The sequence below is a fragment of the Rhinopithecus roxellana genome, chromosome 14, assembly GCF_007565055.1.
Source record: "Rhinopithecus roxellana isolate Shanxi Qingling chromosome 14, ASM756505v1, whole genome shotgun sequence".
In the NCBI taxonomy this organism is placed as follows: domain Eukaryota; kingdom Metazoa; phylum Chordata; class Mammalia; order Primates; family Cercopithecidae; genus Rhinopithecus; species Rhinopithecus roxellana.
In genome coordinates this window covers 123658787-123730875 of record NC_044562.1, presented here as the reverse complement: position 1 = coordinate 123730875, position 72089 = coordinate 123658787, and the positions used below count along the sequence as shown (strand labels likewise).

At 41.4% G+C, this 72089-nt stretch overlaps 1 long non-coding RNA gene across 4 annotated transcripts; it reads left to right on the top strand.

Annotated features, from left to right (window-relative positions):
• The first annotated feature begins 20944 nt into the window (after positions 1–20944).
• Positions 20945–70028, top strand: LOC115893304. Of its 4 annotated transcripts, XR_004053321.1 has the most exons (5): positions 20945–20965; positions 21080–21286; positions 25054–25307; positions 69599–69782; positions 69941–70028. It is a non-coding gene; the product is annotated as an uncharacterized LOC115893304 (long non-coding RNA). The 4 variants fall into 4 exon arrangements; XR_004053319.1 differs by lacking the exon at positions 20945–20965 and having other exon boundaries at positions 21014–21286; XR_004053320.1 differs by lacking the exons at positions 20945–20965; positions 21080–21286 and adding an exon at positions 21888–22555.
• The last annotated feature ends 2061 nt before the right edge of the window (positions 70029–72089 follow it).

Sequence of the window (72089 nt, the reverse complement as noted above, 5' to 3'; positions counted from 1 at the left end):
AAGTTACATAGTCATTCCTGAGTTCATGGGGGCAGGAGAATTTACTCATTCCTTGGGGAGCAACACTGAATATTCATGATCAATATTACATTCCGTTAAAAAAGGCATTCTATTATATTCATGGGATTCGAATACAGAAGAGGGTCTGTGAAGTTGCTTCATCTTGGAATTTTTTTTTAAAGCTTGGGTTGCTTCAATCAGGTATAGTCCTAATGTATGGACTGGTTATCAGAAATCTGGATACAAATCCCATCTGTTTTCCCTTCGCTAGGGTAGCGATCTTACCTTTTCATCTGGCCATGAGGCCTGTCCATGTACTTCTTTCTTTCTTTGGCCCTGTTGCCTTGATAAGAGTATTCTTATTTAGTCCTGGAGTAAGACTGTAAATATATATTCTTGTTTCTGGCCCCCTTTCCTGATAGTGATAGAAAAGAAGCATTTGCCAGATCAATGGCCACATGTCATGTGCTTGAGGTCTTAAGAATCTGCTGTAGTAAAGATACCACAGCTGCAACTGAGGCTATGACTTGGTTGAACTTGCAGTAGTCTACTGTCAATTTCCTGAATTTGTCTGGATTTTGCTGGAGCCACACCGGTGACAATAGAAATATGATGGAGATGACCAACCATCAGGTCTTTAAGGGTTGCAATGATCTGCACTATTCCTCTTGGGGACATGTTATTGTTTATGATTTACTATCCTAGTTGGGGGCTGGGAAAGTGACTTTTAGAGATTTTCTCTTAGCTTTATCCAGTATGGTAGCCTATTCCACAGACCAGGGAATAGGGGAACAGCTCTGCTATGGTGCTCTGGCTGCTTTGCAGGATCCACATAAGCCATGTAGGCGAGGGCTTGAACCGCAGCTAACCTGAATCTTGGAAAAACACCTTGTGATCCTGCTGGAATATGAGAGGGTGGAAGGCCGTCTCCCACTCACTTCCCTGTCTCCCTGAGAGCCTGTCATGGGATGGTTTCTTATTACCTCCTAGATTCTGATGAGGTGTGGGACTTCTTGCCCCCTTCCCTCAAGGGAAATGCAGAATACAAAAATGTGTATAATATCTTACTGCTTAACTGGAGTCTAGAAGTGGCTCTTCAGCAAGAGTGTCCCACTACTCATGTTGCAGTCATTTGGTGATTTTTGTTTCAGTGATGTCCTTAATGGGACAAGAATCACAGAGAGCTGGCACCTTTGGCTTATTCTTCTTTCTCTTTTTAAAAAAATTAATTAATTAATTAATTAATTTTGTTTTGAGACAGAGTCTCCCTTTGTCTCCCAGGCTGGTGTGAAGTGGCATGATCTTGGCTCACTGCAACCTCTACCTCCCGAGTTCAAGTGATTCTCGTGCCTCAGCCTCCCAAGTAGCTGGGATTACAGGTGCCTTCCACCATGCCCAGCTAATTTTTGTATTTTTAGTAGACATGGTTTCGCCATGTTGGCCCGGGTGGTCTCAAACTCATGACCTCAGGTGATCCACCTGCCTCAGCTTCTCAAAGTGCTGGGATTACAGTTGTGAACCAACACACCTGGCCTTTTTTTTTTTTTTTTTTTTGAATCAGGGTCCCACTCCATTGCCCAGGTTGGAGTGCAGCAGTGGGAACAAGGCTCATTGCAGCCCCAACCTCCCGGGCTCAAGGGGTCTTCCCACCTCAGCCTTTGAAGTAGCTGAGACTACAGGTGTGCACCACCATGCTCAGCTAATTTTTGTATTTTTTGTAGAGATAGGGATTCACCATGTTGTCAAGGCTGTGGGCTTATTCTTGTTTTCACTGTCTATGTGAGTAATAAACCATGTAAATCTAAAAGCAGCTTGTTACAGCTTTACTGATGGAATCATTCAGGACGTGACCTTTCCTTGCTTGTCCTGTGTGTTCCTGTCTTGCCAGCAGCCAGCGTGGGACTCTGCCAATTTCCAATATAATATCCATCCCAAACTATACATTTAGGGAGCAGGAAAATGACTTTTGGGTAGGTTCATGGACCCATGGACCCATTTCATTCTAGGTGTTGCTGTTAAGAGGGTTGAAGCGCCATTGTGGTTCTTCTATTTCTTTATTTTTTTCGAGACTGGTTTATGAGACTAGGTAATTTTTTTGTTTTTTTGTTTTTTAGTAGAGATGTTTTTTAGTTTCCCCATGTTGCCCAGGCTGATCTCGAACTCTGGGCCTCAAGCGATCCATCGCCTAGGCTTCCCAAAATGCTGGGATTACAGGTGTGAGCCATTGTGCCCGGCCACCACTGTGATTCTTGGTCCTTTGTATGTGCTTCTTTTCCCCCTGGAAAAGAAAGAAGCTCACAGGACATCTGCTAAGTAGACTACATGGGTCCTTCTTTGTTCCTAATGCTCAGGAATTTCATAATATTTATCAGCCTGTGGGTTTATATTCATCGTTGTGCTGGACGTTGGGCCATTCCATCTGGAAGCTCATTAGTTCTAGGGCATTTTCTTGAAAAATGTCTTTGATGATTCTCTACCTTCCATTTCTTCTCTTCTCTGTTTCCTGAATTCTTATTAAGTATTGGACTTTCTGAGCTGGTCTAATTTCCTTATCATATCTCTCAATTTTTCCATCTTACTGCATTTTGATAGGCTTTTGGGAGATTTTTTCAACTTTATCATATAGTCTTTCAATTGCGGTTTTCTCATTATTGCCATCATTTAATAATTTCCTAAAGCACTCTTTTTGTTCTTTGAATGGTCCTTTAAAAGAATAGAATCCTGATCTTTTAAAATGCATATAATATCTTCTCATGTTACTGAGCATATTAATAAAGTGATTTTTGGGGGAAATTTTTAAAAGTGTTCTGTCTACATAACCCCTTTCTTACAAGTTGCTTTTTTGTTTGTTTATTTTTGGCCTCTGTCTTTCATGTTAGAGACCTACCTCAGGTGTTCGGTGAATCTTTGATTGTCTGCTTATGTTAAAAGTGGAGCCTAGGCCAGGCACGGTGGCTCAAGCCTGTAATCCCAGCACGGTGGGAGGCCAAGGCGGGAGGATCACGAGGTCAGGAGATCGAGACCATCCTGGTTAACCAGGTGAAACTCCGTCTTTACTAAAAATACAAAAAATTAGCCAGGAGTGGTGGCGGGCACCTATAGTCCCAGCTACTCTTGGGAGGCTGAGGCAGGAGAATGGCGTGAACCCGGGAGATGGAGCTTGCAGTGAGTCAAGATGGCACCACTGTACTCCAGCAGAGCAAGACTCTGTCTCCAAAAGAAAAAAGAAAAGAAAAGAAAAGAAAAAGTGGAGACTAAGAAGCTGACTAGAAGCTCTGAGCTCTTCCATGTGGTTTGTCCTTTGTGGGTTTTACTGTATGATGCTCTGGTTGGGCCATTTGATGGGTGTCAGTATCTTTAGATCTTTCCTTTCGGCTGGTCAGATTGTTCAGGGAAAAAACTCTTCTGATCTGCTGCATGAAGAATAAAGGTCTGACTGCTAGTGTTCTGGGACTATCTGGCATCCCACATGTATTTGGTCACCGAATTCCCCTAGTTGGGGATAGCACCCAGTTCCTGAAGTCAAAGATCCACCTTTTACCTTCTCTAGAGAATGCATCATGTCAGGGTAGGAGAGGACTCTTGCCAAAAGAGTGGAGGATGGAGGGCTGCAGGGATCAGACTTCTCGTGTAGCTTTCCCCAGATTGTCATTATCATTCCCATGCCCCATCTCCGTTTCCAGAGGTATTTGGTGCTGCTTGTCTTGAGTCTTTTGTGATTTCTGTGGTATCAGTGAGGTCACTTCTCAGCTTTCTTGACTGCTCTCTTAGGATTCAGCTTTTCATATCTGCTAAGTAGGTTACCACTAGCCCACCTGCTGCTTTCTGGCTTCCTGCATTTTTGGGGGGTATTGTCTCCTCTCCTGTTCTCCCATCCTCTTGATTATAGTTTTTGTGGCATTAGGGGCAGGAGCAAGATTAGATGTGCTATCTTAGTGCAGAAGTCACTTTTCTTGTTTTATAACCTCAATGTGTACAGGGTTTCTGGCTGATGACTATAGTTACCAAAATTTAGACCAATGCTCATACTTTATTCTTTTTTTTTTTGAGACAGAGTCTTACTCTGTTGCCCAGCTGGAGTAGAGTGCAGTGGCATGATCTTGGCTCACTGCAGCCTCTGTCTCCTGGGTTCAAGAGATTCTCCTGCTTCAGCCTCCCAAGTAGCTGGGATTATAGGCGAGCACCAGTACGCCTGGCTAAGTTTTGTATTTTTAGTAGAGATAGGGTCTCACCATGTTGGCCAGGCTGTTCTTGAACTACTGACCTCAAATGATCCACCTGCCTCAGCCACCCAGAGTGCTGGGATTACAGGTATGAGCCGCCGCACCTGGTCCCAATGCTCATACATTCTTTCGGCAAGTATTTATTGAGAGTGAACTATGTGTCAGGCATTAGTCTAGACATTTGGGATACATCAGAGAATAAAGTAGATAAAGATCCCTGTTCCTGTGGATCTTATGTTTTAGCAGATGGAGGCAGATAATAAATAACAAGATAAGTAACATAATAAGTAAATTATATAACGTGAGAAAATGAAAAAAAATTGAGCAAGTTAAGAGAAACAGGAGTTCTGGGGAGGTGAGGTTGCAGTTTTAAATATAGTGGTCAGGGTAGGCTTCACTGAGAAAGTGACATTTGAAGATTTGAAGGCACTGAGAGATGTGCCTGCGTGCATATTTGGGGGAAGAGCGTTCCAGGCAAGAAGACAACCAGTGTAAAGGCTTTAAGATGGGAGGAGCAAGGAGGCCAATGTTCTCTACCTAGGGTAACATCTTTAAGGCCTCTGAAGTGTGTAGGATTCTTTCTCTATCCTGAATGACTCTAGTTTGCCAAGCTTTTTTAAAAATTGTGACAAAACACATAAAAATTGTCTAACCTTTTTAAAGTGTACAGTTCAGTAATGTTACCTATATTCACATTGTTGTGTAATAAATCTCTAGAAATTGTTCATCTTGCAAAACTGAAATCCTGCACCCATGGAGTAACGGTTTGGCATTTCCCCTCCCCGAAGTCCTGGACAACCAAGATTCCACTTTCTCTTTTCATGATTTTGACTATTTTAGATATCTCAGATAAGTGGAATCACATAGTATTTGTCCTGTTGTATATTGCCAAGCTTGTTGAGTTCTTGTATTGCAAATGCATTCTGGCTCCAGCCTTGCTGTCATGTTGAATTTAGCTATTACTTCTCTTGTGCCTGCATGTAATTCAAATCTTAACACCCCTATTTACCAGCTGAATCAGGTGGGATGCCTTTGGCTGCGAATAAGAGAAACCCTGACTCAGACTATTTCAAACAGTAATGTATTGCTCATCCAGTAGGAAGTTGGGGAAAAATGAGAGTCCAGGTTTGGTTGATCCATGCATTCAGCAATGTCATCAAGGACCAAGCAGTTCTTTCCTTCTCTCAGCTCTGGAGGCTTCACCCTCAGGTTGGTAGCAAGACAGCTGCAGCAAGTTCAGGCATCACATTTAGTCTTGACAACATCAGGGAAGGAGACACACCTCGTACTTTCCCGTGCCTCTCTTTTTTTTTTGTTTTTTTTTTGAGATGGAGTCTCGCTCTGTCGCCCAGGCTGGAGTGCAGTGGCATGATCTCAGCTCACTGCAAGCTCCGCCTCCCGGGTTCACGCCATTCTCCTGCCTCAGCCTCCCGAGTAGCTGGGACTACAGGCGCCCGCCAGGTCGCCCGGCTAGTTTTTTTTTTTTGTATTTTTAGTAGAGACGGGGTTTCACCATGTTAGCCAGGATGGTCTCGATCTCCTGACCTCGTGATCCGCCCGTCTCGGCCTCCCAAAGTGCTGGGATTACAGGCTTGAGCCACTGTGCCCGGCCGTGCCTCTCTCTTAAACATAGAAACCGTTCCTTAACATTTCTGTATCCAGCTTTCCTTAACACCTGATTGGCCAGAAGTGGCCAAACACATGTGAGTGTTCAAACTAGTTACTGGTAAGGGAAATGGGATCAGTAGGCAATCAGGCCTACCTCAGGATTTTGGGGGTGAGTTGGGAGTGTTGCCTCCACTGAAGCACATGTATACCTGGGAGAGGGGTGGACATCTAAATAAAACCAGATTCTGTTAGGAAGGAGGAAGGATAAGAATGGATGCTGAGTGGATAGGCAGCTGTGTCCACTACATTAGCTGTGTGATTTGAAGAGAGTCATTTGACATCTTGGATCCTCAATTTTGTCAAGAAAATAAGAGTCATGGTGTTTTCTCATATAAGCATTAAAAGACATAATAATTGAAAGAGAAAACAGTCCATGGCACCTACTTTTGCTGATTTCAGTGGTTCTCAAATTGTGGTCCCTGGACCAGCATGTCAACATCAGCATCACCTGGTGTTATGGGCTAAAGGTGTAGTCCCACCTCCACCTCCGCAATTCATGTGTTGGAACCACCCAATATCTCAGACAGTGACTGTGTTTGGAGAGAGGGTCTTAAAAGAGGTAATTAAATTAGAAAGAAGTAATTGGGGTCAGCCCTAATCCAATATGAATGGTGTCTGTAGAAGAGGGAAATAGGACGCAGATACACACAGACAGGAGGGAAGGTTATGTGAAGACACAGGGAGAAGAGGGCCGTTTACAAGCCAGTAATAGAGGCCTTGGGAAAAAAATCAGCCCTGCCAACATCTTGATCTCAAACTTTTAGCCTCTGGAACTGTGAGAAAATAAATTCTGTTAAATAACACCCAGTATATGATACTTTGTTACGGCAGTCCGAGCAAACGGATACACCTGGGAACTTGTTAGAAATGTAAAGTCTCTGGCCCCATCCCAGACCTACTGAATCGAAAACTCTCAGGGTGAAGCCCAGCAAACTGTTTTAAAAGCCCAATAGGTGATTGTTATGGGCAGGGCTGGCCTAGTTGTTAAGGATATAGTGAACCTGCCTAGCCTGGGTTCACATCCTGACTCTACCACTTCCCAGCTACGTGATTGGTAGGTAGTTTTAAAAACTTTTCTGTGTTTCAACTTCATTGTCTGTAGAATGAGGATAATTCTAGTCCCTACCTCTTAGGTTGCTATGGTGATAAATAGGTCCCTCTAAATATAATTTAGAACAGTACCTGATGCGTAGTGAATGCTCAACAAGTGTGAGCTACTGTTGAGATACGTAACATGTAACTGTTGAATCTGCATCTCACTTGGAGTGGTTGGGTTTGGAGAGATGGATAGCCAAGCTTATTGGAATTATTGGTAAAGCGAGGACCTGAGAACTCCCTTCACTCCCTTGAGTGAAGTTGAATACTCCACCTATTTTGGCTGCTTGGCACTCTTTTTTCTTACTTCCTGGTTTATGATTGTGATATGGGAAATGTAAATTATGCCAAGTTCTTTGGAGTTTATGCAAGTAATACATGGCACACATTGTTATGTCGCTCTTCATTCCCTATGAAGGCCCTTTGTCATCAACTTTATATCCTGTTCCCATGAGAACTTTACCTTTTTCTCCTCTGCATTCTGTTCTTGATGGATTGTCTAGTTTCTCACTTGGACAACTTATCCTCTTTCGCTGACAGCCTATTTAAAACCACCTTCTATTAAAAACAGTTTTCCATCAAGGTATCTAGATAGTCATTTCCCTTGTTTTTCATCTGCCTTTTATCTGAGGTGATGCCAATGGTTTTACAGTATGCAGCTGCCACTAGATACTAATGACATTTTCACTGGGCAAGTTGCATTTCCCAGCCTTGTTTCTGTATATTTGATTGTCTTCAGTATTTTATGTGAGTTGTAAACACACTGGGTAGAAACAACTCAATAAATGGCAAACAGTAAAATGAATACTAAAAAGTTATAGTCTCATAAAATGAGAACGAGTGGGGCCCCTCTCCCAAATAGAAGTGAGCCAGGGACATCAGGATGTTATGAAAATGCTGGATGGCTGCTACTTTCCCTTAATATAGTCTTTCAGTCCCAAACTTGTTGTTTTTGTAATTCTGCCTTGCAATATGCAATTCTCTTTCCTTCTACTCACCTTCTCAATCACTCTAGGAAACATAACCATTCATTTATCACCGAGGCCCAAAATCTTGGTGCCATTTCTTATTGCTTTCTCTTCTCCCCACTATTCAAAAATCTATCAAAGTCCTTCTGCTTTTTCCTTTTTTAACATTATCCATCTCTAATGAATCTTAAAGACCAGACCTTTTGTAATTATGGAGAACTGGAACGTTCAAGGTAAATCATAGTTCATTTGGTGAGATTATCTCCAGTCTTATTTTGTAAATCCATGTACGACTGCAGCCATATTCAGAAATTTTATAAATGATGTTAACCCCCCAACCCCAATAAATTATAATGTAAAATACAAATATAAAGTATATCACACTTTAAAAAGAATTCTACATGTGTGAGGAGGTAGGGAAAAATCAAAATCTCAGCAATAGCAATTTCAAGACTCTCATGGGGCTCTTGTCTGACTCTTCCTATTCACTCAGCCTCTTTTTATGGTTTTCTGCTTTGTTCACTTTAACACCGTACCCTTCAATTTTCACTATAAGGTTACCATTGTCACTATCAGGGAGTATGTGGTTTTATCATCTACCTTTTAAGGAAAAGTTTTTACTTTTAGAAAGGCACCTTACTGATAATTATTTTCTCCAGCCTAATGTCTTTTTTTTTCTATTTTCATTTATGGTTCTGATTGTATGTATGTATGTAGGTATGTATGTATGTATGTTGAGACGGAGTTTCACTCTGTCTTGCCCAGGCTGGAGTGCAGTGGCGTGATCTAGGCTCACTGCAGCCTCTGCCTCCCGGGTTGAAGTGATTCTCCTGTTTCAGCCTCCTGAGTAGCTGGGACTACAGGTGTGCGCCACTACTCCCCGCTTATTTTGTGTTTTTGGTAGAGATGGGGTTTCAACATGTTAGCCAGGCTGGTCTCGAACGCCTGACCTCAGGTGATGCACCTGCCTCGACCTCCCAAAGTGCTGGGATTACAGGCGTGAGCCACCACGCCTGACCTCTCCATGTGATTTTTGACCTAAAGGAACTATTTTTAATATTCTGAAGAATAATCCTATTTAAGTCACGTATAAACAAGTTGTGCTAAATTAAAAACTTTTAGTTCCATTTACTTCTTCATTTTAGTAGGTAACTTTGTGATCCAAACTCGGATTGGTCTTCCCATTTGAGTCATTCAATCCAAACCTTGGTAGGAAAATCTGATTCCTCTCTCTTCCGGTAGCTATGGTGGATTGTGTTTCCAAAGATGGTTGCCACAATATCTCTCATCCCATATGTTATTTTGCAGTGTGACTGTGCCAGTCCCTCATCAAGAAGTAGAGTCTAGATTCACTCCCTTTGAATCTAGACTAGCCTATGACCTATTTTGAGCAATATAATACAATCTCCAAGGCTGGGCCTTAAAAATTCTTCAGCTTCTGCCTTCACGTCTTAGAGTGTTCTTTCTTGGAACCATCTGCCAAGCTGTGAGGAAGCTCCAGAGCCGTTTGACAAGACCTGATGGAGGATAACCGAGGACTTTGGCCAGCAACCCCAGCTGAGCTCCCAGTTGGAATGTGAATGAGGCCATTTTGAGTGTTCCAGCCCATTGGAGCCCTAGCCAACATTCTACAAACTAGAACTGCCTGATCGACCCACAGAATCATAAGAAATAATAAACTGCTGTTTTAAACCAGTACATTGGGAGGTGGTTTGTTATACAGCAATACCTGACTGAAACACTGGGGCTCCTTTACTCAGCTTGGTTTTGAGGCCTTGCACCACGTTCACTTGCTCACCTCATCACCCTCAAACCTCTGCAGGGAAATACAACTTACTTTCTGGGTTTTCACAATCATTTTAGCTCTGTGGACAAAGTGGTTCACTCATCAGTGACTATGAAAGTGGCCAAATAATGATCACAATACTAATTAAGACTTTTTGAATGCTTATGATGTGCCAGGCACTGTTTTAAATGTAATATATTTATTCACATATTTAATTTTTAGAACAACTTTTTGGCTGAGAAAGACAGGAACCACTTCCAGTGCTTTCCAAAGCAGCATTCTCTTTGTCTTAAGTCAGGGAAGGCCTTCAAATTACTTTCAGTAGAAGAAGATTTAAAGGAATGTTTCTGTTTAGGTTTTTTCAGTCTAAACAATTTTTAGAACAACTTTTTCGAGCTAGGCAGTATTATTTCCATTTTACAGATAAAACAACTAAGGCACAGAGAGGCAAAGTAACTGGTAAAACAGTAAGTGGGTCGAATCACCATCAGAACCCAAGCATCAGACCCCAGAGCCACATGCTTAGCTACTGTGATGTCCTGCCTCCCATAAATAATGTCTCAAGCTTATTTTAATTTTTTTAAAAAACCTTTTTGAGTAAGGATCTTGCTTTGTCACACAAGCTGGAGTGCAGTGGTATGATCATGGCTCTCTGTAAACTTGAACTCCTGGGCTCAAAAGATCCTCCTCCCTTGGCCTCCCAAAGTGCTGGGATTATACAGGTGAGCCACCATGCCTGGCCCTACTTGAGTTAAGGAAATTCTCTAAGGCTTTGATTGCCTCCTTCCTTTATTCTAGGTTCCAGGCTGTGTCCCATGCTCCAGTTACATTTAGAAAACTCTAATGATAGAAAAGTCTAAATTGACTATTCCCACATTCACAGTTCGGGGTAGGATAGAGTGTTTGACTGGTTTTCCCAGGTTTCTCATCCCTGTGTGGCCACCACAGAGGGCAGCAGAGTGACAGGCTGAGGGTGCAGAGCGGGCAGAGAAGCAGAACTGATGAAGGGCCCAGGCAGGGCAGGGGTGGGCGGAGCTATCTGCACATCTCAGGCATGAGAGCTAGGCGGGAGCTCAGACACAACTCTCCAACCACCCGCTGATGGAGAGGGCAGCTTCTTCTAATAGCATGGGCTGTGGCTGCCAAAACTGTGCCATCTGACTTGAAGGGGAGGAAAGTCTCTGTGCTCGCTACGCAATTGCAATTGCAGCCTTAAGGCAAGCCCCCTATGGCCTTCAGATCCCTCCTAGGCGGACATCCTGGAGCTGTCACTGCCAAGCGTGTGATTTTGCTTCAAGCAGCCCTTGAAGTTCTCCTGCTTCCTATTTGCCTGATAACTGCCCCAAGGACTCTGAAGGAAAATTTTAAACGCTAATTATAAAATTCAGTAGGCCTGCATTCTCAGGTTGTATTAAGAACAAGGCCTTTGGAGACAGACAGCCCTGGGTCAGAGTTCCGTCTCTGCTGCTTAATTGCTGTGTGGCCTTGGGAAAGCTGTTTTCTTCTCAGATTCTCAGTGTCCTTGGCTGTAGAATGGGTTAGTGATATTTACCCTGTGTTCTTGTTGTGAACAATAAGTAATCCTATAGTCAAAACCCTTGGCCTCATATGTACCAGGCAACCATCAGTGTAGCTATTAATTACAAACATAGAATATATTGTGAATCTATGAGACCATTAACATACCATGTAGTCTTAGCATGTAAGCTGCAAAGGGTAAAGCTGGTGTTTCATGCTCTGCTGTACAATGTTTGCTGAGGAAGAAAGACAACCCGTGATCTGTTTTAGAAAAATGCTATCTTTTAATCGCTTCTCTTTTTACTTTCTTATTTTAGTTTTATACTTTAAATGCTTTGGAGCATTTAATAGCTCTTCTGCTTTCAACTTCTATAAATTCACAACTTCTATAAATTTAAAAAGTGTCTGAATCTTGATTAAATGCTCTTAATCTGAGGCTTATGGGTTTCCAGGGGTCCGTCAACTTTTTGAAATTGCATGCAACATTGTTTGTGTCTACACATATGTGCATTTTTGAGGGGGAGTGATTCATAATTATCAACAGACTCTCAAAGGATTCTGTGGTTGGACAAAAGATGGAAGAGTCCTTGGACAAAAGACTGAAAAACCCTAAACAGAAACATTCTTTTAAATCTTCTACTGAAAGTAATTTGAAGGCCTTCCCTGACTTAAAACAAAGTGGATGCTGCTTTGGAAAGCACTGGAAAAATGGATCCTGTCTTTCTCAGCCAAGGACTGGTCTCTTTTCTCCAATGTGTCCCTAACAGAGTGGTGAGGCTGGCTGTTCCCACCAGTACAGGTAATGTGGTAAAGATAGGACCACGTGGACAAAGAGGTATTGCCTTCTTTAATTACAGCTGACAAAGACCCAGGCCTAACCTCAGCTGCACCTTCTGTCTCTGGGAAGTCGCTTATGGAGTAGACCTATAATTAGGATTAGGTACCTGAAACATAATTCTCAGGATGATGAATCTCTAAATTATGTCCCCAGAGACATACCTGAGGCAAAACCCTAAGGGTTGTTGACCGTAAGAGGGTGTGTGTGGTATTCCACATTCAGTGGGGATTTATAAATGAGGATGGTATCACTCAGAAGGGGCAGGTGTCCAAGAGGCCCTTTTGACTTCTGCAATGGGGCCTGACAGCCCGTGAACTGAGCTCCATAATTTATGCCTCTGGCATAGAATCTGTGCAAAGCAGGAATGGCCACATCAGCATTTGGGGATTTAAAGCAGCGTTGTTTTTGTTTTTTTTTTGAGACGGATTTTCACTCTTGTTGCCCAGGCTGGAGTGCAATGACATGATCTCGGCTCACTACAACCTCTGCCTCCCAGGTTCAAGCGATTCTTCTGCCTCAGCCTCCTGAGTAGCTAGGATTACAGGCATGCGCCACCATGCCCAGCTAATTTTGAATTTTTGGTGGAGACAGGGTTTCTCCATGTTTGTCACGCTGGTCTCAAACTCCCGACCTCAGGTGATCCACCCTCTTCGGCCTCCCAAAGTGCTGGGATTACAGGCATGAGCCACTGTGCCCGGCTAAAGCAGCTTCTTTTATCCACAGACCTCTTCCTCAAACTGTAAGGAGGATTCAGCTCATTGATTTCACTTTATTTTAAAAGAAAATAATTGTTGATATGTAAAGTAAATGAAAACACAGTCAAGGGGGAGTGTAATTGAAAGTAATTTAAGAGTTCAATGGTTGATGACTATTTTTTCAATTATTATGATATCACTTTATTAACAGGGAATTCATAAATTAAGAAGTATGCAATGTAAGCCTTGTGGAATATATTAGGGAAACGTTTTTGATCTATGCAAGTAAATTGAGATAGACTGGGTGCACCTGTTCCTAGTCATGCCCGGGAATATGTGAAACTCTGGCTCAGGATGAACGTCTGTTGGTGTCAGCACAACAATAAGGAAACAAAGTTGGCAGTGGGGTGGGGAAGTGTTTGCTGGGCAGGAGCCACCATCTGCAGCCAGCTCCCAGCACGGCTGTGTGTTCGGATACCCATCAACCAGGAAAGGGAGTCTAAGGCCTCCAGATGATTTTCCCCTTTCACAAAACCGTTGTAAAATAAAATACAAATCCTTCCTGAATGTTCCTAGCTTTTCTTCCTTTAGGAAGTTTTCAGTCAATGGGAAACAAAGCCTTATTCAAAGGATTAAAGCCATAGTCATTCTATTGTTTGGGGCTTCAATAATGTGGCTTTCCTTTCACAGACAGAATTTTCAATTCACAAATCATCTAAAAAACAGGAAATTTTGGGGAAACGTGCTTATGATAACAAACAAGGGATCTATCGTGTGGTATAGAAGTTTATACAAAGAGGCATCCGATTTTAAGATTTTTTTTTTTTTTTTTTTTTTTTTTTACTGTTCTGGGCTTCTGGCTGCATTCTAGGGAGATCATTTCTTAAAAGAAATAGCCATATGGCTTATAAGGTAAGACTACTCAGTTCCCACCCCAACCCCTAGAAGAGTATGGAGGAAGGGAAGCAGACTCTGGCTATATTTTTATGGCTGCACTCCAGGCAGTACTGCAGAGGCAACAGGCAGGCTCTGAAATGCCTTCTTCCCCCTGTTATCCTCAGGCCTATGTTTCCCTCTTACCCCACCCAAGTCCTGGGCCCTTACATGGCAGAGGAAGGGAGAAGGGTCAGCAACATTGGTTAACAGGAATAGAGAATGTTCGAGGAAGGCAGTGGCAGGCAATAGCCATAGAGAGTCATAGAAGGTTAAAGAGGTTGTGGAAACAGTCATTTGTTTTGCAAGCAGTTCTAGTGGGGTTTAAGAAAGCAGCAGCACTTAACTGTGAGCAGACAAACTCACTTTGGAAACCTATGCAGCCACTTCTGAGTAAACTATTTTATTTAGGTTCCTCATTTCGGTGACAATCTTTTAATCCTTTGAGCTGTATGCTGAAAAGGACACTATAGATCATCCTGAAAGGTAATTTTTAGTGTCCATGGTTCCCCAACATGATGATTTTTTCCTCGGCCCCTATCTTCCCCCATTGCCTTTATCTTTTATTCGTACTTTTCCCTGATTGAAGGAGGATGGAGTCTATTTGCTTCCTAGCATCTTCTATGGCTCTTGGTACTGAAAGTGTGATCTGGATTCCAGTAGCAGAACAGCAGCATCTTCTTATGAGAAGTGCAGAATCTCAGGCACCATCCTATGACTACTGAATCAGAATTAGCATTTTAACAAGATCCTTGGCTATTTGCATGCACGTTAGTTTAGGAAGGCTTGATCTGTACAGATCTGCCCCACTAGTTCCAGCCCCACTAGTCTTTCTCGTTCTGGCCTCCAAGGCTTTGGACTTGCTGTTCTCTCTGCCTGGAGTGCTCTTGCCCCATCTAGTATGGCTGACTCTTTTATTTCAGCTTAACTGTTACTTCTGGCCGGGAGCGGTGGCTCACACTTGCAATCCCAGCACTTTGGGAGGTCTAGGTGGGCGATCACTTGAGCTCAGGAGTTTGAGACGAGCCTGGGCAACATGGCGAAACGCCATTTCTACAAAAAATACAAAAATTAGCCAGGTGAAGTGGCGCACACCAGTGGTCTCAGCTACTCAGGAGGCTTCAGAGACCCTGTCTCAAAAAAAAAAGTTACTTCCTTTGAGGATGCTTTCCTGACCCCTCTATATGAAGAACTACCTCCAACCCAGCTACTGTCTATTCCATTACCCTGTTTTATATTTCTATGGCACTTACTGTTATCTGAAGTAATTTTATTCTTTCATTTTTGGGTCTATTTTATTCAGGGTTGTGCGTCCAGTGTTCAGAAGAGTGCCTGGCACATCAAAGGTGCTGAATTAATGTTTATTGGATAAATGAATACAGTTTTGGGAATCATGAACATTGAGAACCTAGGCCCAGACAATTCTAAGGTAAAATATGTCACCCTCTGAACCAATCTGACAGCTTTCAGTTGATTAACCTGAGACCAGTGCTTCTGGGGGCCCAGAGGAGAATATCAAACCTGGTCCCCTGAGCAGTTGCATCAATATCTCTTAGGAACTTGATAGAAAGGCAAATTCTTGGGCCTTTACCACAGACCGACTGAACCAGAGATCTTGGCAATAGGGTTCACCAATCCATGTTTTAAGGAGCCTGCCAGGTAATTCTGATGCACTGTCCCACACAATACCAACATCTTGCCAGTGTGGAGAACCCACAGTATTCAAGGCTCTTTTACATATATCACTGTTGTTCTGGACTTCACAAAAGCCCTGAGAATAGGCGTGGCAGGTGTCATTATTTTCCCTTTATAGATGAAGAAATTGAGCCCTAGGAAATGATTCCATTTGTGCTGGTAATACTTGCTTTATCAGAATCACTTGGAATGCTTGTTAAAATTGCAGATACCTGGGCTCTACCGTAGACCTACTGAATCAGAATCACTGGGGCTGGGGCTCTGGAAAAGAAAAAGAAAAAAGAAAAGAAAAGCTCCCTAGGATATTCTAAAACTTTTTAAAGTTTGAGAACCAATTGCAACAGGAAACAGTGGAATCGATACCAGAACTGATAGCCCCTCATTCCTAAGGCGTGCTCTTGGAGAGTCTTGAGAAGAGTAAGTACTGATAAGGAATGACACTGACCTTTAATATCTTTTAGTGAAAATAGTTAAACCAAACTGGCAGTAATTCTTTCACCTTTATTAGACCCTAACCCTACTTGCTACTGTTGTAAACCAGGGAGAATCAAACTGTAACAATGGACTGTTTCTTTGTATATAATTTAGTTGTGTATAGAACCAACTAAATGGACAGCAACTAAGGTGTGGCAGGTTTTCCTGGTTAGTTTGTGATACAGGAATTTTTATTTGTTATTAAAAAAAATTTTTTTTTTTTGAGACAGGGCCTCACTGTGTTGCCCAAACTAGAGTGTGGTGGCACCATCTTGGCTCACTGCATCCTCACTCTCTGGGGGCGATCTTCCAACCTCAGCTTCCTGAGTAGCTGGAACTACAGGAGTTCACCACCACACCTGGCTACTTTTTTTTTTTTTTTTTCTGAGATGGAGTCTCAAACCGGGCTGGAGTGCAATGGCGCGATCTCGGCTCACTGAAACCTCTGCCTCCCGGGTTCAAGTGATTCTTCTGCCTCAGCCTCCTGAGTAGCTGGGATTACAGGCACGCACTACCATGCCAGGCTAATTTTTGTATTTTTAGTAGAGACGGGATTTCACCATGTTGGCCAGGCTGGTCTCGAACTCCTGACCTCAGATGATCCACCTGCCTCAGCCTCCCAAAGTGCCGGGATTACAGGTGCGAGCCACTGTGCCCAGTCCTGGCTAATTTTTAAAAAACGTTTTTTTTTTTTTGTAGAGACTGAGTCTTGCCACGTTGTCCAGGCTGCTCTCAAACTCCTGGGCTCAAGGGGTCCACTTGCCTTGGCCTCCCAACATGCTGGAATTACAGGCGTGAACCACTGTGCCCGGCCTAAAATCAATAACTTTTAAAAATACTTCTCCAAATGGGCAAATAACTCCCAAATCTCTTCTCCTGCCCCAGCTCCCCCAGCTCTAGGCCTACACACTGAACTGCATATGGAACAGTTCTCTTCTAGATGATCTGCGGGCATCTTCATCTCAGTATGTCCAAATTCATTACTTTCTTCCCCACCCCATCCATTCTTCTTCCTGGTTACACTCTATCAGCTAATGACTATATATATCACCCACTGTGTCATCTTAGCCAGGAATATAGGCAGTTTCTGGATTCCATCCTGTCTCTGGAGAGCTAACCAGTCATTTCATTATACTCCTTAGATTGCTCTCAAATCACCACCCCTTACTTCATCTCTGCTCAACTCCAGCTCAAACCCTCATCATCTCTTGCTTGGGGTGCCACGATGGGTTCCAAAATGGTCCCTTCATCGGTACTTCTCCTCTTCCTTTTGGCTCTATGCTTCAGTGCTATCAAACTGCTTTCACTTAAAAAAAAAAAAAGAGTTTTCCATTTTAATTTCTGAGACACATGACACATCTATGTCAACGTTAGGTCTGGAAAAGTTTCTATTACCTTCACGAGGCAGAAAGGACCCTTCTCTCTGGCAGTGAAAAAATCGAAAGAACAGAGCTTCAGGGAGTTCAGTTGCTACCCAGCAGAAGTTTCAATTTCTAACAAAACTAGTATTATTCTCTCTCACAGAACCATGGCAGGGAATAATAAATTGTTGTTTGAAGCCACTCTGTTTTGTGGTGGTTTGTTAGGTGGCAGTAGGAAACTAGAACACCATAGCTTTTTTTTTTTTTTAATTTTTTTAAGAAAATAACTCGATATTCATAAGCAGAGCTTTTTAAGCTGCTTTTATTATTTTTCCCTTTATATGAGCGCATTCTGCAACATAAGGAGATTTCTATCTCAGCCCTGAACAAGATTTATGATCTTGGTCAAGTCTCTTTATAATAATATCACAGAACTTTACTTGCTTCAATTCTAATATGAAGGATTGAACTAGTTAATCAGTAAGATCCATTCTAGTTCCATAATTGTGGCATTCCCTTCTAACTATCAGGGAAAAATTGACTTATTCTTGGTTAAGTTGTAGCTTGCAGTAAAGTTTTATGGGCGCGAGAATTTTCAGCGAGGTGGTGAATGCCAGGAAAGTGCTGACTCAGCACAATGCTTGCTCTCTGTTAGCCAGGAACAAAAATGAGGAGCAACCATAAATTTAATCCTTTAGCTCCTTCTCCCTGCAAAATCAGAAGACGTTTTATCTGTAACAAAAGACTTGAAAGAGGATTCTCACTTTTTCCCTTAAAATTTGTTACTCAAGTCTGCAGGTAACGTCAGGATTTTTGACAGAAGATTCAGATTTGCATAGTTGACTCAGTCTCCGGAAGATCCCTACACTCAAATTCTAAGTTTAGGGCAAGTGAACTGAGTGATTCCTAGAGGAAATAAACTCTCGCCTGAGAACAACAGCTGAAGTAAAATCCCATAAGCCAGGAAAACAGCCACACAATTACCGTAACAGGTGGTCAGTTTCAAAACAAATTTCAAGGTCTGACTCGCCTGGCACCTGCTCTAGAACCACAGACAGCAGTTTGACACTGTCTGGGTCCAAGTTAGGTCATTCCTGCCATGCCATAAGGAAGATTAACTACCTTTATTAGCAGAGCTAAGTCATGGTAGGTTAGAGGACTGATTCTCTGTGATAGTAACCCCTGTGTTCCCTGTCTGAGAAGAGGGAATAAGAGAGAATTTGGGAACTGGACAGGACCTTGCAGATTAACCATTAGGTTGGTGCAAAAATAATTGCAGTTTTTGCCCTTAAAAGTAATGGCAAAGTGAAGCTGAGGGGAGCTAAGCGGAGATTTGCTCAGAATCACATGACCTGCAGAAGCAGAACATCCTACCCCCATTTTATTGTGAAAAAATTCAAACACACAGCAAAGTTGAAAGGATTTTTACAAGGCACAGCTTTATATGCATTTCCTGGATTCTACTGTTAACATTTTAATAAACTTGTTTATTTTCTAACTATCCCTCTATCCATCCTTCTATCACCTTATTTCCTGGATGCCTTTCAAAGTGAACTGCAGACATCTGTACTCCTTCCCCTAAAGCAGCATAGTGTTTTATTATCATTTGATAATTTAATATCTTAATTTTATATACACTGTGGAACCAGGAAACATTATAAGAAATCACTGGACCCCAAAAATATAAATTAGCCTTGGCTAGCCTGAAAGAGAACACAATTCCCTAAGGTCCTAACTTTAAGGCACTTGAGGATTCTTACTAAGAGCAAATTCCAGAGATGACAGAAACTAGTCAACACACATCAGTGCCTATGTTTTTCCCTCCTCCTGGAATCCTGTCCTTTCCCCTTCCTGCTCCACCTGTTGAAATCCTCTCTTCATTCCTCCAAGAATGATCTCAGATGTCTGCAAGGAACATAAACCACTGTTACACATGTATTGTTTTAAGGAAAAAAGTTATTTAAGAAGTCTGAACTGTCACCTCCTTCCCAATCCCTTCCTAAACCCTGAGTTTTAACTTTTCTCATGTTAATGTCCATAAACTTTCATTGCTATTTTTCCTCCCTCATTCTACCTTGTTGCAGTTTAGTGTTTTGTTTATTTATCACAACTACTGCTCTTCCTCCTAATAATACTTATGGTTAATTTCTGTTTAAGGGACTATATCTTAAGATTTACTATGTGTCTTCTGCAGTTCTTCGCATAGAGTCAACGTTGAAGGACAAGCAACTTCAAATTTCCAAGCAACAAAATTATGTTCGGGTGGTTTTCTGAAAGCGAGATCTTAAGAACCACCTGTATCAGAATCCCATGAAGAGCTTGTTTAGTGTGCAAATTTCTAGATTGTACCCCCTCAGAAATGCTCATTCTGGAGTTCCTGTCCTTTGCAGGGACATGGATGAAGCTGGAAACCATCATTCTTAGCAAACTAACACAGGAACAGAAAACCAAACACCGCATGTTCTCACTCATAAGTGGGAGTTGAACAATGAGAACACATGGACACAGGGAGGTAAACATCACGCACCGGGGCCTGTCATGGGGTGGGAGGCAAGGGGAGGGAGAGGGTTAGGACAAATACCTAATGCATGTGGGGCTTAAAACCTAGATGATGGGTTGATAGGTGCAGCAAACCACCATGGACATGTATACCTATGTAATAAACTTGCACGTTCAGCACATGTATCCCAGAACTTAAAGTAAAATATAAAATAATAATAAAAAAGGAATGCTCATTCAGGAGTTTTGAGGTGGGGGTTCAGGAGGCTGCAGCCTTAACAATTACCTCTGGTGATTTTTGACACAGGTAGCACAGCAGCCAGACTTGGAGAGATTTGTTCACAGGTCTGCATCACCAACCTTACTTTCTGTTAGGCCTGTAATCACTTTTTTTTTTTTTTTTTTTTTTGAGACAGGGTCTTGCTCTATCACCCAGGCTGGAGTACAGTGGCATGATCTCGGCTCACTGCAATCTCTGTATCCTGGGTTCAAGTGATGCTGTCTGCCTCAGCCTCCTGAGTAGCTGGGACCACAGACATGCTCCATTATGCCCAACTAATTAAAAAAAATTTTTTTAGAGACAGGCTGGTCTCGAACTCCTGAGCTCAAGCCATCTGCCTGCCTCTGCCTCCCAAAGTGCTGGGATTACAGGGGTGAGCCACTGCGCCCGGCCTTTTAATCACTTTTAAACCAGCAACCCTAATCTGCCTGTCCCTTGAATGGATCTGGATAAAGGTGTGGCAAACAAGCCTCCTGTCATGGTGGGGTGTGACAGTCACGCCATTATCCCTTCACCACATCATGTGCTGCCAGTCATCACTTCTGCTGTTGCCACCAACCCCCGCGTTTCCCTTTATCACTTCCCCCTTGCCACCACCAACGGCCACTGTCCCTCTGCTCCTCACCCTCCATAGCTGAGTCAGATCCAACATTGGGCCCTTAAGGAAGAAGCCACAGTGGAAGGCGGGATGAGGGTGTTCCCATTCTACACTCACAAGCCCACAGCTGGGAGCAGAAGCACACCTAATTCTGACCCTGGCTTCTGAAGAAGCTCTGCAGACCTGGCTAGAAAGTTGGGCCTGTGGTTTGAGGTTCCTGCTGCCTTTGATTTTACAATGAGTGGAAACTGAGGTTGAGTAATAGGTCTCTTGCCCAAGTATTAAGGGCCACCACGAAGCATAGAGCAATGAAGGCAGGAGCTGATGACATGTGGTTGGTTCCCCCTCTAGGCCAAGTATCTCTGTATAGGGAAGGCGGACATGGCCATCTCCACAGTTTGGTCTTAGTGGAGTATCTTATATATAATGAAATTTTTTTTGTTTTCAGGTGCTAAAAGGATAATACCAAGGAAAACTACAGGTGGGGGCAGTGAATGGCCAACATGCCTATAATCCCAGCACTTGAAGCCAGGAGTTCGAGACCAACCTGGGAAACAAAGCAAGATCCTCTGTCTAAAAAAAATTTTTTTTTAATTAGCTGGACACGGTGGCATGTGCCTGTAGTCCCAGCTACTCAGCTGCTCGGGAGATCGAGGTAGGTGGATAGCTTGAGCCCAGGAGTTTGAGGCTGCAGTGAGCTATGATTGCACCACTGCACTCCAGTGTGAGTGACAGAGCGAGACCCTGTCTCTTTAAAAGAAAAAAACTATGATTCGGAGTGTTGTTTTAGGAAGCATAACCTGCTTTATGTTTTGAGTTTAATATAACTTGAAATCAGTTAAGTCTCTAAGACAGTGCCAGCCTTGCCATTTTCAGTTCAACATAGATTTCTCTATTATAGTGGTTCCCAAACTTTAGGAGGCATCAGAATCATCTGGAGGGCACAAAAACACAAATTTATGGATGTCACCCACAGTTTCTAATTCTCTCTCTCTCTTTTTTTTTTTTTTTTGAGATGGAGTCTTGCTCTATTGCCCAGGCTGGAGCACAGTGGCGTGATTTCGGCTCACTGCAACCTCCGCCTCCTGGGTTCAAGTGCTTCTCCTGCCTCAGCCTCCCAAGTAGGTGGGATTACAGGCATGTGCCACCACACCCTGCTAATTTTTGTATTTTAGTAGCTATGGGGTTTTGTCATGTTGGCCAGGTTGGTCTTGAACTCCTGACCTCAAGTGATCCACCTGCCTCGGCCTCCCAAATCTCTGGGATTACAGGCGTAAGCCACCATGCCTGGCCTGTTTCTGATTCTCTAGGTCTGGAAAGGGGCCCAATAATTTTCACTTCTAACAAGTGGCAGGATGCTGCTGCTGCTGCTGCTGCTGCTGGTGGTCCAGGGACCACACTTTGAGAAGTGTGGTACTGTGTGGTACTTACCAGACCACTTACCATACTTCCTGCCTGCCTAATTGTGTCACAATATAGCCATGCTTCTCAGGTGTAGCAATTCATTAGAATTACCTGTGAAGCTTTTTGGGTGGAATGCTCAGACCCTATCTTAGACCCAATTAAACCTATGGCTTTGAGGATGAGGCTTGGGTATGGTTCAGAAAGATCCCCAGGTGATTCTAATGGATACAGAGGGTTGAGAAGCACAGGCATATAGCAAACTCTGGCACTATTCTACCTTAACATATGATTCTCATTTGACAAATACCTATTGACCACCTAATATATGTCTTGGAAAATGATAAAGTATGTAAGAAATGGTCCCTGACCTCAAGCGGAGATACATCACATGCCCAAATATTTAAACAAAAAGCTGGTGTGTGGGGTTTGTGCCAATTAGAGGACTAAACCATTAATGAAAACAGAAAGCTGGATGATTCAGGGTAAATCAGTGCTGCACTTGATCCTCACATTGTTTGAGGTAAGTTATGTATGCCTCTGCCGCACATGAAACGTATCCCTTTGGTGGGGGAAATTGCTTATTTATTGGTTCATTGAAGATGTTCCAACTGATTCACCATGGTAGGTGTGATTGAACCATGGAAATGATGGAACATTAAATCAATAGCTAGTCAGCTGGTGACTATTCCTTGGCTAAGTATGCTATTAAGGTTCTGTTTCAGAAGTCCCTGTGCTCAATGGAAGTGAACCTTTCCAGTGGAGAAATACAACATGAATTATGTTTAGAAAATACTTCAATCTGGGGTTTTAAATAAACAGTCCTTAAATATGTATAAAAATCTGAAATTATTTTTTAATCAAAGGGAAAAAACAACTGGGTCCAAAAACCAACCATATTTAGCTTAAAAACATGTTCTTATTTGCATCCACTAGAATACAATATAATTTAATGATTCAGTGACAGCTGGCCCATGAAGGGGAGAGTTTCTAGAAAGGAGGAAATACCCTCTTTGGGTGTTACTTAGGTATTAAGGATATTATTTAATTCATTGTGTTATTTAATTTGGTTATATCTTTTTTTGAGATTTTGTTTTCATGTTGGGGGCGGGGAGTTTTTCCAAGAATAAGAAATCTCAATGACAACAAAATATCATTGTTTTTAAGAGAAGGAGATGAATACTTTTTAAACTGTTATATTTATTTACATTCAAAAAAATGCTGGAGGCATCATGTTAGCAATTGCAGGGGACAACATGAATATGACAGAGCTGCTCTCAAAAAACTTACCACTTTGTAGAAGGGAAAGCTAAGTGTCTATTCCAAGCAAAATATGATATGATACATGCCTTTGGAGAGGAATAAATTTTAATGAGGCTTCAAAGAGCTGGAAGAAGAGGTCAAGGTTCAAAGAGCCTAAGATAAGGCACAGAACTGGGGTTCTGGTACAATGCATTACAGCATGGCCAATTTTCAAAGGCCAGCTGTTCCCAGTCAAACGAAGACCGAAGCTGAGGGCAGGTGCAATCAATGGGAAAATCAGGCCACCCTCTCCTATTTTCCCGTAGATGCAGTTTCAAGATCAATAGTTTTACAATCTCATTTTGGGAAGCAAAATGAAAATGAATCTGAAGCATTCTTTTTAGTTCATTTCATACAAATAAAATCCAACCTGAAGGATTTTATATGTTGGCTCTATTGCCATTAGTATTTGATGAAGGTGTTTAGCCTCATTAGTAATCAAAGGAATGAAAACTAGAATAAAAATTCAATCATTGTTTTTGGTCTATCAAATTGGTAAAGACTTAAAATGGCCACCAAGCATTGGGGAGGTTGGGAGTGACAGGCTGTCTCCTTCTACCTGTGGAATATTCCTTGGTTCACCACGACTGGAGAACAATCCACATCCTATAGCTCATCAAATCTCCTTCTAGGAATGTATTCCAGAGGAATAGTATGGACCTATGCAAAAACTTATGTACAAAATTATTCATCAGAGCTTTGCTTATTATTGGGAAAAATGAGTAAAGAAATAAATGCCCGGCCAGGCGCAGTGGCTCTCCCCTGTAATCCCAGCACTTTGGGAGGCGAAGGTGGGTGGATCACCTGAAGTCAGGAGTTTGAGACCAGACTGGCCAACATGGTAAAACCCCATCTCTACTAAAAATACAAAAATTAGCTGGGCGTGGTGGTGTGCACCTGTAATCCCAGCTACTCAGGAGGCTGAGGCAGGAGAATCACTTGAACTTGGGAGGTGGAGGTAGCAGTGGGCCAAGATTGCACCATTGCACTCCAGCCTGGGCGACAAGAGTGAAACTTCATCTAAAAAAAAAGAAAGAAAGAAATGCCCCAAAACAAGTTAATAAATTTAAAAGGTATTATGCTAGGAAGGGAACAGTAGTGGTCCACTATGCCTAGAAACCAAGCCTAGTGGCTTAGAAAAATAGTCTTCCAAGTGTTTTAGGTAAGTTAGTATTAATAATTCTACCCGAGGTCAATCCCCTCCCCTCCATTTCCTCCTCTTCAGATATTCTGTGCTCCTGCCAAATAGGACCACTTGCTATTTGTGTCCTGAACTGACCCTATACACTTTCTTGCCTCTCTGCCTTTGCTCATGCTTTCCCACTGTCTCAATGACTTTCCTTAATCTCTGAGGTCTCACCTCTGCAAGACCCAGTTGTGTAAGCCACCTTACATAATGTTATTATGATCTCCCCCTTCCTCACCCGGCCAGAAGGACTTACTTCCTGCTCTGTATGCTCATAGCAATTTGTTCGTTTTCTATTCTTCTCACCCTCTGTCCTGTGTTAGAATTACCGAAATATATGTGTGTGTGTATATATATATTTTGTTCTGTTTTGTTCCTATTAGATTTTGAACAACTTGAGGGCAGGGGCCAATCTTGCTCAGATTTATACCTCCTAGAGTTATAAGGCATGCTGGGAAAATGATTGTTGACTGAATAAGCGAGTGAGTGAATGCAAAAGTGCACTTGGAGCCAAATGCTCATATTCTCTGCAGACATGGAATAAACTTGACAGAATGTGCTGAAGATGCTCTTTGATTTTCGTGTGGCATGAGATCTCAGGCTGAAACTTCTCATCTGAGCCATTGAGGGGAGCCTCTCATCTCTCCACCAAGAGGGGAGACCAGAATGGGAAACCACACTGCAGTCTTCCCCACTCTCAACCCCTCCCTGTCACCCCAATACTTAGTGGAAGAGGGATAAATTGGAAATTTTACCAAGGAGGAACTGAGGAAGACATTGCAATGAGGTAAGCGCTTATAGTTAAGTTATCAGCTCTTTTACGGTCTCAATGACAGCACATTTGTCCACTAAATGAAGAGATGAGGACTATCCATATAGTTGAGGGGCAAAATAAAAATAGAAACAAAGTGTTCTCAGTGGAGAAAAAGGAATGTGAAAGTGTTTTAATGACACATTGATTTCTACCCTCCCAGATTCAATGTACAGCAAAAACTCCATTTATGTTGATGGTGCAAATGCCTTGAGACTGTCAATGAGGAAGTTAAGCTGAACAGCCGAACTACTGTTCAGAATAGTCAAGCCTAAGTGTTGCTGAGGAATTTTCTGTCCCCACTGAGTACAAGTCATACCTACGTGTCCTATTATACTTCACAATACACCTGCTGGCTTTCTCGGCCCTTCAGGAAATACCTTTGCTTCCTGAAGAATGCAACAAACAACCCAAAACACCACCACAGCCAGCCAGCTGACACCAAACTGTGAACTGTTGTTCCCTCTCTGACAGGGTTAGATACTTGAGTGATTAATATTTGCAGATTGTGCTAAGGCCAAGTTCAAAAAAGAAAGTCATATATATACACACACACACATTTTATATATATATACACACACACACACACATATATATACACATATGCATGTAGAGTCTATGTAGTATGGATTCTTCTGTGTATGCATGTGTGTATAAATTCTTATATGTATATATTATATTGGCAAAAAGGAGATCATTACTTTTCTTTTTGAAAGTTCCCCAGTGTGATAAAAGTAAACCTCACTGATATGAATACTTTTTGCAGTAAACAACAATAAAAACTACTTTTCACCAAGGTTCCTCTCCTGCCAAGTAGCAGTGATTTACAGACCCAACATGTGCATGAATGGGAAATACTATATTTCCAGACATGGGTAATGAATAACCTCTGAGGGCTTGAACTTTTCTCCGTTCCCACAGACTGTATCCACAGAGCGGTGCTCTTGCCCTGAAAGGAAGGATTTGCCCCGGTTTGGAAGGAAGTGGAATAAATAGAACTGGAAATGGCAAGGTCACCTTTAATATCATATGAACTGCCTATTAACAAGCTTCACAATTGCTTTGTTTCTTCCTCCTCCCGTGCTATAAACAGGCTCAGGCAGAGCAAACTCTTGGAGCACACAGTGTGGGGAGGAAGCTCTCAGTGCAGCAAGGAAGGAGAGGCTGCAGGCTCAACAGGGCCCACCAGGCACACCAGGGTTACAATTGTGTTATGGTGTGGTGGCCAGGAGGGAAAATGCTTGTTTTTCAAGGAAGGAACTATATTGTCCCAAATTCCTGTGTATAAAATATAGGACAAACAAGTTACAGTGGGAATATTTAATTGGAGCATGTGCAATAGCTGGAATATTTGCCTTTCACTTGGCTTTCCCATACTCTAAGTAGTATCACATGGTGGCTACATAAAGACAAAAAAGTTATTTTAAGAACCTTCTCCTTAGGACCCTGTTTAGTTGGCATTCCAAACACACAGAGCAAGCTCTTCACTGGCATTCTGCTTGACAGAATTTTCTTTCTTTCCAGGCTCCTTCAGGCACATTCTGTTGGGCTTCCCTCCACCTCCCCACTCTGCTACTTCCCAGCTCTTTTTGAATTTCTCTCTGTTCAGGAGAGGGAAGACCAGCTAGGATGTATGGAAAAGGCACTCATGAGGTTTGGATGACAAAGAGGCAACAGGCAGGTCTGGAATTTCAGTGCCCTGGCTTTCAGGAATTCTTAGATAGTGCAATATATAAATCATCCTGGAAGATCTTTTGGGAACAGCACTGTGATTAAAAAACAAACAAACAAAAAACACCAGGCTGGGCCTGGTGGCTCACACCTGTAACCTCAGCACTTTGGGAGGCCAAGGTGGGAGGATTGTGAGAGCCCCGGAGTTTGAGACCAGTCTTGGCAATAAGGCAAGACCTGTCTCTACAAAAAATAAAAATTAGCTTGGCATGGTGGCACATACCTGTGGTCCCAACTACTCAGGAGGTGGAGGCAGGAGGATTGCTTGAGCCCAGGAGGTCGAGGCTGCAGTGAGCCATATTCACACCACTGCACTCCAGCCTGGGTGACAGAGCAAGAACCTGACTCAAAAAATACAAAACAACAACAACAAAAAGAAACACTCTGTCTCCACTAAAAACACAAAAAGTAGCTGGGCGTGGCATACACCCGTAATCCCAGCTACTCAAGAGGCTGAGGCATGAGAATCACTTGAACCTGGGAGGCTGAGGTTGCAGTGAACCGAGATTGCATCACTGCATGCCAGCCTGGGCAACAGAATGAGACTCTGTCTCAAAAAAAAAAAAAAAAAAAAGCATCCCTAGGCTTCGAGTCAAAGAGAAATAATCTCATACGGCTTAAGTGTGAATAATCAAAGGTAACATAAACCAAACACAACTGAGTCAGTATTTGTGAATTGTTACTTATACTTCTGTATGGATTCTGCACATTCAGTCAAGGTGTTTAGGAAAACCTCCTCCCTACTATTTTGAAAGTGTCATAGAGCTATGAACTGTTTTAATTTCAAAAGTGCAATTAAAAAGGTATAGGAAAGATACAGTGAGTCTCTAAGGGGTAGAAAGAGAACCCTAAAGGGTAGTTTCTATCATATATAAATTTTGGCTACTTCTTTACAATTCTAGGATGATGTGAGTTCTCACCATTGCAGATAATGGGTTAGAGCCGAGCTGTTGTGGGAACTGCTAGATGAAGCTAGAGTCGTTATGTGGCCAACTATTTTGATCTGTGGCTAACATGTAATATCAAGAGATTCTGATCTCTGTCTGGTAGATGTGTTAAATTAAGTGTCTAGGGAGTAGACATTGAGGCATCAGTCTAGAAATTCAAACAGATGTGCTCTACTAAAATGCTATGCTAGAATGAGCCTGACCAAGCTAATCATCCTCTAAAGTGCACTGCAATAGACAGAAGACATTTTCTCCCAGACTGTACAAGGGGTAGGGTCGGGGGAGGATGAGCTCTTTCCTTTGTCCTCTGACCACCTAGAACAGCATGACTAATTTGCTTTGTCTAGCAATAAGAAATCTCACAATATATTTAGCAGCAGGGTTGAGTGCACAGGTGTGCACACATACATGCACTCACATTCATTTCATACCTTAACATTTTTTTCACCTTTTAAAAAATATGAATGCAGAGGATCTGGATTGAGAAACTTGCCATGCTTTTCACTCAGATGTTCTCTTTTCTCTGAAGACAGCAGGACCTCATCCAAAGGTATCAGCTGTGCAGTTGTGCTGTTATTTCTTTTCAGGTGACAAAATAGCAAAATGTTCTCCTATGGTGATGAAATTCAGATTTATTTTATTTTATTGTTTGTGTTCCCCTGTAGCTCTGTTTCTGGCAGGAATCTGACACCACTTACTCCTTGGGTAGAAACTCCCCCAAGTCCGAACTATGTGATTGCATGAGCCCTGCTCCTTGTTCATTAAGACTGCTCCTTTGAAATGGAATTGATGAATTTTCAGTGGCTATTTGCAGCATTTGAAATCCATAGGTATCAGGGCTTGATGCATGGCCCTCATCTCTGTGGGCTCCTGTGCAATGATTCTCATCTGTCTTAGTTAGAAAGTGAATTAATCTTGACCTTGGCCTTGGGGGTGTGGTTCTCTGCCCTCTTACACATCTTCAATTCGCTTCTTTATCAGAAGCACTCGTTTTAAGCCCATGCTCCCCCAATTTTAATGACATTTAGACATTTGTCTTTAAATTATGTTGCTTCGCTTTTAATCAAAATCTATATTTCTAGCATTATATGTTTCCAGAAAGTTCTCATTCTGGGTTGTAATTTAATTACATGGATCGTTAAAGCTTTGAAGGATGCTAATGGGCAGAAAAAAGAGACTTAACAAAAGTTATTATTAGGAATTACAAATCACTTAACATTTCAACATCACTCGTCGGATGTGGGCATTTTGTTGAAAGGGACCTTGTTTTGAACAGTGACAGTGCAGAAGACCTATGGAAGAAACAAGCTTCCAACTTGATTTCTATTGTTATATATGCATAGCAAATTATTAATTCTATTCTTATAGGGTAATAGATTTAGAAATACTATTAGCAGAAAACTTGATGTATTAGGCAATACTACATACTACCTTAGTCTAACCACTCAACTGTAATTTTTCATCCATATTTTCTTGGGATGTAAATAAAATTGATATTGTACAATGAAAATAAAATTGCCCACTGGTCTTGCTTATTCCTTTGGTGGGCTGAAGAGTTAAACCATGGTGAATGGTGTTAGATAGGAAGGTAATGAAAACTTCAGTTAGCTTAGGATTATTCTTAGTAGCAAGCATTAATTAAAAGTTAAATTTAGCAAGTGGTTACCCAAATGTTAAAAGCATCTGAACTGGCTGGGCGCAGTGGCTCATGCCTGTAATCCTCGCACTTTGGGAGGCCGAGGAAGGTGGATTACCTGAAGTCAGGAGTTTTAAGACCAGCCTGGACAACATGGTGAAACCCCATCTCTACTAAAAATACAAAAAATTAGCCAGGCGTGGTGGTGGGCTCCTGTAATCCCAGCTACTTGGGAGGCTGAGGCAGGAGAATCTCTTGAACCCAGGAGGCAGAGGTTGCGGTGAGCCGAAATCACGCCACTGCACTCTAGCCTGGGTGACAGAGTGAGACTTCATCTCAAAAAAAAAAAAAAAAAAAGGTATTTCAACCATTCTCTCTGTGCTGCATAAGATATTAATAATAGGCCGGGCGCGGTGGCTCAAGCCTGTAATCCCAGCACTTTGGGAGGCCGAGACGGGCGGATCACGAGGTCAGGAGATTGAGACCATCCTGGCTAACCCGGTGAAACCCCGTCTCTACTAAAAACTACAAAAAACTAGCTGGGCGAGGTGGCGGCACCTGTAGTCCCAACTACTCGGGAGGCTGAGGCAGGAGAATGGCGTGAACCCGGGAGGCGGAGCTTGCAGTGAGCTGAGATCTGACCACAGCACTCCAGCCTGGGCGGCAGAGTGAGACTCCATCTCAAAAAAAAAAAAAAAAAAGATATTAATAATAAAACATTACATGACTGAATTTATATTTCTACCTAATTGTATTGAGTTTTCAAATTCTTTTTTGTGTGTGTCTTAGACAGTGGCACATTGAAAGTACTGCTTGTCTGAAACCAGCAACAGAAAAGCATTTCAGTTACTCAGAAAGTAGACATGGCTGGAAAATCACACGTAAGTGGTTATTCATGTCAAGTTTAAAGCTCTCAGTTTCTTCTGTCAGGCCACACAGGGCAAATGAGATCAACAGAATGGTTTCTTGCTTTTTTTTTTTTGACGGAGTCTTACTTGTTGCCCAGGCTGGAGTGAATGCAGTGGCACGATATTGGCTCAATGCAACCTCCTCTGCCTCCTGGGTTCAAGCAATTATCCTGCCTCAACCTCCCAAGTAGCTGGGATTATAGGCATGAGCCACCACACCCGATTAATTTTTATATTTTTAGTAGAGATGGGGTTTCACCATGTTGGCCAGGCTGGTCTCAAACTCCTGATCTTAAGTGATCCACCCTCCTTGCCCTCTCAAAATGCTGAGCTTATAGGCATGAGCCACTGTGCCTGGCCCAACAGAATGGTTTCTAATAAAAATATTTACTACCACTTCATCCTACCCCATTCCCACTCAGTGTGCCCCTTACTTAAATGGCCGCCTTCACCCAGGCCGCTGCAGGGAGGGCACTGACTTGGAAGGAGAGAACACTCACCACTATCTAGCCTTCACTCTGGTTATCAGTTGCACTTGATATGGCTATAGCTGGTATATTGCTATAACAATGGGAATCATAGAAATTGTTAGTATTGAGTTGCAAGTCATTGGTAATGTTTTCCAAGGAATGACCAAGTTCTGTGATAATATATCCACAGACAGGAAAAAATACAAATAAGTTTAACGGCACATAGAAAAATACCACCACCTTGGACTGTTCATTTTGTGCTTTCTGGGCATGTAAGGGAGAGAGAAATAAGATAAAGTGGGTTGTGGGAGAAGCAAGCAAATAGAGAGAAGTTGAGAGGCAAAGAATTTGGGAGGGGCTGGTGAAAAAGAAGGTGGAAGGAGGGAGTACAACCCAACCCCGTAGGGTAAGTGGAATTGCTGTGAGAGAGATTTGCTTTTGAATAAAAAATGCGGGTACCTTTTAAGTACAAAAGGAATAGGAAAAGAAAGAAAATAAAACACATTGAAAGGTATAATTAACCAAAAAGGAGGCAGAAGGTAAAAAGACATAAAATGGACCAAGACTATATCAAGTAACTTTAAAAATGTTTCTTTAAAATTTTGTTTTGGTAGAGATGGGGTCTCCCTATGTTGCCCAGGCTGGTCTGGCTCAAGTGATCCTCCTGCCTTTGCCTCCTAAAGTGCTGAGATTACAAACATGAGTCACTATGCCTGGACTCAAGTAACTTTTAATTTAGCAGAAGGTTTCTTTTATTTTACTTCTTATAACTTATTCCTTAGAAAAAGGTCCTAGAGTTATGGATTCAGTGGCCAAGGAACTACTCAAAGATAGTTGCCTTCGAGAAGACTTGAATTAAATGGCATCTTCCTTTTTCAACTTAACTGGTTTAAGCAAGTTATTTAAAAATTGCGCCACAGTGTATAATTTCCCCCAAATTTCAAGTTCTGTTAAACTACTTCGAGGAACTGAGAGTATATTTTTATGTCATCTGCACACCAGAGTAATTTGTGAAGCCCTGGAAGGGAAATGTGATTTCTGATGGTATCTCAGCTTGAAACACATGAAGCGGAACCAGAGGTCACGCTCATAACCTATCAGGAATTAAAGGAAGTGATTCCACTTGAAAGACCCTAATGTATGTTAAGACTGAAGGAGACAGGTCCCTCCCTGGCAGGGGGAGAAAGGAAGAATAAAGGTAGAGTGATGGCCAAGGGGGAAAACAGTTATTTGCATTGTGCCTGAGTATGTGATTATCCTTTTGTGCCCTAAGTTCTGAATCTGGATGTCATTGATATCCTGTTCCAGCTTCCTCTGAATCTACTAAACTGTTGAAACCAGAGCTTGCTTCCTGCCCCAAACTCACAGTGTAGGTTAATACGCATTTTTATTGGACTGAGATCTCTGTTGCTACCAAGACTGAAAAGAGCAAGCTGAGGAAAGATGAAATTGACCCTCTGGGAGGCTGACTCCAACCCCAAGGTACACCATGCTGCACCCTGCAGCCACCACACAGACCTTGCCAGGGAATTCTTCCTTGGCAGCAAGTGCTCGCTTTTGATTATTTGTTTGAAGAGCATAGGCTGGGTTTGGAACCAGCTGTCCCTTCTTTGCTTCCTTAGATCTTGTGTCTACCTCTTTGACTGCTTCTCATGATATCCAGTCGCTGCTGGCTTATTGGAAGGCAAGTTACCAATGTGCCTTATTAACAGTATGGCTTCTGGAGCCAGCCAGCCTGCGTTCACATACAGGTACTAGATGTGTGGCCTTGGGCAAGTTACTTAACCTTTCTGTGGCTCAGACTGCAGAATGGAGATAATGTCTCCTAGAGCTGCTGTCGGGATCAAGGTTAACATGTGTAACGTGTGCCTGGAACAGTGACTACAATATTAACTGTTAATATTATTATAAATCATCTTTTCCACAAGAATGTGGAAAAAAGGAAAGGCAAATTTGTATATCCAGTCCCTAGCATAATAGAATATTCAATGCTCCTTGAATGTTACAGGATAGTTTAGGTAGATTTGGTTTTAGAGCTCTGACCCACTGTTCACTCATTTATTCATTTAGTCCATTATTCAGCAAATGTTTCTTGAACTCCTACTGGGCACTGGGGATCTTGCTAAGTGCTGGGTATAGATGACAAACCAGAAGAAGAAGATCTCTGCCTTTAGGGGGTTTAATGGTAGAGACTATCATAAAAGAATAAAGACAAGAATAAATTTATAATTACAATTTAATTACTTTGAAGGAAAAGAGTAGAGAGCTATGAAAGAAAAGAACCTTTTGTTGTCTTCAAGTCCTGCTGCACAATGGGGAAAAATGCAGGAAGATAGAAAAGAAATCTCATATGTGCTCCTCATATTGTTTTAATAAGTATGGGTGATCAAGGTAGAAATGTCTGTATAACTGATCTTTTACTGGTCTTTCTTATGCTTCAGCTCAATCAACACATAATGCTCTCTGATGTCCATGGCTGGTTAGCTCATTTGGTTAGCTAATGAGGTCAAGGTCAGAGGTCAGCATGGGTCAGCAAGCTTTTCTCTTTTCTGTGGCCAGATTGCACTGTTAACCTCAGCCATCTTGCAAAAGTGAACATTTGGTCATAGGAAGGCTGGGTCAAGAGAATGTGGATGGAGGAGTCCCAAAATTACCACAAATGCAAGCCTCATTGATTACAGGTGTCTGTTGGCATTTTCTTATACTAATGATAGCATGCTATATTTCATTGTTTTCTGTGACTAGAGTACTAGTGCCATTTTTGACCAATGTAGCCAATGATTTCTACAGTTTTTTTCCCCAGAAAGGAAAATGTCTTTTCAAAATAATCAAACCACTTTTGAACATTATCTCTGATAGAGGGGTGTTGTAGACTAGAGCAGTTTATTTCTGATTGTAATGTAAAAATCACTTGGGGGTCTTTTTATAAGGCAGATTCTGCTGCAGTAGGTCTGGGCCCATAGGGCTAGAGATTCTGTGTTTCTACCAAACTCCCAGATGATGCTGTTGCTGCTGATCCATGGACCACAATGAGAAGAACATGCAACTAAACAGACAATAGTAAATCAAAGCTAAGTCTAGATTTTAGCACAACATATACCAAGCCAAGGCATAGTGAATGTGACCACGAGTGCCACTTGGTGGAACTGTTTATTATTGAGGACACTTCATTGTTTATAGATAAGCTCTCCCCAAACAATGTTTCCTTTCAGTCTGTTTTTTAAGTGGCATCCTGTTTTCCTGGGAGGGGAAGCATAAGGAAGAATTCAATACACTTTCATTTCAGAATATATTAGCTCCAGCTCTTTGAGCATTACACACACACACACACACACACACATATACATGTAAGGCCATATATGAGCATTGATACTCATATATATATAATGCTCATATGTATATGTAATGCTCAAAGAGCTAATTCCATGTTATACAACATAAAATGTCTTTGAAACACACACAAAGCCTTTGTTTTATGGAGATGATTTTAGTTTCATCTTTCAGTTATGCCACCATATGTGACAAGTGTGGTCAAAATCTTTGTGTCTTCTGTATTTTTTTTTTTTTTGGTAACAAAAGGAGACAGCGCCTTTTCCCACTGCTCAGATGTGGGCCTCAGAAGAGGCCTATTCTCCTGCTGACATGTCTGCGTCACTCCTATTGATGCTATGATGATCATGAGCATGAAGTTGCCAAAGAAACTACTTCTCTGAGGAAATTTCCATGAGTGTGAAATCATGGCAATCAAAATTGATGGGAAAGTCCCTCCAAAAGTGTGAAAATTGCCAGGATTCTTAGAGGAAAAGAGCCTATGATCATCTCCTTCACCATTTAGTCAGATGCATTTCTATTGCTTTTGGACAAAATTGCCAAGCTCTAGGCATGGGCAAGGACTTCATGTCTAAAACACCAAAAGCAACGGCAGCAAAAGCCAAAATTGACAAATGGGATCTAATTAAACTAAAGAGCTTTTGCACAGCAAAAGAAACTACCATCAGAGTGAACAGGCAACCTACAGAATGGGAGAAAATTTTTGCAGCCTACTCATCTGACAAAGGGCTAATATCCAGAATCTACAAAGAACTCAAACAAATATACAAGAAAAAAACAAACAACCCCATCAAAAAGTGGGCAAAGGATATGAACAGACATTTCTCAAAAGAAGACATTCATACAGCCAACAGACACATGAAAAAATGCTCATCATCACTGGCCATCAGAGAAATGCAAATCAAAACCACAATGAGATATCATCTCACACCAGTTAGAATGGCAATCATTAAGAAGTCAGGAAACAACAGTTGTTGGAGAGGATGTGGAGAAATAGGAACACTTTTACACTGTTGGTGGGATTGTAAACTAGTTCAACCATTATGGAAAACAGTATGGCAATTCCTCAAGGATCTAGAACTAGATGTACCGTATGACCCAGCCATCCCACTACTGGGTATATACCCAAAGGATTATAAATTATTCTACTACAAAGACACATGCACACGTATGTTTATTGCGGCACTATTCACAATAGCAAAGACTTGGAATCAACCCAAATGTCCATCTGTGACAGACTGGATTAAGAAAATGTGGCACATATACACCATGGAATACTATGCAGCCATAAAAAAGGATGAGTTTGCATCCTTTGTAGGGACATGGATGCAGCTGGAAACCATCATTCTTAGCAAACTATCACAAGAAGAGAAAACCAAACACCGCATGTTCTCACTCATAGATGGGAACTGAACAATGAGATCACATGGACTCGGGAAGGGGAACATCACACACTGGGGCCTATCATGGGGAGGGGGGAGGAGGGAGGGATTGCACTGGGGAGTTATACATGATATAAATGATGAATTGATGGGTGCTGACGAGTTGATGGGTGCAGCACACCAACATGGCATAAGTATACATATGTAACAAACCTGCACGTTATGCACATGTACCCTAGAACTTAAAGTATAATAAAAAAAAAAAAAAAAAAGAAAAAATTGCCAAGCTCTGTTCAGCACAAAATGCTTCATTTTTCTTCAAGTATTTGGGTGGATACATGTTTGTAAAATTTGAATTTTCATGGTTTAGATTATTTAGTCCAGCCTCAGCATTCGACAAGCAAGGACACCCAAGAACAGAGGAATGAAATGACCTTAAGATGTTACATCCAAGTTACAGCCGGAACCAGCATACAAACCCAAGTCTTCTGCTTCTTTCTATTGTACCTCCATGCTTTGGACCCAGGGCAGAAGCTGAAAACACATCAATTTGAAGAAAAGTTTAGGATTGGCACATATCTTTGTTCCTCAATTTATTTAAGCAATTAATAAACACTCAATTAGCTACTACTATGTGCCTAGCACTGTTTTGCATAACATAAAGTAATTTAATATTTATTCATTAGTTCAGTTTTTCTGTTGGTAAGCTACTCAGAGATGAGTTAGGTGCCTCGGGCTGCTGAGTTAACTCTTGAAGCCCACTTGAGCTATTTATTGTAACAAACTTCTGCATGCTTAAAACCTCCACCACTTTTTAGTCTTCTGTCTCATCCCCCACACAAATCAGTGGCTAAGATTCTTTCCCAAGTGCCTCTTACATCACTTCTTTCCTTTCTTCATCTGCTTGTCTTGAAGGAAGGCCTTATTACTCAACTGCCTGGTCTGTGGTTGAGGCTTGGAGCCCCTCCTCCCAGGGATCCCCTATAGCCCTGACTTTCTTTTCTCTTTTCCCTCAAAGCATTCTGGTTTTGCTCCCCTGAGTTTGCTAGGTAACTGAAGCTAGTGTACTATTATTCCCTTAGTTTCCTTCCTATAATTTTTGATCTAGACTCTTTCAAAGTTCTCCTAATTAGTGCTCTTGATCACTGCTTTTCTTCCTCCTATTTGTCCTATACATACCTGCTAAATCTATGTTTCTACAATGTGGTCATTTGCAGACATGGCCCATCTTGCCTGGAACTGCACCTGAAACGCTGCAGCGGTTAATAAGTGTCTCCCTCTTGTTTTTCCCTCTATCCTACATGTACCAAAGCTGGGAGAAGAAGTCTCTAGTGATTCCGTTTCCATATATGTAAAATGGGGGCAATAATAATACTAACAATTTCATAGGGTTGTTGTGAAAGTTTAGCTATTATTATTAATGAGAAAATGCCAAGCTATGAAATAAATTTTGTTTTCTTCTGATACTTGGTATCATTTCATGTATGCTAATTTTAGTTATTTTTTAACCAAATGGTAAATATCTTGAGGAGAAGACAATGTGTTGCCTGTTGGGCTTCCCTTTGAAGCGCAGCAATTGCCTAGTATGGGGCTGTGATCTCAGTGGGTATCAGGAGTGTTGTTCAGCTGGGTCGTGCTCATACCGGCTACCAGCCAGGGACCATGCCCCTCCGTAGGACATCTGTTCTGATGGGTCAGTGCTTGTGCCACGTTGGTTGACAAATATTTGCACATCACCCCTGCTTGACTGATTCATGGTAACTGGAGTTTAGCCTTGACCAACTGAAAAAGTTAAAATAGAGGAAAGGTATACAGGCTTTGACTTTCTCCCTGCCACCCTCGTAATATGAATTGTGTATTAAGAATAAGTTACAATATATGGTTTGAATCCCTCTCATGGCCTACCTTACTTCATTGTGCTAGGTTTTTGTTTGTTTGTTTGTTTGTTTTACAGAGTCTTGGTCTGTCACCCAGGCTGGGGTGCAGTGGCATGATCTCGGCTCACTGCAACCTCTGCCTCCTGGGTTCAAGCAATTCTCCCACCTCTGCCTCCCAAGTAGCTGGGATTACAGGAGCCCACTATCACGCCTGGCTAATTTTTGTATTTTTAGTAGAGATAGGGTTTTGCCATGTTGGCCAGATTGATCTCGAACTCCTGACTTTAGGTGATCTGCCTGCCTCTGTCTCCCGAAGTGCTGGGATTACAGGGGTAAGCCACCATGCCCAGCCCTATGCCTAGGTTTTAACAGAATATTATACGGAGGGTAGAGGTAATAATCGGAGAAACATAAAGAGATGGCAAAAGGCTGCAGGAGCAAGGTAGACCTGGATTCCCACGCTGGTTGTAGCCAGCATGTACTCCCACCGTTGACCTGCGGATGGCGCTGTGGGTGGAGCCCACACTTGGGGACCCCAGCTGAGGAGGCATTTCACATTGGTAATAGTATTTATTTGTTTATTTTTTTAGAGAGGGTCTTATTCTGTCACCCAGGCTGGAGTGCATGATCATGGCTCACTGCAGAGATCAAGGCTCACTGCAGCCTCAGACTCCTGGGCTCACACCATCGTCCCGCCTCAGCCTCTGTAGTGGCTGGGACTACAGGCTCATGCCACCACAACTGGCTATAATTTTATTTTTATTTTTTCTAGAGACAGGGGTCTCACTTTGTTGTCCAGGCTGGTCTCGAACTCCTGGGCTCAAGCAATCCTCCCACCTGGGCCTCTCAAAGTGCTGGGATTACAGGCGTGAGCCACCATGTAAAGCCTGGTATTAGTATTTTAAAAGCTAGATAGCATATTGTTATCTTCATGCATTCCTCCCTCATTAAGTAAGGATTTCTATCAAATAGCTGATGTAAGAACACTCTTTGTCCATGTTACAATGTTGAAGAAAAATAAACTCATACCTTGGGACGTTTTTCCTTTGGGAGGAGACCCCTTTCAGCTTTTACATTAGGAACAATTGCTTCTTAGTGTGATTTGAAATCTTTTCCTACTTCAGCACTGAATTTCCCTGAATCCAAACATAATGCTGAACACTAGGTTATCGGGTAGAGGGTGGTGAGTTACATGTAACTCTCTTCAGCGTTTGGGGAATCCCAAAGACTTTGTGCTGCCTCCTTCCTCTGAGTTTTGGGAGTTTGGCAGACACCATAGAAAACCTCCCTTCAGCCCTCAGGTTGGAGTTCCCTAGCAACGGCAGCCTTAGAAACTTGAGAGAGAGGGATGGGGGTTGGGAAAGAGATAAGAAGAGATGACTGAATAGGCTTGGGATTTTATGTGCAGTGCTTAATTTGAAAGTGAGGGGAGCGGGTGGGAAGGACTGCCCAAGCCCGCCGCCAGTGATCTCAGAGCCGCCAAAAGGCAAGCGAGGGCCTGGCTGCCAACTGAAAGGAACAAAGGCGGTAGGTGGGTGGAAGTGGCGGAGGGAGGGAGACAACTCGTAAAGGCTGGCGAGGCCCAGAGTTCTGGCCCTGGGAGGGGACGCATCCCAGCCCACAGAGGCTGCGGCCCGAAGAATGGCCTGGCGTGTAATTCAAAGCAGGCCCGGTGACCACACTGGAGTTGTAGCCTTTTGTGTTAGCGACAACAATGGAGGGGGAGAAATCAGGCCACAGGCTCGCGGTGCAGTCTGGCTGGTGCGGATGTGTCTTGGCCCTGGCGGCAACGTGAGCAGCCTGTCAGGCCGTTGCCCGGCAACTGGACGCCACCCGATCGCGCCTGCAGAGCGCGCGGAAAGCCGCGGCAGCCGGGTTGAAAGGCAGAGCCGCGTGGTTCACAGGCCGGGCCCGGGGAACAGGAAACAAAGGACAGCGAGCTGAGGCAGGGATTGCGTGGGATCAGGAGAAGGCCTCACTCCGTGCGAGGGGGAACATTGGGAACCCCCTTTTCTCAAGGCCCTGAGTTGGTGCCCTGTCTTAGCCTAGCGCATGAACTGCTTGAACAAATACAGCTCTTCCTCCATCTTCAAGTTCGCACAGCATTCCCAGCCCAGATGTTGTAGTCCATTGTTTGCCTATTGTGTGAAAGACGTAAATAACCCCAGACAAATAACAAAAACAAACCTTGTTCAAGTGGCCAGCTGAAATTCATTTGTGAGTCAGGAAAATTTTCCAAAGTAGGACCCACCATACACCTGGTGGATAAATAGGCAGAGGCTCACCATGCAAAAATACATTTGTTAAATGTAGTGTGGTTCCTGGATTGCATCGTGAAACTGGAAACATTGGTGCTATAAAGCCTGTCCTTTGGTTAATAGTTATGTAACAACGTTAATTTCTTAGTTTAGATCCCGAGTCAGCAAGCTTTTTCTGTAAAGGAGCAGAGGAGAGACTCTGGGGCTTGTGGTCCAGATGGTCTCTGTGCAACCACTCAACTGGGCCACTGTAGAGCTAAAGCAACCAAATAAATATATAAAGGAATGAGCATGGTTCTATTTTAATAAAAGTTTATTTTTAAATTTATCATTATTATTTTTTTGAGACAGAGTCTTGCTCTGTTGCCCAGGCTGGAGTGGAATGGCCGAGCTCACTGCAGTCTTGAACTCCTGGGCTCCAGCAATCCTCCTGCCTCAGTCTCCAAAATAGGTAGGACGACAGGCACACTTCACTGCCTGGCTAATTTAAACAATTTTTTTTTTGGTAAAGATAGAGTCTCACTGTGTTGCCCAGGTTGATCTCAAACTCCTGGCCTCAAGTGATCCTCCTGCCTCAGTCTCCCAAAGTGTTGCTATTACAGGCATGAGCCAACTTGTTTGGCTAAAATTTTATTTATGAGCACTGAAATTTCAGTTTCATGTAAGTTTCACATGCTATGCAGTATTAGTCTTCTTTTGATTGTTTAACCATTAAACATTTAATACGGCCGGGCGTGGTGGCTCAAGCCTGTAATCCCAGCACTTTGGGAGGCCGAGACGGGCGGATCACGAGGTCAGGAGATCGAGACCATCCTGGCTAACACGGTGAAATCCCGTCTCTACTAAAAAATACAAAAAACTAGCCAGGCGAGGTGGCAGGCGCCTGTAGTCCCAGCTACTTGGGAGGCTGAGGCAGGAGAATGGTGTAAACCCGGGAGGCGGAGCTTGCAGTGAGCTGAGATCTGGCCACTGCACTCCAGCCCAGGCGACAGAGCGAGACTCCGTCTCAAAAACAAAAAACAAAAAACAAAAAAAAAAACCAAACATTTAATACTCTTTGTAGGCCCTACAAAAACAGACAGTGGGCTGGATTTGGCCTACAGGCTGCCAGAGCTTGTCATTCCCTGGTTTGAACAAATGAACCAAAGTTATGTAAAATGTTAACATTAGGAGAAATTGATGAAGGGTATACAAAAACTCTCTGTACTCCCCTTGCAACTTTCTGTTAATCCAAGATTATTCCAAAATAAAAAGCTGGTTTAAAAAAAGTATTTAAGTGGAAAGCTTCTTAGATGGAATGTTTAGAAAGAGATTTGTTGTGGGGAGGGGAGTAAATCAGGATTTGGGGTGTGTGTGTGTGTGTGTGTGTGTGTGTGTTTTGGAGACATGCAGGAATGTTTTTCTTGTTATTTGTTGACATATGGTACTAAGACCTCCCAAATGAAACTCCTTGCTACACCACTGTATTGGTAATCAAGCCATTAACATCAAACAGCCTGAAAACAAAATAGCATTCCAATTACACAGAACTCTTTGACCCTGAGGGTTAGGCGAACAGTTTCAGCTCCCACTGAACCAGGATGGGAAACACTGGAACAAAGAATTAAACTCTTTTTGCTCCAATAGGAAACTAAAAAATTGTTGGCCAGCTCATTTTTAACTACACACACGCACACACACACACACACACACACACACACAGACACAGACACACACAGTCTTTTTGTTTTCTAATCTGGCTAACACCTATGCCAAACAGCATACACAAGACTTTGATTTACAAACCAGGATCTATATTCTTTCCCAGATTTTACTAGTTGTGTGAATACAAACTTTCCTTTATATTTGTTCAAAAATAGTATGATATGAGACCCACTCCTTGCTGTCCTTCAAATTGGGCTCTTAAACATTTTATCTCAGGCTGGGCACTACCAGTTACTAAGAATGGATGATGATTAAGATCTAGACCTGCTATACAACTTAGTAACTATAGCTAACAATACTATATTGTGCACTTTAAAATATGTTAATTGGACAGATCTCATTGCAAGTGTTCTTACAAAATAATAATAATAACAAACACAAGGAAATTTTTTGGAGATGCTTTGGTTGTGATGATAATATCATAGGTATACACATATGTCCAAACTCATCAAGATGTATACATTCAATGTGTGCACACTTCGGTATATCAATTATACTTCAATAAAGCTAAAAAAAAAAAAAAAAGGATGCTGAGACAGTACAAGGGGGCGCTTAAAGCGCACCTGCTTCCCGACTGTAATACTAGGAGGGTGTGGTCTATGGTAGGAAGATGATATAAAAGCTCACGGGTAGCTAATTGGTGTAACCCTGGGCATGGTGGGCCAAGGGAAGCTCAGTAGTGGGTTGATGCTGAAAGCGAAGGAGGGACTGGTGCAGTGTTCCTTGACAAAATGTGAAGCAAATGGAAATTTGATTTTAGGAATTTTCCATCACCCCTGCTTTCTAGTTTCCTTTCCTACTCTCACATTCTCAACTACTCCACATTTAAGACTTTGACATCTCAATCAACTTTTTTTTTTTTTTTTTTTTTTTTTTTGAGACAAGGTCTCACTTTGTCACCTGGGCTAGAGTGCAGTGGTGCAATCATGGCACACTGCAGTCTTGACCTTCTGGGGTCAAACAAGCCTCCCACCCCAACCTCCCAAGTAGCTGGGACCAAAGGCACATGCCACCACACCTGGCTATTTTTTTTTTTTTTTTTTGAGACAGAGTCTCACCCTCTTGCCAGGCTGGAGTGCAGTGGTGCAATCTTGGCTCACTGCAACCTCCACCTCCCTGGTTTAAGCGATTCTCCTGCCTCAGCCTCCTGAGTAGCTGGGATTACAGGTGTGTGCCACCATGCCCAGCTAATTTTTGTATTTTCAGTAGAGGCGGGGTTTCACCATGTTGAACAGGATGGTCTTGATCTCTTGAGCTCATGATCCACCTGCCTCAGCCTCCCAAAGTGCTGGGATTACAGGTGTGAGCTACTGCGCCCAGCCCACCTGGCTAATTTTAAAAAATATTTAATAGAGAAGAGGGGGGTCTCACTATGTTGCTCAGACTGGTCTTAAACTCCTGGGCTTAAGCAGTCTTCCCACTTCAGCCTCCCAAAGTGCTGGGGGATTACAGGTGTGAACCACTATGCTGGGCCTTAATTGGCCTTCTTAGTTGGAGATGTTTCAGGACCCATTCCTTCAACAGCTATTATCAAGTATGGATTTTCCTTGTGTTAGGTCCTAGACCAGCACCAGGGATATGAAGATAAATTAAACATGGCTTATAGCCTTGAGCATCAAGGGGCTTGGAGTGTAAACAAGGTCAAGTTCTTCGATGTGGTTGGTGAACACCAGCACCAGAATCACTAGGGATCACAGAAAGACAAATAGTGCATAATGGCACTTATATGTGAAATCTAAAAAGTTGAATTGAGAGAAACGGAGAAATAGTGGTTGCCCGGGGGTGGGGGAAATGGGAAGATATTGGTCAAAAGGCACGCGCTTTCAGTTATAAGATGAATAAGTTCTGAAGACCTAATATACAGCATGGTAACTCTGGTTAATAATCATGTATTAGATACTAGAAGTTTGCTAAGAGAACAGACCTCAAGTGTTCTCACCATATACAAAAAAGTAGCTTGATTATGGAAATCATCATAAAGGTATGCTTATGTCAAAACACCACGCTGAATGCCTTAAATATATACATTTTAAAAATTTGTTGATTATACTTCAATAAAGATTAACAAATCATTAAAAAAAACTGGAATCACTGTGGAAGGTTTTATTTACAAATGTTGCCTCCTGGGACCACCCCACAACTGCTAAATCGAAATCTGCACAGGGCAAGTGAATCTGTATTTTAGCAACTCCCTCAAGTGAATATTTTGCTCACTAAACATTTGAGATCCACTGGAATTTGTGAATGGATGTGAAATATCTTAGTTATAATGATGATGTTATGAACTGATTATTATAGAAGCGTAGAAGTGGGTGGTGGGGTAGGGTCAAATGGGAAGTTCCCTAAAAATGACACCTGAGGCCAGGTGCGGTCTCACGCCTGTAGGAGATCGAGGTGGGCTGATCACGAGGTCAGATCGAGACCATGCTGGCTGACACAGTGAAACCCCGTCTCTACTAAAAATACAAAAAAATTAGCCAAGCGTGGTGGTGGGCACCTGTAGTCTCAGCTACTCGGGAGGCTGAGGCAGGAGAATGGCGTGAACCCAGGAAGCAGAGCTTGCAGTGAGCCGAGATCGTGCCACTGCACCCCAGCCTGGATGACAGAGCAAGACTCGTCTCAAAAAAAACAAAACAAAACAAAAATCAAAATGATACCTGAGCCTCTTTTAATGAAAGAGAAGACAAGGGTGGGGATGAGGGTGAGGGACAGAATGATAAAGGGAATGGGGGCAGGACACAGAATCCCAAAGTGTGCAAACCCACACTTCCTTCTGTAGCTGGCGTGTAAGGAGAAAGGAGGAATGACTCGCTGATGGTGACTTTCAAGCACTGTGATAGACAGTGGAAAACTCATTCGAGCAAGGGATATTTCTTTATATCACTTTGCCTCATTATAAGTTCAAGTCCTTTCTCCGATAAGGGGCCCTGGTTTTTGTCAAGGACTTGGCCTTTTCCTTCACATCATAGTTTCTATAACTCAGGCACATGGAATAAAAATGTGCTCCATGTCAAAAGATGATACCAGATAAGGGCTTATCAGGTCACGCAGGCCACTCTGCTTTTTAGACTCAAACACCTCAGGAAATAGAGATATCTACCTTTATCAGAATAGGGCTGTAAACTCTGTGATGTGCAATCAAGGGAGGATGTATATTATCCTTTGGCACTTTTAAAAGAAGGCAGGCAGTGCCTAGATTTTGGGGCATGGTTCTGAGGTAGTTCTGGGAAAAGAATGTGGCCCTCTCTATCCTCCAGCCTCTATTTCGGCTTTGCCCTGTGATTGCATCCTCATGGGCATTTTTGTCTTCTTCCAATGTTTCTTTTCCTGGACTTCAACAGGTGGCCTTGGCATTGCAAGCCTTTGATTCTTCTGAAAACAAGATGATTACGTGGTGTGGTCAGCCTTATCTTCTTTCCCATGGTTTCATGTTTCCTTCTAGGTTGATCTGGTTTCTTTGACTACCCTATTTTAGGAATGAGACATTTTGCTTGGTGAAGCGCATGAATGGATGTAGCCAGGACAGCTAATCTAGACAACACACACACATACACACGCCTCCCAACAGCTGCAGAGACTATTATCTATGTTGTTTTTCATCACTGGCTAGAGAAGAAGCTCAATTCATCAAAATAGTTGAAGTCTCTTGAAAAGTTAGCATTTACCATTTGGCTCCTAGAAGAGAGAAACAGTTGTTTTGTGCTGAAAGTGACCTTTCGTGTCTTTCAGTAGGAAGCCATGGCTTTAGATGAAAGCAGAATGGTGACCACTTATAGAAAGGTAGAGAGTAGGGTGTTGATGGGTGGAGAAACATGAAAGTAGATAGATATACTCTTATTTCATCCCTACACATCCACATACATAATCATTTCCACGGAGCAGTTGAAAATAAATAAATAAATAAAAAACTCCAGCTCAGCATATCTCAACCTTGCCACTATTGACACGTCAGGCAAAATAATTCTTTGCTGTCGGGGCTCTTCTATGACTTGTAGGATGTTTAGCAATATCTCTGGCCTCTACCCACTGGATGCCAGTAGCAGCCCCAAACACCTTCTGGGTGTGACTATCAAAAATGTTTCCAAACATTGCCAAATGTCCTCTGAAGGGCAAATTGCCCCATGTTGAGAACCACTGTTCTAGTAGAATCACTTACCACGTTAATAAATCAAGCAGTATCCAAGTGTTTATGGTAGTGATGGGAGGGCAGGATGTTCCACTGGCTGCATTTTTGTGGTTGGTAACTTTCATGGATAGATCAGGCTTAAGTGGATGTAGAGCATAATTTCACCCCAAGAATGTGATAGTCACAGCTGCAAGCTGACAGTGGAAAGGAGCAAATCCTTTTGGATAGGATATCCTGTGAGCATAATATGTGACATTCATCGGTTTTCAGAAGTGGCTTTAAAGTTTTTTCTTCTTCTGAAGCTTTGTGTGGTTGCTGTCTTCAAGCATAGAATTTCAGTTCTTCACAGTTCACAGGAGATGCAGGAGAAATCTTTTTTTCTCCCTGTTGTAGTCTGTGGGTCTCCTCGACAATATGCTGGTATCCATAAAAAAGAAAAATTCAACTTCTAACTTGTGGTATTTGATTTTACCCAGAGTCAGAGAATGTTCCATAGTCCAAGTCCCATTAATCTTATGGTGAAATTATGTTATAGTCTGGTACATCCTTCAGTAGGAAATTCCCATGGTTCCAGGCCCCCAGGGCGGGTCCCTGTGCTGATTTTGGAGGAAATCCACACTGCTTTCTCCAAACTGTGTTAAGCCTTTCCTTTGCTCTTATCAGGCTCGCTCTGCCCTTTATACAATAAGGCCTAAACAATGAAAAAGCCATGGTGAGATTTAGATGAAAAAAATCACAAAGGAAGGAAATTTTGAATTACTGCTTTCACTCAGGCTCTCATTCAACAGGTCCTAGCATTATCAAAAGATCAGGGAATCATGTTATATATATAATTATCTATAAATATGCTATTATAGGCTTATATTCTTAAAATATCTCAATCTTTGAACTGCCAAGTAAAAAGTTCCAGAGAACTAGTCAGAGTGTCTCAGGGATCTTGGAAATAAATTATGGGTACGCTCATAGTTAAACTTAACAGAAGGAAGTTAAGATTGATTGTCACAATATCTTTGTTCTTTGATCAAATTTAATTTTGTCTAGACATTAACACCATGTTTAGATATCCTGACATCTTTCCATTTTTATATTGTCATTATAGTGGGAGATGCATGGACATATTGACATTAATATGTAGAGATCAAGTTGCTTTCATCTTTGCAATACTATCATTAGTTAAGTTTCCTTTAAAGCAGCAGTTTGTCTGTGTGAATGTTTTCTTTTTTGTAAGTCAGTTGTAAATTGGTGATTGTAGTTTCACTCTATTCTCATGAGTGTAACTTAACACTATGGGGTTTACCCTGGCATGTGAGATAGTCATAATAACATTAACTTCAAAATCTGTAGGACGAAATCTAGGGTTTGAGTTTCCCTAATCCTTTGCAGAGCTGTAACTTAGCTGGAAAATTACATTTCAATTGAACATTCTATAATGCTCAGAGGCACTGCAATCAATGAGCATGAAAATGCCAAGCACATCCCATCCTGGCACTTCTTATTAAGCATAGAACATTCTTGAGCGAAAATAATATCACAGAGTAATTTGGTTATTAAGGCAATAATAGCATATCTTGTCCTGGTGATAAAGTTACCTTTTTCTTAACAGTTTTTCTCCCCCATTTTAATAGTTGCATTAAGAGAGGTGCATAGGAATTTTCTTGGAACATACTGCCTGTTCCACATTGGTTTTTTTCTATCTGATTCTACCATTATGTCAAAGGCTGGATGACATAGTTCTGTTCTTAGAGCCAGCAAATCCAAAGATTTCAAATCAACATTAAAAGAAAACCTAAAGACTTCTTTAGTAAGACCTATTGATATAGTCCAAGTGTTATTCCATAGGTGGTGGGATTACAGGTGATTTTTAAAAAACTATTTTTCTTTGTACTTATCTGTTTTCAAATTTTTCTGTAATTAATATATATTATTGTGTATTTCAAAAGCTTTATTGTAAGAGGGTTTGTGGATCCAGCTTCATAGCTGTTTCAAACTACTCAATTACAGAAATATAGTATACATTTTTATCCCATTTTTTCAAAATATAAAGATATTTTTATTTTAGTTCCTTGTTTAAAAATGCATAAAGGCAATATTTTTACTCCTAAAGCTTATGTAGCAAAGAAAGGAGCAAGTCATTCTTAGCTTTTGGTTTAGGATATTCCTAGGGAGATGTGAGTGTATTATTTGTTCATTTAAGCATCTCAGGTTGATCGAATTGAAACAAATGAAAAAGTGTATTATGCATTCAGTGGACTTGCTTTTTTAGGATAGATATGTTTGGAGTATATTCAGATACATTCCTGATAAGTGTTTTTAATTTGATTAAATATGATCACATCTACACAAAAGCAGCCCTATATTGTAAAGCTATGAGAAGATCAGCACAACTACCTGTCACTCAATTGTAAAGCTATGAGAAAATCAGCCCAACTACCTGTCACTCAATTGGCTCTGAACTTTCATCTATTATTACCCAGCTTAAAAAATAAGAAAAGGACAGGAGAGAAAAAATGAAAAAAAATACGTAGGAAGCAAAAATGCGTATTGATAGTCAATCAGTTAACAATTTCTGTTGGACTTGTTTATTGTCAAACAACATACGTCATTTGCCTGAGTGATGAATTGCCTACCAACACAGTATCTGACATACAGTAGGTGCTTAATAAATATTTGTTTTGAATGAATGCATACATTCATAGAAGCAAAATCATCATAATAAATTAAAAAATGTAGAACTTCAGAGAAGGGAACTTTGACTGTGGCTGGGAAAGTTTTTACCAAGGAGATAGAAATTAAGCTTGGAATTGTAATATGGGCATTTCTCAGGTGGAGAAGGCAGGGAAGAGATGTCTCAACTGTAAGCCATAGACTCATACAGATTAGATTTTTCCTGAGCAGGAGAAGAGGTCATATGTAAGAAGAGGGAGAGAAAGTGGTTAGATTGGGGAGGCGCTGTTCAGCCACAGAGATGAGTCTAGACTTGCTCATTCTACTGCCGTGCTAGGGAGAGCCCAAATTCTGCCTTGAGGAGACTCTTGGGCCAGTCTTTGGGGAGTTTGTTGAGATCTTTGGTCTCATGTTCAGTCTGTGATTTTTGTTTAGCTTTTGAGCTCCTCACAAATGTGACTCACTCTTGCCCCACTTGGGCTGATGGTTTAGGACACATGACATCTCTCTGGCTACAGAGTTCTTCTCACAGGTATGGCCTCAGACTCACTGCTGCTAGGAATTCAGAGAAGCAGCCCAATGGGAGGGTTGTCTGAAGAATTCCTCTAGCTAGTGGTTTTCATGGGGAAAAAATACATGAGTTTTCTCATAATATGTATTTATATGACATCATGAGATTATAGATTATATAATAATTTTATTAGGTAATATTATATATTATATTTATTATATATAATATATATAGTATATAATCTCATGATGTCATGTATATCTGATAATCACTATGTGATATATGTGCTCACACATACAAACACATTTTATTTATGTTGTTATATGTATTTCATATTATAATATGTACGTGTTCACAAAATTTACCCTAAAGCATATTTTCCCTAGTTCCATATTTTTATAACTTGGGTGCATTCTGATATATTCTAGTCTATTCTATTTTTGTATTTCATTTTTAAAAATACTTGTTATAACAGAATGCACTGATTTTATATGCTATAATGGGCCTGCCCATAGTTTGAGAAATTTGGCTGTAGTTGAAGTTTCTCAAACATCAGTGTGTATTAGAAATACTTGGGAAGCTTTTTACAAAGCTAGGTTCCTGAGGCCCCTCCCCCTAAGATTCTGACTTGTTGCATTGTAGAAAAGGCCCAGGAACCTACATTTTTTGGCTCAATATATGGAAAATAAAAACAACAGTGCTCAGTGGACTGTGCTAAGGTCCATATGAGAAGTGCAGACAATGTGTTAAATCCATGTTCAGAGTGAAGAGTGTTTGCTGTCTTGAACAGAGTCTACAACCCTCCAACTGCACCTCTCAATGGGCGATCATTTCAAAGATGTCAAGAAAGGAAAGCCAACTCATGAAAGAGGGAAACAAAGAAGCCGGTTCATCGGAGAAAAGCTATTTATGTTACCTGTTAAAATGGAAACCTTTAGAAGCATTGCTTTGTTTAATATATTCACCTAACTTGGTCTTTATAAAATGTATTAATCTTCCTCTCTTCCTTTCAATGTAGTGAAATAAGCTCAAAATATGATTAAGCTTAATGATATCTAGAGGTGACAGGCTGAGGCATGTTAATTCCTGAATAAAGTACCCTTTGGTTGAGAAACCCATAACTAAAATGGCCATCAACAGATCTCCAGGGAAAGCCTGCAAAGGTGAGAGTACTTAAGGCTGCCATGAAAGTAAATAAAGGTCCACATGCCCAGAATCTAAAACATAGCCACATAAAATGAACCTCATGATATTCAGATGGTGTCTAAAAGAATGGGTTATGTTTGCTCGTTTGCCTTTTTTAGAGCCGTAAAGGGCCACACTTGTTTTAAGCAGCTGCAAAATAAATAAATAGATTTTTAGAGCAAAATTAAGATTTGGTTGAAACATCTTTCTCATCAAATAGCATATTTAGGCCCCAGATGCTCTATGAAGCACTCATAAATAATGTGATTTCTGTCTCTAGAAGCTGACATTTACAAGAAGATGCTTGGTAAAAGTGTAGATATAAAATACCTATTTGTAGAAATACAGTATGCTGCCTTTTGTAAAGAAGATAATGTTAAATGACCTATCATCATTTATTTTGAGCCTCTTTTCTGTCTACATACTCTTACCCAGCTACCCTCATAACCAAATACACATTTGTCAAAGGAATAATTCATGGAACAAAACAAAATTAGATAAGCTGCTGAGTTAGTTTTTCACTATAATTTTAGCATTTCGGTGGTCTGTGATAGACAATGGAACTAACCAGTAAAAGAAGCTTAGATTGATAAATGCCTTAATCTGCCTCCATGCAAAAGAAATATTCGCATTATATAAAATTCAATTTTCTTGAATATTTGCATTATATATATTTTAAAATTGCTTTCTTAAAGTATAAATGACATGCAACAAAGTGCATATATTTAGGTGTACAATTTGATAAATTTCAACGCGTGTATACACCCATGAAACCACTGCTGCAATCAAGATGAAGGACATATGCATTACAACCCTGCACTCTCTTGTTCCCCTTTCTACCCCCTGCCTCCTACCCTGCTGCATCCATTCCTCCACCCAACAATCTCTAGGCATTCACTGATTTTCTTTCTGTCACTGTTGATTAGTTTGCATGCCATAGAATTTTATATGAAAGTAACTATGTAACATGTATTCTTGTTTTGTCTGGCTTTTTTTTCCCCCCTTAGGAATTATTTTGAGATTCGCCCAGATTGTAGCATTCGTTAATAGTTCATTCCTCATTATTGCTGAGGAGTATTCCATTGTATGGACATATCACAATTGTTTGTCCGTATACCCACTGAAGGACATTTGGTTGTTTCCAGTTTTTGGCTATTACAATAAAGCTGCATGAACATTCATGGATAAGTCTTTATATAAATATATGCTTTTATTTCTCCAGGTAAATACATAGGAGTAGAATGGCTAGAGACAGAGTCTGTCTCTGTCACTCAGGCTGGAGTACAGTGGTAAAATCTTGGTTTACTGCAACCTCTGTCTTCAGGGTTCAAGGGACTCTTGTGCCTGAGCCTCCTGAGTAGCTGGGATTACAGATGTATGATACCACACCCTGCTAATTTTTGTATTTTTAGTAGAGCTGGGGTTTCTCCATGTTGGCTAGGCTAGGCTGGTCTTGAACTCCTGGCCTCAAGTGATTCACACATCTTGGCCTCCCAAAGTGCTGGGATTACAGGCATGAGCCACCATACCTGGCATGTCTAACTTTTTAAGACACCGTGAAACGGTTTTCCAAGCTGGTTGTCCTATTTTACATTCTCATTAGCAGGGTATCAGAGGTCCGGTTTTAAGCATCTTTACCAATACTCGGTATGATTTGTCTTTTTATTTTTTATGAGTTATTGGTATAATTTTTTTTCTTTTTCAACTTTTATTTTAGATTTAGGTAGTATACATGCACATTTGTTACCTGGATATACTGTATGATGCTGAGGTTTGGAGTCTGAATGATCCCATCACCCAGACACTGAGCATAGTACCCAACATTTAGTTTTTCAACCCTTGCACCCCTCTCTCCTGGCTCTGGTAGTCCCCAGTGTCTATTGTTGCCATCTTTGTGTTCATGAGTACTTGATGTTTGGCTCTCACTTATAAGTGAACGTATGGTATTTGGTTTTCTGTTTCTGCATTAATTTGCTTAGGATAATGGCCTCCAACTGCATCAGTCTTGTTGAAAAGGACATGATTTCATTCTTTTCAGTTTGTCTTTTTAGAAGTGTGTTGTTTAATCTCCAAATATTTTGGGATTTTCAACCATCTTTCTATTACTGATTTCTAGCTTAATTCCATTGTGGTCTGAGAACATACTTTGTATGATTTCTATTCTTTTAAATTTGCTTAGGCACGTCTTATGGCCCAGAATGTGGTCTGTATTGAGTGTTCCATGTGAATTTGGAAAGAATGAGCACTCTGCTGTTGTTGGATGTGGTACTTTATAAATGTTAATTAGATATAGTTGATTGATGGTACTATTCAGTTCAACTACAATATGTCTTTACTGGTTTTTCTGCCTGCTGGATCTATCAATCACTGAAAGAAAGATGTTAAAGTCTCCAATTAAAATATTTGTCTATTTCTCCTTGCAGTGCTATCAGTTTCTACCTCATGTATTTTGATGCTGTGTTGTTAGGTATATACATTTAAGCATTGTTATATCTTCTTGGAGAATTAGCCCCTTTATCATTACATAGTGTCCTTCTTCATTCCTGAAAACTTTCCTTGTTCTAAATTCTGGTTTGTCTACAGACTGTCTACCATTACTCCAGCTTTATTTTGGTTTGTGTTAGCATGGTATATCTTTTTCCATCCCACTTATCTTCCCTTCCCTTTCTGCTTTCTCTGTTATTAATTGAGCATTTTATGTGATTCCATCCTCTCTTCTCTCTAAACATGTCAATATACTTTCTTTAAAAGGGCCCTGGGCACTACCTGGGTCCCTCTCTATGTGCTGTAGCATGGAAATTCTCTCCGAGTGGTAAGTTGAGGTCGTTGTCAGACTCACCTTGGCACTATTGATATTTGGGGACAGAAAATTCTTTGTTATAGGGGGCTGAAGTGCATTGTAGGGTGCTTGGCACAATCCTTGGTCTCTACCCACTAATAGCAGCATCCTCAGTTGTGACAATCAAGAATATCCCCAGACGTTGTGAAGTATTCTCTGGGGGCCAAAATTATGCCCAGTTGAAGACTACTGATTTTGAGATTTGAACACAGACCCTTCAACCTGACACGCCTCCCTAATGTGTTCCTGTCTGACCTCTCCCAGTCTCATCATCTAGACTTTTGCTCATTCCATTCTCTAGCCAAAAGACTACTTGCTGTTCTCCTACCATGCCTTAAACACCAGTGTCCCTGTGCCCCTTTTGTGCTGTTTTCTCTGCCCAAAATGCCCTCTCCTAGCTCTCTGTCAAAATTCTCCCCACTTTAAAGACCCGTCACAAATACCAAATTTTCTACAAAGCCCTTCTGATTTTCTAACCTGATATGATTTTCCTCTCCTAGTTTATGTGTCTCATGCCCCCACCTACCTTAGTAATGGTAAGCTTCTTAATGCATATTTTCCCTTCTGCACACATATTGTGCCTTCTGCACACATGGTACTGCCCTTAACTGCACATAACAGGTGCTCAACATATATTAATTGAATTTTTAGCTTTTACATATTAAGGTTCTTTTAAAATATATATCTGTTACCATTCAATAATAAAAGACAATCCAATTTAAAATAGGCAAAGGATCTGAATAGATATTTCTCCAAAGAAGATCTACAAATAGTCAATAAGCACATAAAAAAGATGTTCAACATAATTAGTTATTAAGGAAATGCAAATAAAAACCACCATGAGATACCACTGCCCATCCACTAGGATGGCTATAGTAAAGAAGACAGTTAATAACAAGTGTTGGCAAGGATGTGGAGAAATTAGAATTCTCATACACTTCTGGTAGGAACATAAACGCTTTGGTAAATTCTTTGGTAGACAGTCTTGCAGTTTCTCAAATGGTGAAACACAGAGTTACTATATAATGTAGCAATTCCACTCCTAACTATAGACAGACCCAAGAGAAATGAAATTTGTATCCACACAAAAACTTGCATACAAATATTCATAGCAGCATTATTCATAATATTCACAAAGTGAAAACAATTCAGATCCATCAGCTGATTAAGGAATACATAAAAGGTGATATAGTCACGCAATGGCATGTCATTAGCTAACAAGAAGAAATAGGTACTGATATCTGCTACGATGTGAATGAACCTTGAAAGCATTATGCTAAGTGAAAGGAACCAGTCATAAAGGGTCACAAATTGTAGAATTTCATTTTATTGAAATGCCTAGAGTAGGCAAATCTATAGACATGGAAATCATTTTTGTGGTTGCCTAAACCTTGAAGGATGGGAAGACTGTGGGATGGTGGCTATGGGGTATGGTGTTTCTTTTTGGGAGTAATGAGTGTTCTAAAACTAATCATGGTAATGGATGCCCAATTCTGTGAATATACTAAAAGCCATTGAATTGTCTGCTTTAAATAGGTGAGTTGTGTGGCATCTAAATAATATCTCAATAAAGCTCTTTTTACAAGACATATCTTTAATTAAGATTTCAAAGAGAAATACATAATATTTAACATGACCAATATATATAAAAATGTTGATTAAAAAATAAAAATCCCTTTCTATGAGAAATCAATTGGACAGCAAAGTCAGTTTTCTTGGCAAGAAGAAAATTGCTGAAGCTTTCACAAATCTGCCTGTAGAGTAATAGATGAATTCTACTAGGATGGGTTTTTGCTATTTTTGCTAAGACAACCTTTTTGGCACATTGTTATTAAGCTTTGACTCATTACCTTTTGTGACAACATTGATAAAGTTCCCACCTAAGAACACTCCTTTACTCGATTTCATACTGTGTTATTAGAATATATATCCAAATCTTGTCTTTGCAAATAGCCAGAATAGCCATTACTTCCTGCATTCATAACATGATCGTCCGGAGTTAAATAAGTTGGATTCTCACATAGAGAACAAGTACTTGAAGCAGACTAATTAGAAGACAGACTTGAAGATCAGACCTGACATAGTCACCTCTGTTTTCCAGACAGGCACTCCTGAATATAAATATATACCCCTTCCAATACATTGTCATCTGTTAGCTGTCTTGGTGCAAACTGGAGTAGATTTATGTTTTGTTTCATGGGTGGAAGCACTCAGAGACATAGGAGCAATGTTTTGGGAAATTCTAAACCAATTTTTAAAATCATGCCTGTTACCTGCTGAAAAAACTTTATATTCACAAAAAAGCTAGATTAAATTGGTTAATTAATATATTATAAATCTACTTATAATATTATTGTGATCTAGATTAGTGCAAACTACTAGGCATTTAACATCTTTTCTCCTCCTGTTATGATCAGCAGAGTAAAAAAATCAGCTATTTTTAACTCTTGCCACTGGCAATACTTTAAATTATGAATTGTGATTTTTTTCAGATACAAAAATAAATGTTATCTTATCCATAGTCATTTTTTGAGACGGAGTCTTGCTCTGTCCCCTAGACTGGAGTGCAATGGCACGATCTTGGCTCACTGCAACCTCCGCCTCCTGGGTTCAAGTCATTCTCTTGCCTCAGCCTCCCCAGTAGCTGGGATTACAGGCGTGCACCACCATGCCCAGCTAGTTTTTGTAGTTTTAGTAGAGATGGGGTTTCACCATGTTGGCCTGGCTGGTCTCGAACTCCTGACATCATGATCCACCTGCCTCGGCCTCCCAAAGTGCTGGGATTACAGGCGTGAGCCACCAGGCCTGACCGTTATCTTATCCATATTCATTTTTAAGACAAGCATATTAAAGAGCACATATTAATAAACCAATGAAATAGAATAATTCTAAGAATTTTTCAGGAAAAAATGCACCTTGCTGGAAATCCATCCTGTGTGTGTATGTATATGTGTATTTGTGTGCTTCAGTGCAAGATGTAGGAGGGATAATTGTACCCCATTGATGGTCAATTAGTTTGAAGTAATCTGTTTCACTGGAAGAGACAAAAATATAAATGAGAAGTGTTTTTGAATTTTGTTTTTTAACTAGCTTCATCTTAGTGTATAGGTATGAAAGCAAGTCAAAGGGCTACTTGGCTGGGAACCTCTTGGTAAAGTAATCAGCTTTGATGTTAGTCTTTTGATAACCCCCACGGGTGTGCATAGAGGAAAGGACAGTTCTTCAGGATTTGCTTCCTTTGAGGCTTGATAAACTTACAAATTCTAACTTTATATAGCAGCACCTGAAGTACTGGGGTTTTCCCGTGAGGAGGCAAATAATAAATGATAGGGAAAAAACACCAGACCCAGTGGGAAATATAAACACAAGAAAAGAAACAAAAAGTATTACCCGTAGGAATAGAACACATTTGAATTTTGAGCTGGTGAAGAGTTCAGAGATAATCACATTCAATATTTTAATTTTGGTCATGAAGGAATATGGTCCCAAAGAGGTTAAATGAAATATCCAAGATCACTAGGGAGTTAAGGCTGGAACCAGAATTAAACCCAACTCCTTGCAGTGTTTTTTAAAATACTGTAACAATGTAGGATAAAACAATATGGAGGGAATGTCATTTAGTCATTCCTTAATTCTGCAAACATTTATTGAGTGCATACGATGTTTCAGGTTCTGGAGTAGGCACTGGGTTTGCGATAGTGAATAGAATGGAAAATGTTTCCACCTGGTGGGTCCTACAGTTAGGTGGTAGAGACTGAGTGATAGTCTCTTTGGGCAAACACACGCACACACAAGTATGAACTCTGGAAGACAGAGACTGGATGCCGTAAGAACACACAATAAGGAGGCCTAGTGGGACAGTCAGGGTTGGGTCCCTATATAAGAATTCACATCTTAATTTTCTTGTCTTCCATCTTCCTTCCTGTTATGACTTCCAGGCCTGGTTGTGTCCACGTTCACATTATCTCTGCCTGAAACAAATTCTCTTTACTTTCTAACATGGGAAACATCCTCTTGTCCTTTGGGGCCCAACTTCAATGTCATTTCCACAGAGAGGCCTTCCTTGACCTCCAGCCTAGGTTGCACACCCCCATCATTCATTCTCACAGCACCACACATTTTTTCCATAGTCAGACTTTTCACAATTGATTGTGTAGTTTAAGATCTAGTCATCTCACTAGACTGAGGACAGGCACCATGCCTTGCCTTGTCCTGTGAACAGTCCTGCTATGTGTTAGACATTCAATAAATGTTTATTGAATGACTGAATGAATGACTCTGTCTGGGCTGTCATTAGTAATGATAACCATCCTTTCCTTGAAACCTCAGAAGTCCATGAAGTCAAAAGCAGCTTAGTTAAGGTAAAAAATACCTTTGTTGTTGCCTTTACCTCTTTTCTTGATGTCTCTATTCTGAATTTCTTTAATTGTTGACATAGAATAATCCTTTCTTGGCTGGGTGTTGGTGGCTCACGCCTGTAATCCCAGCACTTTGGGAGGCCAAGACAGGCAGATCACTTGAGGTCAGAAGTTCAAGACCCTGTGTCTACTAAAAATCCAAAAATTAGCCAGATGTGGTGGCACATGCCTGTAGTCCCAGCTACTCTGGAGCCTGAGACAGGAGAATCGCTTGAACCCGGGAGGCAGAGGTTGCAGTGAGCCAAGATTGTGCCACTGCACTTTAGTCTGGGCAACAGAGCGAGACTTCCAACTCAAAAAAAAAAAAAAAAAAAAAAAAAGGCCGGGCGCAGTGGCTCACGCCTGTAATCCCAGCACATTGGAAGGCGGAGGCGGGCGGATCACAAGGTCAGGAGACTGAGACCATCCTGGCTAACACGGTGATGAAACCCTGTCTCTACAAAAAATACAAAAAACTAGCCAGGTGTAGTGGCGGGCGCCTGTAGTCCCAGCTACTGGGGAGGCTGAGGCAGGAGAATGGCGTGAACCCGGGAGGCAGAGCTTTCAGTGAGCCGAGGTCACGCCACTGCACTCCAGCCTGGGTGACAGAAGGAGACTCTGTTTCAAAAAAAAAAAAAAATCCAGTCACTAGACCTTTTAGTCTTTGGAAGAATTAGCTGAAATTAGTCCAGGGATCTAAGTAATTTTGGTTGCAAATAGGAAGCTCCTTATTTGGGGTTTGTCTGTCCACATGCCTCTCCTCTTGTAACTGACTGGCATGCTCTGGAAGAAAGAAACCTCTAGCTGATGGGCCATAATCCTAAACGAACCAATGCAGAAACAGAAAACCGAATACCGGGCGGGGCACGGTGGCTCACACCTGTAATCCCAGCACTTTGGGAGGCCGAGGTGGGCAGATCACGAGGTCAGGAGATCGAGACCATCCTGGCAAACACGGTGAAACCCCGTCCCTACTTAAAATACAAAAAATTAGCCGGGCAAGGTGGCGGGCGCCTGTGGTCCCAGCTACTCGGGAGGCTGAGGCAGAAGAATGGCTTGAACCCGGGAGGCGGAGCTTGCAGTGAGTGGAGATTGCGCCACTGGTGCACTCCAGCCTGGGCAACGGAGCAAGACTCCGTCTCAAAAAAAAGAAAAAAAAAGAAAAGAAAAGAAAAGAAAACCAAATACTGCATGTTCTCACTTGTAAGTGGGAGCTAAACACTGTGTACTCATGACCACCAAGATGGGAACAATAGATGCTGGGAACTACCACTGAGTAGGGAGGGAGTGAAGGGGGCAAGGGTTGAAACACTACCTATTGGGTACTATGCTCACTACCTGGGTGAAGGGATCATTTGCATCCCAAACCTCAGCATCACACAATATACCTTTGTAACAGACATGCACATGTACCTCCTGGATCTAAAATAAAAGTTGAGAAAGAGAGAACTCTCTAGCTGAAAGTGTGGTGAACATTCCTGCAAAACGTACATTTCCTTGAAAAGTTTGGATGTGGGTGTGTTCTGATGATAAGGAAGTTCTGTCAGCCATATACTGGTCCATGCTTTCCTGAAGTGGCCCAACTTCCCAGTACAGATAGACACACAAAGGAAGAGTGCCTTAGAACAAAAATAAGTTTTTAAAACAAAAAATATCAAGAATTACAGAAGTCTGGAGGGGAAACCCATGGTCAAAGCAGCGTGTTGATATAGAAAAATAACGAAAGATACAAAGAAACCTCACAAACTAATTTTTGCAGGCTATTTAGGCTTTACTGTTGGCTCTTTTTCTGGAAGGAGGACATAGTCATGCATCTTGCTTTGTCCTTCTTCAACACCGTTCAATACAGTAATGAATGTGCTGAATATCTACTCTGTGCAAATCTAGCACGACTAAGGAAATGAATAAGACCACAACTCTCTTCAGAATAACAAACTAGTAGGAGATGGAGATGTGTATATGACTACAAAGACAGGTAAAAATAATGTGCTCCTAGCAGGAGCTATAAACAAAATGTGATAGGAGCTCAGAGAGTGCGTGGTAATTGTAGACTAAGAAGAATCACTGATGTTCTTCATGGAGGCTTTTGCATTTTATTAAGCTGAAAAAAGTGGGCTTCAACAGTCAGATATGGTAGGGCAGGAAGGACTGGTGGGAGGAAGAATGGGGGGTTATGAGGAATGAAGAAGGAGAGGATATTTCAAGGGGAGAGAATGGCTTGACTGAATCCACAGAGTGACAGTACATTAGAAAACAGTTGAACTGACCCTAGAGGGTATGGCATGGGGCTGGAGATGTTTGGTTGGGGATAGAGTGTAAAAGTACCTTATGTGATCAAATTGTAGAAGGTCTTCAATTCCATTTAAGGTGATTGGATTAGATTCAAGTAGGCTGGTCCCTGGGGTGGGAGGTGGAGGTTGAAAGTCCATGAAACTCAAAATGCTTCATCATCCTCAAAACTCATAATCTTTTTGAATATTTAATTTATTTTTAGTCTATCCTTCTTAGATTCATTTTACAGAGTAGTTTTGGTAGATGTTTGTCTTTTTTCATTTCTGTATTTGTAGCCTTTAGCACACAGCCTACCACATACAGACATTCAACAAATTTGTTGAGTGTTATTCACTTCCTCTCAGGTCTTGTCTACACAAAAATTGAAAACTTCTATCAGCACACATTAACTCAACTCCACACAAGTGATCAATCTGGATCATTCAGGCTAAATGACCTTTGTCCCCAGCCTGTATTCTAACCAATCTGCATAACCAAGCCAGACTTCTAATTTGTCTTACTTTTGAGGTCGTAGCCAATTTAAGTTTCTTTTGGATTTTCTGCTGGATTGCCAACATTCTATTTGGTAAGAAGATAGCCAAGTTAGATAATTGGAAACAAAGAAGAAAAAAAAAAGTTTTCCACCATGAGCAGTCCTTCGGTTCCTCTTAATTTTCCTGATAATTGCTTTAACCTTGCACTTCAAGTTGCCTAACTTAGTTTCCACATTTTAGGGTCCAATGCACAATTCCTTGAAATTCAATTGACATGTTAACTTTGAACCTTCAAAGAAGAAAAGCTTTCACTCCCACACAGTCACATATGCCTGAACTGCTTGCCTCTTTACATACAGAACAGGCTTGGTTGCCTTTGCAGAAAATTAAATAACTCATCCTTTTTATGCAAGTGCCAAACATCAAAAGGGCCAACTACCTACTGAGTAGTGTTCAAAGACCAGCTTAAAAAATCAAGAGAGGAATGAAAGCCAAGGTTTCTGCAAAGCAAATGCTTGCAAGAAACTTTTGGTAGTCATGGAGTAAAATCCCATTTTCATAGTTTCACTGTGCTTTTAGATACGTTGGGCTGGGTTTTCCCATTGCTTGTCATATTCCCAGGGATAAATTGGATGCTTATGCTGTTTTGGAAATGGTATTAATTTAAGCCTCTCTGATGAGATATGCAGTAAAAATGTATCATAGTGCTGATGCCAGGGGAAGGGAGATGACACTCCTGTGGGAAGAATGGTATGACCCAGGGTATGGCTGAATTCATAAAATGCTTTCCATGGAGCAGGATTGTACTGCAGGAGCCTGTGGGATTAGTCTAGTTTATGTCATCAATTAAAACCTCCATCTTCCATGAAACCTTCTCTGTTTCCCATTGGTTCTGGGCTGAGTTGGGAGCTGGCTTGGACCTCACTCCTACATGGCTTTGCATTCTGTCTTCCTCTCTGGCTAAAGTGCCAAGTCTCTGCCATCAACACCTGTTTGTGCCAGTGAAATACAATACTCTCTCACTCTGTTTTTCTTGCATCCTTCCTCTTTTCCCTTCCTCCCTCCCTCCCTCCCTCCCTTCTTTCTCTCTCTCTCTTTCTTTCTTTCTTTCTTTCTTTCTTTCTTTCTTTCTTTCTTTCTTTCTTTCTTTCTTTCTTTCTTTCTTTCTTTCTTTCTTTCTTTCTCTCTCTCTCTCTCTCTCCTTCCTTCCTTCCTTCCTTCCTTCCTTCCTTCCTTCCTTCCTTCTTTCTCTTCTCTTTCTTTCTTTCTCTTTCTTCTCTCTCTCTCTCTTTCTCTTTTTCTTTCCTACTAGTAGTAACCAAAGATGCATTTGGAGACATCTTTTATTTGTGTGAGACATAACTGTTGCCAGTAATAAAACTCAAAATGGACAAAAAGTATTAGAACCAGACTAATTTGGTGAGGGAGGGGGGCAGAAATGAGGATAAGAGTGCAAGGCATTGATAGCTTCACCTTTCTGCTCTTGACTGTGCTGTGCTAGACTCTGTGTGTCCCTATGACAGACCAAGCGTCTGTCCCATATATAATGTTGTTTAAGGGGAAGCTCTGTATGGCCAGATTTTATCCATGTGACCTTGTTCCTCCAAGCATAGCTGATTGGACTAAGATAGGATACTTGTGTCAAAAACAGAGAAGCTATAGGCTGGCCAGTGTCCTATGGTATGGCCTAGCAGAAAAAGATGAGCTGGGTCAGCTATAGTCTTCCCCTGAGGAATTTCAATAGGGACATATTGAGAATTTCTAGTCGAACTAGAACTAGAAGTTCACATTGATGAGGAAGCAGAGACTATGAGGCAGATAAAAGATTATAAAAAGTTGAGCACTGGAGTAAGGATCTTTAAAACTATTAATGAGGGTCTTTACAGCTTCCCTGGATTTAGAACTACTGTTCAGAACTACTGTCTGTGTGGTCTGACCCTGTTCTTAAAATTTTATGAGATTCTAACTTCCTTTTAGCCACGTGAATCCTTACAGTAAACCCTCTTCTTATGTTAGCCTGTGAGTGCATATAGAAATGCTTTCAGCTGCAAGTAACAGAAAATTCAACTGGCAGTGTCTTAAACACAAGGGCATTTGTTATTTACTTAAGAATTCTGGGTACAGTGCTGGTTCTGCAGCTCAATGATGTCATGAGAGATCCAGGAGACTTTGCCCATTCTGCTTTGCTTTAATGCCTGATGTTGTGTAGTTTCAGGCATCACATGGCAGTGACTAAAGCAGATGGAGAAAGAGGTGGGACAAGCAAACTTTCTCCTTGAACCCTTATGATAATTTTCTTAAAAAAAAATCAAGGAGGAAAATCTTCTTAGAAAGACCCTGGCAGATATCCTCTGGTGTCTGTCAGGACTGGGTGGTCACCCTGGGTCAGTCACTAGCAAACAAGGTTGCAGTGGACCTGTTGCATTAGACCCATTGTGATTCACATCCTGGGGCTGGGCTCATTGCTGCCCATCGGAAATCGGGATGCTGTTAGCAAGAAGGGAGAATGGCTGTTGGGTAGTGAACCAGCTGATGTGGCTTGGGTTCTCTGGAAGCAGATTCACAGGTGGAATTTGGGATGCAAGATATTTATTTGAAATGAGATCTGTAAAAGGAGAGAAGCTTAAAGGCACATAACAACAAAATGTAATGTGGCATCCTGGATATGATCCCGGAACCATCAAAGGACATTCAATAAACACTAAGAAGATCTAAATAAACTACCAATTCTAGTTAACAGTAATGTATCAGTATTGTTTCATTAATTGTAACAAATGTATTATACTAATGTGAGGTGTTACTAATGGGGAAAACTGAATGAGGGCATATGGAAACTCTGTGCTATAGTGTCAGTTTTTCTGTATATCAGAAACTACTTTTTTTTTTTTTTTTTTTGAGATGGAGTCTCTCTCTGCCACCTAGGCCAGAGTGTGATGGCGTGATCTCGGCTCACCACAACCTCCGGCTCTCAAGTTCAAGTGATTTTTCTGCCTCAGTCTCCCAAGTAGCTGGGACTACAGGCGCACACCACCATGCCTGGCTAATTTTTGTATTTTTAGTAGAGACGAGGTTTCACCATGTTGACCAGGTTGGTCTTGAACTCCCAACCTTGTGATCCGCCCACCTCGGCCTCCCAAAGTGCTGGGGTTACAGGCGTGAGCCACCACGCCCGGCCTCAGAAACTATTCTTAAAAGCAGTCTATTACAAACAAACCAAAACCTGTCAAAAGAAGGGGGAGATAACAGGACTGGGCAGAAGAAAAAGCTGAATCACAATGCAGGACCATTGAAATCTCAGCCTACCCCTGGGGAGCTCTGGAGAGACTATCATCAGTCTGTGTTTCCCTTATTGAACGGAACTGTCTGGGCCTTTATCCCGCTGCCTCACTCCATCACTGGATGTGGACCATGCCAGGAAGGCACAATCTTGGGCAAAGTGGCTCTTTCTAGCTGAGGCTGACATTGAAGAAGCTGACAGCTGGAGGCCATCTGTTGGCCACACTCCTTGCAGCTGGGCAGCAAGCTCCTCCTTGACAGAGAATCTGGGTGGCACATGTCTGTGTCCACTACATCAGCAGTGTTTACCTCAGTGAATCTCTGCAATAGACATGGAGATGTGCCGCAGATGATCTTCAATGAGGACTTGCTGTTTCAGCTGCTGGGAAGGCAGCCATTCTGATACTGGGAAGGAAGGGCCTAGGCAGGAGAGACCCCAGTGAAGATGCTGGGAATTTCCTACCAACCATTGCAGCCATCTCATAGTCACGGGGCATCTGTGACCATGGAAACAATGCAAGAATTTCCAAGAACTATGCTACGGGGTCGTAGTCTCAGGCTATTTATGAAATGCCTTTATTCTGAAATTGCATGTGCAAGTTGGTTGTTTGGAACCCTAAGTACATTTTTTTTTTCATAGAAATAGTAAGTAATAGGTTTCCTTGTAAGCCCACAAAAGACCACAATGTACCTGAAGTATAGCATGATTTCAATTTTACCAATTGTTATTTATAAAACTGTGTCTTCACTGAAAGGCACATTCCAGGAAGGGACACGCCTTCCCTTCTAGGTGGTCATGGATAGATCGATGCAGAAGGCAGCGCTTTATCTCTGCATTACAAAAGAGAATCAAGTAAGTTAGGAGCTCTGGATTATGGTTCTGGCTTGGCTGCTTTCTTAACACTGTTAGAGTGTCTTTTTCTGTTCTGTCAAAAGATGTGGTCTAAGTAGATCATTTCTAGAGCTCCTTCTGTCTCTAGCATTCTGTATCACTCTAGAGCAGTCATGTAGATAATCTGAATTCAGAAATAAAAAGCATTTGCATACAATAGGGCAAGAATATGGCTAAACATTCATATTTGTCTGGGGCTTCTTCATAGCACAGTATTGCATAGTGACATAGTTAGTAACACCAGGCCTCTGTGCTAAATCAAATGCGGATTCCCCTGCATAGGACAAAAGGACTCTGTGTTTCTCCAAAGGACTGGGCTTTGTTAGATCAGAACAATGTCTTAGGGAATTGGGTGAAGAATGAAACTTCCCATCCCTCCAGGCCCTGCTCAAGCTTCCCCTACTGTAGAAGGCCACTCCTCAATGCTATAGGAAATAAAGTTCCTTGTAGTCACACAAGGCAATTGGGAGCTGCATGAGGTCTGGGCAGACCCACTCATTTGCCCTGCCCCAGCCTGGTGACACCATCACCACTCTTCCCTTTGGTTATCTAAGGGAGGACCTGCATCAATGCCCTCCATGTACAGGCTTATTGTGACCATTTGCTCAGGACAAAGGTGTGTTGGTAATTTGTGGCTGTTAATATTCATAGTAGAGTATAATTTTGAAACTCTCATTTCCACATATAAGCTACAAATTAAACAATTTACCAAGGTTGTTAGAAGTTTCCATATAACGTAATTTGTAAGACAATAATGAATAGACCATAGCTACAGTTACCTAGGTCATAGTCACAACTTTGGGATGAAATCCAAGGGTAATTCAGGTTGGTATCTTGGCCTTTGCCTGAGTTGTCTAGGAAATCAGACAGAGCTGACATGCTTTAGAAACATATAACATATACTCTGCTTAAATGTATGACTTAAGCTCTGCTGCCTGAGATCACATGAAAATTTCATTAATCACTGACCTGTGCCATGTCATCGAGTCTCCTTGAGCTTAACGTGAGTCATTGAACCTTGTTTAGCTTCAGTTCTTCATTATGAAATCAGGGATGATAAAAAGGTTCCAAAACAGTGGGATGCTTTTATATTTTTATCTTTTAGTCTTTTGGATGGTAGAGTCTTGGTTCCTTATTGATACCTTGCTATAGAATAAATGGATGTCTAATTTTCCCAAAGCTTACGATAGCCAGAAGTTTCAAAATTTTCTCCCTGGTGCATCTTTTTAATCACTGCTATATCTAATAGAACGGTGTTTATGTCTCTATTACTCAAGAAGAATCAAACAATCTTCCTTCTCCTTTTTAAAGTTATTCCTTCTATCTAATGCAAATATCAGTGTGCATTATTGTCTCTTCTACTCCTGGACAGACTGTAGTGTGGCCTAACACACATGCATAGAGATGGGGGTCAGGCCCACCCCGCTTTTAACTTTGGTTTTGCCACCAACTAACTTTTGGGTCCAGGAAACAGTGGGTGCCCAACCAATGTGAAATGTGAGTTTTAAAAATTATCTTGGCCTCAATTTTCTTTGTTGTCAAATAAGACCGTTTTCCACTGTGGCAGATGCTATTAACTCTATAGTCATTTCACACACTCTTTTCCTGTCTACTTCTCAGTATAGAATAGAGGCTGGTAAATAACATAGGACTTCTCTCAGCCTCTCTTGCAATTATGTGGCTCATGTGACCCAAGGGGCTGTTTGCTGGAGGGTTTCTGGGAAGAGTTATTTTCCTAAATAAAATGATAGAGACATGGGAAGACAGCCTGTTCCCTGCCTTCACCTTCCTGCCTTGAAAGCAATTGTGGGGGAAAGATGCTTGCAATTGGGATGACCACTTTATCTTGCGTAAACACATGTGAGGATGAAAAGTCAACTCTCTGAAGATGACGGAGCCTTGAGAGAGCAAGAGCCTGGGCCCTTGAGCACCATTGCTGGGTCATTGCACCAATCTCAGAATTGCTTACCCAAGGCCTTCTTATTACATGAAGTGAATCCATGTCTCTAGCTCTTAAACAGAGTCAGGTTTTGTCTGTCTTACAGCCAAAGTCACATCTTAAGTCACTGTAACCACTACAAAGTGATACTCTCTAAAGTCACTTTGTTCTAAGACTCTCACAGTATGGACTGAATCAATTTTTTTTTTTCCTGGTATTATATCATTAGAGGTGAGTTTCATTTCCTTTCCTGTGTTCTCTAGTAGAGGTGGTAACGAGCAGTGAAATAACAAAGAAGTTGAGTAATAGAAGAAAAAAAAGTAAGGAATGAAGACTTCAAAATAACTCCCATTTAGGTACTTAGAAATTAATCATGAGTGGAATACACAGAGGGAGCTGGGCTTGGCTTGGTGGGGTGATCTCCACTTTCCTTCTCTATTCCCAGAAGACTTAGGAGACTCTGTGAAAGCGAGAATGTGATAAGAATTTTAGCAAGTTACTCTCTCCACCCTATGAAAGAACTTCTGCCTTGGCAACACCCCTCCCCAAATAACTTTCTCACAGTCCAGACGGGTGGCTTCCCATACACAGGATGAAAGGTCCAGGGAAGAAAGTCATATCAGGACAATGGAGAAAAAAATTGGCTTTGCCTTTGCATTGTAATCCTGGTTGTGATAGCTCTTTACAAAGTTCAGAAAAGTGGAACTGAAAAGCAACTGTGGAGACACTTGCTGGAAATCATTTTTGAGCTGTCCACATTGGTACTGGCTGGTTTCCTCCGGGAGGCTGAGAGCTCAAAGCATCAGGAAGGCCAGAACAGAGAACAGATTTGTACTTCATCATCTGTGAAGGCTTTACTCGATTTTAGTCGTTGTGAATAAAGGGGCTTTCCATAAACATACATTATGGCCATAGATAGCAGGTTGACTCATACCATTCATGGCTCTGGGCACTCTTCCTATAATCCACCTGACTCGAATACTCAGGGTGTGCCTTTCGCTGAGTTCACATGTTTGAGTAGTCAAAGCTTTTTAGTCCTCATCAAAAAATATGTTTTTGACTTAATAGCTTTTAGATAAAAAATTTGCACAAGGGATGAAGTAGTCTAAGACATTGATAAAACAAAATTATGTTAAAGAGGTTCTTGACCTTCCTGCTCTTTCATGTTTTTCTCGCTAATCTCACACCTTGCTAATCTCTCACACCTCCTTTACAGAGGTGTAAATTATCTTCTTTTGGGTGCATGTACATCAATTGACACATTTATTTAAATTTAAAGTCAGAGAAGAAATGCAGTAGCTCTTGAGTTTAGGGCCAATGTGAGACCTCAAGTCCAGAGAGGTGAGCGGCAGTGGAAGAGGTGATAAAGGACTGATTCTGTGCTACTTTCATCACCTCTCTGGGCTTGAGTTCCTCATCTGTGAAGGGGGCAACTATCCTAAAATTATCTTTTTTTTTTTTTTTTTTTTTTTTTTTTTTTTTTTTTTTTTTGAGAAGGAGTCTCGCTCTGTCACCCAGGCTGGAGTGCAGTGGCCAGATCTCAGCTCACTGCAAACTCCGCCTCCCGGGTTTACGCCATTCTCCTGCCTCAGCCTCCTGAGTAGCTGGGACTACAGGCGCCCGCCACCTCGCCCGGCTAGTTTTTTGTATTTTTTTAGTAGAGACGGGGTTTCACCGTGTTAGCCAGGATGGTCTCGATCTCCTGACCTGTGATCTGCCCGCCTCGGCCTCCCAAAGTGCTGGGATTACAGGCTTGAGCCACCGCGCCCGGCCTCTAAAATTATCTTTAGGATGATTCCTTACAGCTGTAACATGCAATGATGCTATTAAGAGTCTTCTGAACAAGGCTAAAGCTATTCATTATTTTTTTCTAAAAACTTTTTTGAATTCTGAAAATGATTTCAAAGGAACAAATCCCTTGTAACTTGTAACTTCAAAAAGATTTTGAGTCATTGCTTTTTCATCATAATGTTTTCTTTAGGCAATGTACATCTTGAGCAAGCTCTTGCTGTATTCCTTTGGTGCTCTTTTAAAATAGTGATGCCTGCGACTACCTATAATAGAGTAATCATTTTTAGTATACTACTGAAGCCAAGTCTTTGTTTGTTGAAAATAGTTTTATTTTTTATTTTTATTTTTTGAAACGGAATCTCACTCTGTTGCCCAGGCTGGAGTACAGTGTTGCGATCTCGGTTCATTGCAAACTCTGCCTCCCGGATTCAAGCAATTCTCCTGCCTTGGCCTCCTGAGTAGCTGGGATTATAGGCACCCGCCATCATGCTAGGCTAATTTTTGTATAGTTAGTAGAGATGGAGTTTGGCCATGTTGCCAGGCTGGTCTCGAACTCCTGACTTCAGGTGATCCACCCACCTTGGCCTCCCAAAGTGCTGGGATTACAGGCATGAGCCACTGTGCCCAGATCCCTGAAAATGGTTTCAAATGCATGTTTCAAGGTGTAGATTATAGTGAAGACTGAGGATTTGTTTAAAATATAAACATGATGCAAAAATTGATTTTAGATTTCACCAGCATATTATTGTTAATTGGTAGGAAGCATTAGAATTGTATGATAATATGTTTACAAAGTTCATGTCAGCTTGTATGGGAAAGCTGTGCATTCTTTTGTAGAAGACCTTATAAACCTCAAGCTTGTAAGTAATAACTACCTTTTATAAATAAGTTCTAGCTGTATGCTAAGTACTTTATGAGACCTGAGAGAAACTCAACTCATGATGATGACAGAGATGGTGAAAGTTGTTACATTAATTGTGTGCTTACTGTGTGCCAACAAGTGATTATATCCAGCATTATTTCTAACTGTTTCAACAATAATATGAAGAAAGCATTATTAGCCTCATTTAACAGATAAAGAAATTGAGACTATTGAGACTCAGCAACACTGGGGAGTAACACTGGCATTTGAACTCAGGTCTGCCAGACCTCTTCCACTATGCTAGGCTGAAAGGCTTTTCTGCTGATGGTTTTTGCAAAAATCATTCATGTACACTAGGAGGCCCAGGTGTGCAAAGCTGTAAGATAAGCAGAAGCCTACGTGTGCAAAGCTATAAGATAAGCAGTGTGAATGCAAGCTCTATTTTAGTAAAAAAGAAAACACTAGAAGAAGGGGGACATGAATAATAATAGCAAGCACTTGTAAAGTCCCCCTTTGTATGAGGTACTGCTCTAAGTGCTTTGTGACTACCAACACATTTAAAGTTCAAGACAACTTTATGGGATAGGTGCTCTCATGGTTACCTTGGGCTTCCAGATTAAGAAACAGAGACAAAGAGAGGTTATGCAGCTTGCTCAAGGTCACCCAGCTCGTAAGTTGTAGAGCTGGGATTTGATCTCAGTAAACTTGGCTCCAGAGTCCATGTTATTAACCCCCTCACTCTGCTAACTTTGTCTTGTGTTTAATTCCTATTATTAGGTAGAATGTAATGGCAGGTCCTGCTGAGCCACCTGTAAACCAGCACAAGAAGCCATTTGAAGATCCCTCACATGTCCATATTATTTCTTGCTTGGAGTGGAAGGAAGGAGTATTGCCCCTCCCATGGCTGGAAGAAGGCTGAGTAGCCATACAATTCCAAAGCAACACCATCTTCCTTCTCTGGGTAGGGCACCATGATGATAACCTCTCTTTCTACATCCAGTCCCCTCCACATGCTCCCCATCCATAGCCTTAAAACAGGAAATACCCAGCACCCCAGTGAGTTTCGTAGTGGTGGCCTTTAGGTATATGTAAATATAAGATATTATCCCTGACCTTTAGGCGTTCATTGGCCAGTCACTGAAAGAAAGAAAAAAAGAAAAAGAAAAAAGGAAAGAAAGGAAGAGAAAAATAGAAGGAAAGAAAGAAAGGAAAGAAGGAAAGAAGAAAGGAAGAAAGGGAGAAAAGAAGAAAAGAAGAAAGAAAGGCCAGGCACAGTGGTTCATGCCTATAATCTCAACACTTTGGGAGGCTGAAATGGGAGGGTCACTTGAGTCCTGGAGTTTGAGACCAGCTGAGGCAACACAGGAAGATCACAGAGTCTCTACAAAAAAATATTTAAAAATTAGGTGAGTATGGTGGCACACATAGTAGTCCCAACTACTTGGGAGGCTGAGGCAGGAGGATTGCTTAAGCCTGGGGGGTCAAGGCTGCAGTAAGCCGTGATTGTACCACTGCACTCCAGTCTGAGTGGCAGAGTACAACTCCACCTCAAAAAAAAAAAAAAAAAAAAAAAAAGAAGGAAGGAAATGAAATAATTACACAGTATTAAGGGCCAATGTGATGAAGAACCAATGTGGGCTGTAATTGTCCAGTAGGGTTTCCCTGGAGATGTGGAGTTAATCTGGGCCTTGAAGAATGATTATGGGTTAGCCAGGCCAGTTGGAAAGGGAAGGATGGCCAGACGTAGAATGAAAGGGAGAGGACAGAGAGGCACCATGGCTGAAGGGACACCATCCTTCCTTCCTCTCTTGCTGCATCCATATGACTTGTGTTCTGCTCCTGCTGAGTGCCAATGGGTAAATACCTTCTCTAGAGCCCCAGCCCCTCCTTCTGCTCAAAAAGGTGAGTAACTAAAATACTTCTTTGTGAAAAATGGGCGATCTAGACCTCATGAGATGTTAATTTTCCAATGTGTTCTCTATGAAGAAACGAAATCTCCATATTTGAAGAAAGTCAAGGAAGTAGCTACAATATAGCCAAGCATTAACACAATGCCTGGATGGTTTGAAGCCTTAGGCTATTAAAGACCCAGTAATTAACATAGTGCAATAACAAAATAGGAAGGGCTACAGTTTACTCTGTACACAAGAACTCTTGGCAGCCACATGATTCCTTCACAAGAATACAATGACCAGTAAGTTCTGCAGATGAGTTTTCTCATCTATAAAATGGGTATAGTAACTGTATCCACCTCACTAGGTTGTTGTAAAGATTAAATTAGTTGATATACACAGAGTGCTTAGACCAACCCCTGCTGACTTATACACTGAGAAATGTTCTTAGGACAAGATGCTAGTTAGCCACGGAAGTGACACAGGCTACATGTGAAGTGTGTGTTGAAAGTGGTAAATTTCAGAAATGGGTGCCAGAGGGACAGATTCTTTTCCAAGGCATCATGGGTAATATGTAGGAGAAGACATGCTAAAGCTCCATTTCTTTTCCGTTGTAAAATGAGTCACCTTTTCTAAGAAGTGTTACATAAAGCAGGTTTGGTTCATTTGAGCACAGTGTGGTATATAAGAAATAGAATTTGCCTTATTTTAAAACTTTTTTTTTTTAACCGATTGGTAGTTGTTTAACAAAGCTTTTTAATATTTGATGTGAAGCAAAAACCAATGAAAGTCTATAAAAAATAATCCAAATATGATGACTCAGGAGCTTTCATTCTATTTGAAAGTGATCTGCACTTGGCAGGGCCTGGGGGGGAATGAGATCAGAAGGATTACAAGGGAGCTTCAGTTAGATCTGTAACATCTTATTTTTTAAAATAAAAGAATTAGAGCAGGCTGGGCGCGGTGGCTCAAGCCTGTAATCCCAGCACTTTGGGAGGCCGAGACGGGCGGATCACGAGGTCAGGAGATCGAGACCATCCTGGCTAACATGGTGAAACCCCGTCTCTACTAAAAAAAAAAAAATACAAAAAAACTAGCCGGGCGAGGTGGCGGGCGCCTGTAGTCCCAGCTACTTGGGAGGCTGAGGCAGGAGAATGGCGTGAACCCAGGAGGCGGAGCTTGCAGTGAGCTGAGATCTGGCCACTGCACTCCAGCCTGGGTGACAGAGCGAGACTCCATCTCAAAAAAAAAAAAAAAAAAAAAAAAAAAAATTTTATTTTTATTTTTATTTTTGATGAAAATAATGAAAAGATGAAAATTTTATTTTTCATCTAAAGAGATGTAGCCTTCAGCTCATTTTCCACTCACCATATAGC